General features: G+C 40.7%; 1 protein-coding gene across 1 annotated transcript; it reads left to right on the top strand.

The window, feature by feature from the left end:
- The first annotated feature begins 5821 nt into the window (after positions 1-5821).
- On the top strand, positions 5822-57651 carry PPP1R14C (protein phosphatase 1 regulatory inhibitor subunit 14C). Its single transcript, XM_005518396.2, has 4 exons — positions 5822-6157; positions 45789-45872; positions 47238-47270; positions 56357-57651. Exons 1-4 carry the CDS (start codon positions 5873-5875, stop codon positions 56429-56431), a joined length of 477 nt encoding a protein of 158 aa, XP_005518453.1. The 5' UTR covers positions 5822-5872; the 3' UTR covers positions 56432-57651.
- The last annotated feature ends 5081 nt before the right edge of the window (positions 57652-62732 follow it).

The following is a 62732-nucleotide window of genomic DNA, read 5'->3' as shown; positions in this document are numbered from 1 at the left end:
CTTCATTATTTCTTGAGTGCAAGTGAAATGGAGTGTGAAGCAAAGGTGACAGGTACTAGTCTGGGAGATGACTGATCCTGACAATTATCAATCTTGATATTAATGTCTTGCTCTCTAACCCATACTGTCTTTTAATATTTTTGTTTATCTCTTTTTATGAACTAATACAAATACTTTCACTCATTTTCTCCCTTTGCATTTTACCAAAGGGTTAATACTTCTGTGTAAAGCACAGTGGGATTCAAGGGCAAAACAACAATCAATATTACTAGAGGCTGTGGGATGTTAATTGTCCAGCCCTGCTTCCTGGTTTGTTTTGCTGTTGGCTTTTTTTTCAAATCTTTGCCTTTATTGATTTCCTACCTCCCCACTAATCCCTTCCAGAAAAAAGGATGGCTGTCACATCTTTCTAAATAAAAATGACAGCTCGGATGGTAGTGCTCAGGTGAACAATCATAGGCTATTTGTACCTGGAATTGCTGATGTTATTGAGGGCAAGTGCAAGTAAACAGAGGTTACCCACTTCTTTAGTTGCTACCTATCCTCCACACAAAGTGCCACGACAGCACAGTCTGTGCATCCTAACACATCTGAACAGCAGGCACCAGAGATGCTTAGAGGTGTTGTATCTGACACTTGAGAGCTCTCTGAATTTCTGACTGCTTTCTGAGACACAACAGTGGGCACCCAGACTGCCTGCCTTTGCACACTGCAGCCCTTCCACAGAGACCTCCTGCTCTAAAGGACCCTGCATCCTTTCCCACCACTGCTGCTGCAACTGGGGGAAGGAGAGACTGCTCCTTTGGACAGCTGGTATAGAAGGGTCCTAATGAGCCTTCTTGTCTGGGAGCAGCTACAGAGGTGTATCATGTGGTCCTAGACTATGTGGGTAAAGTGAGAGTTTGGAGGAATTCCACCACAGAGATATGGCCACCACTGGCAGATTCAGGGCATTGTGGTGTCTAGCCACTGCTGGCGTAGGGAAGAAGTGAGGCTACAGACACATTCCATACTTGGATCTCTGCTCTGAGACAGGAAGAAATTGTCATTGTGCACATTTTGTAGCAAATAATGAATACATGTGTAGAAATTTATTTTTCCCTCTATTTTTTCTCTCTCATGTAGCACTTGGACCTGAGTATATATTGGTCAGTGTAACTTAAGCATATCAAACACTCTCCTCCTGAAATCCAAATCTTCCAAAGTTTCATTATCACAATCTCAAGCTATAAACAGATCATATTCTAAGCAAAGGGACTAGAGCAAACACTTCAATATAACAAATATTTGCTTTGTGCCATTGTTTTATCTGACTCATATTATTAGAGTTACTGTTTTGACCACAGGTAAAACAGCAGCAGGTTGAGCAATGATCCACTGTTCTTCACAAGGAAGAAAAAAGGACAAAGTAGCCCCTGGTAACAAACATTTGTATGAGCCAGACTGTGATGAGCTTTGCAGTGAAGGCAAAACAAACTAAAAATGTAGGGATTTGGAGTATCAAAAGGATGACTGCAAGAACAAAAAGTCGCCAGTGCTGAGAGTGATAGACTGACACAAACACTGTGTCTTTGGAGTATGGAATATCAATATTACAAACAGATGAAAAGCAATCATAAATGAAAACAAAATCATAATTTATCCGGAAAGACAAGAAAGTTATTAGTCAGAGGGAGGGGCATTAATTAGGACATGCAAAGTAGGTAATCACTTAGAGACACAGAGCCCATTAACAGCTCATAGCCCCAAGCTAAATTCAAATAGGAGACTAAAAAATGACACTTATACATGGTCTGACACACATGGGGTTACTGCTGTGATGAAAGCAAAACTTAGTTCTGCAGTGGTTTATGAAGTATGGCAGTATCCCCCTGAAGTGCTTTGGCTTACTGATGAGGAAGATGGCAACATTGATCCAGACAAGGCAATGCTCAACCATGACCCCAGCACCTACAACACACAGGTAAGAACTCCTCTGAGCTGAATGGCATGTTAAGGCTCTTCACAGATGAACCACTTTTCTTACACAAAAATAACATAATTTAGCTCAGGATGGTATCTTTAGACTGTTCAGATGCTGTCACCAGGCACAAGACAGACTATCTGATTGATGAAGTTTCCAATAATGCAAAAGAGAAGCCCTGCAATAGTGAATCTCACTGGTGAGCCTGGAGCAAAGCCTCACAGCTCACCAAAAAGATGCCACACAGAACTTTTGAAAGGCAGGGTTAGCCAGTAGTCAAAGACTGTCTGGCCTTGCAAAAATAATGGAGTCTATCATTATACACCTAGGAGATTCCCTGGCAACTCTTAACTTGAGTATTTTGTTAACAAGACAAGGAATACAAGCATGAAATTACTCCTGTGGTTCTGAGAACATGTAAAAGCAAATGTGCATTTCAATAAGGAAATAAAATGACCAACAGGTGTGAAGTTCGCAGTTTTAAACAATTCTGTGTTGCTGAAAATCTCCAGCCATGAGTCTTCCACTCAGCTCTTCATTTCTTCATGAACACATCATGTGAGGTAGAAACCACCAGAACTAAACTCACATGAATTCCTGAAAGACAAATGCCTCAGGAAAATAACAAATGCTGAAGAGTATGAAATTTCATGACACATACTGATTTATTTCAGAGCCCAGCAACTATTATTTCCAAAGTTGTTCAGAAAAAAGCTAGGAAAAACATAAGAGAAGTTGCTAAAGACGAAAAGGCAATTAACACTCAGGGCCTTGAATCCCTAAGGGTCACTGCCTAAGACTCCTGAAAACTTAGTCCTTATGTTCTGTATTATTTTCTTTGAAAGACAGATTAGGACTGTATGATATATACATGGGAAGTGGATACAGCTTCATGTTGCTTACATTCACAAGAGATTCCCACATCCACTCTTTGGGAAGTAACCTAAGGAAGTGCAGGTTATGCAAGTGTTCCTCTGCCTTTGGTGTTTCCTATTTCATGCTGTCTGTTCTTTACTTATCCTGTCCCTTGATACAATGCTCTTGTGAGAGAGATTTAGACATGATCACATTGAAAGAGTGCAGTATTTCAGAGGTGTAGTATTTTATCTCCCCTTTGGCTTTATTGATCAACCATTAGCTTTAGATTAAACGCTGCACTGTGATTTTTATTCAGCTGCTGAAAGAACCTTGTCTATGAAGCCTAGTCTCTTATGCCTTGAATCCATTCCTTAAGGTAGGTCTAAAACTAAGGCTGAAGTTTTGGGAAGGATTGTCTTTCCCCTGCCACATTAACTCTTGCCTTTGTTATGGGTGTAACCATTAATGGTTCCATTGTGGTATGGAGAAGTATTTGTGAGGAAACTTCTCTCTCCAAGAAATGCTCTCATATGCCTCCAGCCACTCAGGAGTAAAGTAGAGACTGTGCCCACATTGGACTGCATTGCTCATTGCCAGGACATTAGCAGATCTAAACGTTTTTGCTCAACTTTGACTTTTAAACAACTAGTTCTTTCTTTTAAATGAAGCAAAAATCATTGCAGAAAAGATTCTTGGCAGCAGTTTTTGCTCTGGCTTCCTGAGGAATGTGCTCGCTTTAAAAACTGAATGAAAAACCAATGGCACATAAAACTGCCTCATGACAATGCTGGCAGTTCTACCAGTTTCTCATCCACCCACATTTACCAAGGACTATGCATTATGTTAGAACTGTGACTTTGAAATGATAACCTCTGAGGACATGCTTTTTAATCACTAGTACCTCATTTTCCACTTTCAGAGTGTTGTGGAAGTGTTATTTGAATAGCGGGTACCAGATTTTAAATGTCTGCAGTGATTACAATATCCTGGTAGTGATAGTATCAGAAAAGTCCTTCAGCTGAGACCTTCCAGATTCTCACACTCAAAGAAAATATTTTAGCCATCTGTTCACCTGATTTGTGCTACAGTAGAAAAGAAAAAGCTCAGTATTTTCTAGTCAGCTTAGGTCCAGTGTTCTTTTGGCTTCAGAAAACATCCTATTATGGTGAAAGTTTGGGTATTCCTACTTTATATCTCACAGAATATATCCCAATTATGATGCTCAATATGACTTTAAAAAGCCTCTTAAGCAATATTGACATTCTTTCACGTTAATATTTTTTTTTGTCAGCAACTGTAAACATCAACCAGTCTACAAAGATTAAAATGTTCCTGCTCTGAATAGGAAAGTTTAAAGTTTTGTGGCTGACTACGTCAGCACCAGACTTCCAACATGACATGCAGAGCTGAAGACCCAAATTATAGGCCACTCCAAACACAAAAGTTCTAAAAACAGCCACTCCCCTCTTTCAAAAACTCTTTTGTATTCTTTCTGGTTTCTCTAAGAACAAGTTGTTGATGATGGTATTTTCCTACTGCATTTACACAAGCCTAGAGTTATAAAAGCCAGTCAGGCAGCACTACCCAGCTGGAAGTTGATACTGACTTGCGTAATGGCTGCCCTGTGAATAGGGCAGACTTCTTGCTTAAACCCAGATTTGTGGGATATGACTTTTTCTCAAGCTCTGCTTGCAGCCCAAGCTTCAAGTGTAATCTACACTGGTACCTAGTTGCAGTTGCTCAGTATCTCTGAAAATTGTGTGGTCCCTACACGCTGATAAGGAGCTTAACTCCATATGCTTTGCTTTGAAAAACTAGGGCTTTTTTTAGATGAAAATCTAAAAGCTATCATAGCATTTCAGACCAGTAATAAGATTTTATCAGGTATGATCCCTTTACTAGCACAATCTGTGTTTTAACATCAAGCTATTGCCTGATGAGGCTCAAACGCCTCATGCTAGCCTCTTTCTTGAGTGGTGTGTCACATGCTGAGAGCAGAAGCTGAAATGTCACTGCTACCACACGGCCACCATGCCAAACAGCAGCAACGATCTGACTGAAGCAGATCTACCCAGGCAGATGTGGCTAGTTATCCATGCCTCCTTCCTCCCTGCTCCTTGCTGACTTAAGACATTCTCCCCTAGGGCAGTGTGGACACGAGGTGGTTCCCACATTCATACCCAAAGCCAAACTTGGGACACCAGGCATTTCCAGTCCCAGGTCCGCACATGCAAGAGCTTGACTTCTGCCCTTGCCACAGGCGAACCTCTTTGCAAATGGGGATGGTCTGGCGTCCCTAACCAGCGCTGTGCTATGTTGGCTGCTTCTTGCAATCATAGGCACATTTTGGTGTGTAGGATGGGCCATCAGTGATTTCACTCAGTCTCTCCTGAGAGACATGAAGCTGCTGAAAGCACTGATGCTAACCTGGCTGCTTTAAAAAGCCATCTCCACGTGGCTAACTGTCACACTGATTGGTGATAGTTTGAAATATTTGCTGTTGGAGTTCACTATCCTGAAATCATTCACGCGCACCCACGTCCACACGCATCACGAAGAGAAGAAAACGATCGCGTTCAGCGTATCAGTGCTGCAGGTATGCAACGTATATGAACGTAGTGTGCGTGACGGGGCGATACTGCATTTCCTTATAGAAAAAGAAAAGTCATAAACCCCCCAGTGGGCGTATGCTCCCGGGGAGCGCCCTGCCGCGGGCACAGCCGCTCCGCCTCCGCCGAGGAGCGGCAGCCCCGAGGCTCCGCCGCGGCACCGCGGCACTCTGGACAGTCCGCTACAATCCTCCGTGTTGTGTTGTGTTGTGTTGTGCCGTGCCGTGCCGAGCCGAGCCGACACACAGCCCCTCCTCTGTCCCCGCCCCAGCCGGCCCGGGCCCACCCCCCGGCGGCGGGGCCGCTGCGCCGCCGAGCCATGCGAGGCTTTAAGCGGCAGGTGCGGGGGAGCGGAGCACACGCGAAAGCGGCGGCTGCTGCGGCCCGGCGGTAGCAGCGGCGGGCGCCTTTCGGCTCGGCGGGAGCCGCGGCGGAGCGGAGCATGTCGGTGGCGACCGGGGGCAGCGAGGCGGCGGCAGCAGCGGGCGGAGGCGGCGGGAACCGCGTTTTCTTCCAGAGCCCCCGCGGCGGCGGCGGGAGCGGCGGCTCCTCCGGCAGCTCTTCCCGGGAGGACTCGGTGTCGGCAGCGGCGGCCGTGGTGCAGGTCCAACAGCGGCGCCACCAGCAGGGGAAAGTGACGGTGAAATACGATCGGAAGGAGCTGCGGAAGCGGCTGGTGCTGGAGGAATGGATCGTGGAGCAGCTGGGGCAGCTCTACGGCTGCGAGGTGCGGGGCCGGGGTTGCGGGTCCCCGGCGCGGTTGCTGTCGCCGCAGTCCCCTCGCCCGCCGCTGCCTCCCTCGCCCCCGACATCCCCCTCCTGCTCCGAGTCGCATTTTGGCGGTGGGCAGAGGAGCGCTGTCATAGCCACCTCCAAATGACATTCCCGGTCCGCCGCCCCCACCCTGCCGCTGCCCCGCGCCTCTGTGGTGCCCCGGCTCAGGGAATGCTGAAAGGTGCCCCATGTCCTATAGAAAGGGTGTCCCCCGTGCCCTCCCGAGGTCAACGGGAGGGGACCGCCCTTTGGGGACGGGCGGTGGCTGCCGCACGGCCGGGCATGGAAGGGTCCTTCTCCTCCGGGGGTACCCGGCGGCTGCGGCAGGTCCGGGAATACCAAGAGGTTCGCCCGCGGCGGTGGTGGCCGGGAGCCGCTGTCCCCGCAGCCTTCCAGGGCAGGGCGGACCGGGGCTCCGAGGCGCCTTCCACGGGCTGGGCGGGTGTCAGTCTCCGTTAGACGAACTGGCCCAGCGCCGGGGAGCTCGGCGGGTGCAGAGCGTGTGCTGGGCACAGGGCGAGCAGGAGGAGGGAGCGGGACCTACGCGGGGGCTGTGCGGAGGCGGCTGTTGTAGAGGAAAGACTCCGGTGCGGGTACGGTCCCCTCTGGATCGTGGTTCTGCGTTACTCCGACCTACAGGAGCGGGGTAGATACTGGCCGGGAAATCGCAGTGAGCAATTCAGAGATTAGGACAAGAATCGAAAACACTGGGGGCTTGTTCGTACCTGATTTGTACGTATCAAGTCTGTTTTTCTGTTACTCTGGGCAAGAGGGAGTGTTGCCAGAATGAATTCTCTTTCGTAGAGGACAGATGAGCAGGAGGATGTTTCAAGATTGTTCAAAGGAATGGCAACTGTTGTCTTCCTTGTGTGGAGATAACGATGTTGTAAGTAAAGGAAGTACCAGTACTTTGTTTTGTCAAAGCTTCATTAAAAATGTAGACTTTGTTATGCCCAGTGGATAGTGTCTCCCACCTCGGGTATTTACTCTTATAAAAGATCAAAACCTTAGGGCTTAAGTGAGGTTCGCACATACTTTTCCCATTAGTAGTCTAATTCACTTTTGTTAGAGAATTCTGAAGTGAGATTTGTTGAAGCCAGATGTGAATTTTGCAACTAGCATGTGCAGGAGCCAACATCTCACTCCTGAGCATGCTGGAGCTGGGAAGAAAAGAGCTTGACAGTCCTTGAGGTGTGGATGTCTTGAGTGGATGTGAAAATATAAATAAACTGAATGGAATATCTAGTACACACATAATACAAATGTTTAAATGAACTCCTTTAATCTCAAAAGTGATTTATTGTCAAATATGTTAGAATGACACATAAAAAATGTTCATGTGTCAGGTTAAACCTCCTTCCTAACTGTTCACATCCATGAGCTGTGGGACGGAAAGATACAAATGGAAACTCCAGTTAAAAATGATAAAAATAAGCAGTTCTTAGACTTTGTCTTGGTGTGACTTGCCTCTCCAGTCTCATGACTTGTTTGGCCACATGGCCTGTGGGCTGGGAGGATTTTTCTGAGGCCGGAAGTGTTTGCAGTTGTTTGTGTGAACTGATGATTCTGTGCCTGTGCAGGCTGATAATGTAGTTAGTGTCTGGCCTGCTGGATGTGTCCTCTGGTTTGACTCTCACTGTTCAAAAACACCAGGCCTGTTTGGGCTGTGTGCTTTTACAGGTGAACTTGTTCTGGTCATGGGAAAGGATGTGGTATATAGGACCAAAGCAAAGCCCAATGGAATTGTTGCTGCTCTTCACAATATTCAAATCACAGGCTTGTTGGAGGAAAACCATTGATTCTTGCACTTATTATAGTTGTTGCTTCCAGCTAAAGTAGAAGGAGGTCTGCTTTAGAAAGTCTTTATTAAGGTGGAGACCATATATAGCTGCATAAAAACAACTTGTTTGATGATTTAATTTCTGAAGTGACTTTTAGGGGTAAAAGTGGTTTAGCATAACAAATCTAAAAAAATGTTTTTAGATTTGAAGGCCAAGGGCAAAATGTTCAAGCCCTCTTCTGCTCTTCTTTGCTGTTATGCATGAACTCTATCCAGAGTCAGCACAGATGATGGTAGTGAAAAGGTCAAGCTATTAATATGCTATCAGAATAAAATTGAAGATGTATGATGAGTGTAGTGATTAGAGACAATAGCAATTTAATGCAAGATGCTTTGCTTGAATCTGCTTGCATTACTTCTAGGCTTAGAGATGTAGCTCTCAGGCTGAAATTTAATCACCTATGCAGACAGTTAATAACCCTGTCTGAGGGCAGGTTGGGAGGGGGTTGGGAATTGCTCACTTCAACCTCTGTGGAAGATCTACAGTAACTTCCCAATGCAATGACATTTAATTTCTGTAACAATCTAAAATCTTCCAGGTTGTCAGAAATAGCCATTGAATTTTTAATCCTGGAAGAGCTAACCAGTGTCAATGTTTCATTGCTATTCTGATTCAGAGCTCTATTTCTAAGGAGCCATGCTCTTCATTTCTGGGAAGAGCAGAAATAAGTAGAGGGTGCTTGCAGTTTGGTGCACTGAATGTAAGACTTGCATGTCTCTTTGTGGGACTGCATAAATGTAGTGCCTGCTCACTGTTTTCCATTTAAATAATGTTTGCTATTATGCTGAAATTCATCAGTAAGTGGATACTTGCAGAAAGACTCCCTTTATTCAAAACTAAACATGTACTCATTGTCTCTCAAGTACTTGCAAGTTAAGTCAGCTATAAGCCTGTCTTGGCGTGGTGACAACATTTAGGAGATGAGGTTAGGAAATAATGAGACAGGTTTGTTTGTGTTCTTTTTCTAGTGGATCTTGTCTTTACTGGTACATTTTTAGTTTTAAAAATTGGATGCCAAGTGATATAATGATGTTGGGGATGTGACTTAGAAGGAGATATTTGAGACTATTTTTAATGCAGACCTCAGTTATATGACACAGAGATTAGCTTTAGAAAGGTTACTTCCACATCATGCAGACTTTAGGGATAAAAGACCCTTTACCTGAATAGTAAAGGTTATCAAGGTAGAAAACTTTAATAGGACCAGAGAGACTTAAGCAGGATTTGTTTGGCACCAGAACCTGCCAGGCTAATGTACTCAGGTCTGGTGCTTCAGGAGAGTATGGATCTGTCTGTTTGCTTCTGGGACTTCTTCATTAAAAAAAAAAATTAAAAAAAAAATTAAAAATTATAACCTGTTTGTTCTGGTTTCTGTGAATGCTGAAACTGAGGTTATAGTTGCAGGTTAGTATATTGAAAATGCAATCCCTTAATTGCAGGACTTGAACTGGCTTCAGTGTTGACCTTTATTAGGGATCTTGGTACTAAATATAATTTCTTCACAGATGCTTTTGTTTTGGGCTAAATCCATTATTGGTTAGGAATTGCAGAATAAGGCTGCACAGAACAACTTACATCATCACTGTTCATTCTCTGATGGTTTGCAACTTGCAGTTCAGCATGAAAATGGTGACAGACCAGTTTTTCTGATGTATAATCTATGTTGTGTGCACCTGCCAAACTTGTATGACTTTGTATATGGAAAAAAGAGACCACTGGACTTCTCCCCAGAAACCATTCAGTTCTGCGGGTGAATTTCTGTGCTCTAGGGTCTTGTCTATCTGGAATTATAGCATTTGCTACAAATGGCACACAGATTTTTGCACAATACTGAAGAAAGATTTTGCTTGTGCTATGGGTTTGTTGCTGAATGTTTTTTAATGTAGAGATTTGCTTGTGTAAATCAAGTGAGCCCCTAGACTTTGCACTCTAAAAGCTGAATACCTTGCCTTCTGAGATGTTGCTGAGTTTAGCTGAGTAATCAACTATTTTATTAGAGTATGTCTAATGATGTATGGAAGTCAGCGCTTGGGAGGGGATATGATGTTGGTCTGGAAGTACCAGAGTGTTGTGTCCAGGCTTATTTTTCCATTTCAGGAATGGAAATTCCCTGAGATTGTGTTTAAAAATTCACTGTAAGATAAAATACTGTTGGAAGGGCCCATGCATAAAGGCCCTTCAGGCATTTCCTTTAAGAGTACAAATCCATGTCAGGCTGAGAATTGTTATGTGTAAGATTTTCTTCTCTCTTCTGGTACAAATACTGCAATGACAAGAGTGGTATGAAGCACTGAAATGGGTAAGGGGTTTCATGTTGGCAGTGGACGGTAGGAGTGAAGGGAGCAATTTAACTCAGTCCTGCATGGATCAGGAGCTTCCTTCGCCTTGGTTGCTCAGTGACTGCAGAGCTGGAGAACACCCTCTTTGTCTTCCTGAAACTGCTGGGATATGCTAGCATTTTCCTCCACACACTGTCATTTCCAAAACAGCCTGGTCAGCATGCTGCTGAGGCTGCCATATGGTGATGTGGACCTGATGGTATGATCAGGTACTACTTACGCCTCAGGCTCTAGTGAGATAATGTTTGGAATTCTTTATTCATCTCTCAGAAAGGCATTTGTTAAGTAAATCCACTGAATAAAACACTACAGAAACGAACTTTTGCCTACTGTCTCAATCTTTGAATAGATTTCTTCTAACTTGGACTAAGATCTCAGCATGTGGATTCCTTTCGAAGTGGATTAGAAGTGGAAAGAGGCTGAGAAGGATCTGAGAACTAGAGTGTCACTCTAAAAAGATGCAAGTTAGGAGGAGACGTAATAAAGGATTTCTTTCTTTGGCAGATTGAATGTTACAGTTTAGATGCATTGGAGTAATGTACTTGTAGGTCCACCAAATTGCTTAGAAATTTATTTGGATTATTAATTTTGGATGGCTCTTACAGATCTCCATGTTGTACAGCACAAACTTTGGTGTCCTCTCTTGAGAGCAGGGATAACTGTACAACATACTTGTGTCAGCTGAAGGGTTACTGTGATGAGACCTGTAAAGGACACAGGAAACACAGGTGTAGCAAAGGCTTATTCTATCATGTATCAACCACAGAAATGTATTTGAATCCCAAGAGCAGAAAATGGGAAGCCTAAGAAACGCATGTTATTTTAAAACAAACCTTGTGAAATGCATGCAGTTCTTGTTAGAGGAATAGGCTTAAGGATCTGTGAGGGTCGAAAGCACCTGATGGTGATAAAGCCAGAGCCTTCTGTTTCTGAATGAACTTCTTAACATCTAGACTCAAGTTCTAAAGACCCTTCTCTAGCAGGAAATATACCACTATTCAGCTACTGAACTTGCCTTCTTTTTGCATGCAAAATGTGTAAAACAGTGCAAAGGAATGTAAGGATAGAAGTTCATCACAGTCAAGTGCAAGGTTCTGCACATGGGTCAAGGCAGTCCTAATCACAAATACTAGTGGGGTGGAGAATGGACTGAAAGCAACCCTAAGCAGAAAACTTGGGAGTGTTGGTTGACAAGAACCTCAACATGAGCTGGTGATGTGCACTTGCAGCCCTGAAAGCCAGTTGCATCCTGGGCCATGTTAAAAGCAGCATGGCCAGCAGGTCAAGGGAGACAGTTCTTCAGCATTTACTTCACTCTTGTAAGACCCCACCTGGAGTACTGCATCCAGCTCTGGAGCCTCTAGCATAAGAAAGACATGGACCTGTTGGAGTGAGTCCAGAGGAGGGCCACAAAGATGATTGGGGGCTGAAGCACCCCTCCTGTGAAGGCCAAGAGTTGGGATTGTTCAGCCTGGAGAAGAGAAGGCTTCAGGGAGACTTAGAGGGGGCCTGCAAAGACACTTGAGAGGTGCATGCAGTGAGAGGGCAAGGAGGAATGGCCTTAAACTGACAGAGGACAGGCTTAGATGAGGTATTGGGAAGAAATTCTTCACTGTGATGGTGGTCAGGCACTAGAACAGCTTGCCTAGGGAAGTTGTGAACTTCCCATCCCTTGAAGTGTTTTAAGTTGAACTTGGATGTGGCAGGATTAGTGGAAGATGGGGATTTGAACTAGATGAGTTTTAAGATCCCTTCCAACCCAAACCTTTCTATGATTCCAAGAAAATAATTTTTCTACTATTTGATCTTTGTTTAGTCTAGATGTCATTTCTGCACTGGTCAAAGTTCATTGTTTTATCTGAATCAGCAGCACTATTCTTGACTTCCAATTTAAAGCTTCGCAACACAGATTATCTTTTAGCAGCTATTCCATAGCATTTTTTTTGTCCTTTTTCTCTCTGTTCAAGATTCAACTGGTCTCTTTGCTGAAGCAGTAGGTGTGGTTGTTTTATAACAAGGTGAGTAAATAATTGATTGCTTACATCACTTAAGATTTTATAATTGTACGTCTTATTAACAGTAGCTTCCAATCTTTGTGGCTACAAAGACTCTTGTGCCTTTAGGCAAATTGTTTTACATAGAGCCAGTACTTGATTATCCAGGATAACAAAGGAGAAAAGGGGTTGGGTGGGAGAATGTGGATACAATGGAAAAACTCTGGATAAAAAAATAAATGGTAAGCTGCTACGAATCATGCAGTGAATGTGCAGTTGAAGGGGAAGAGGGGAACTGGTCATTAATCTACCCTTTTTTACCATTCAGGTTTACCACAAAAATTCATTATATTGCTTTTGGATTGAGTGTAGCTTGGATGTGTCTGTACTTGTAGCACAATTTAACTACAACATGGATGATCCATCCACAGATAGCTGAGAGCAGGTTACATTGTGCTTTGCTGAGGATGCTGGGCTGATTTGAGCGCTGTTGGCGCCTTGAACTTTTTGCAGCACTCCTCATTACAGGATCCCAGAGTTCTTTAGCAGCAAGTATAAATACAACTTCACATTACCTTGAGTAAAAAAAGGGAAAGTAAGAAAAATTTGCATGTGGGGGGAAACAAGTGACAAAACCCGAGAAAAAGGCTGTGTACATAATGTATTTTTTTCCTCCATCTTCAATAGTAAGGCCATTGTTCTCTGGATATGCAGCCCCGTGAGCTGGGAGATGAATTGAGAGCAGAATGAAGCATAACAGCCTTGTAACCCTGTGTTATGACAGAGTGGAGTCTCTCTCCTTTTTTCTCTGTGCTTTGCTTTAGCTGATGTAACCTGTGTTGTTGAAGCAAATGCCTGAAACAAAAACAACCCTGTTTAAATGAGGAAAATACCTATTTCATGGAATGTTTGACACCTCTTAAAAGGCATAGGAAATATTTCTAAATAGGTCTTGTATCTAAATAAAAAGATGTGAAATTAAGTCTTACTTCAACTAGAACAAGTAATGTCATAGTTTACTCTTGCGACCACTCTAAACTCACTCTCTTTTGAGTCATACCTTGCAAAGACTGGCTAAGCTCCTGGTTGCATTCTCATGATTCTCCCTTTAGAACAGGTTATCAGCCACTTTAAAAACACTGTAAAGGGACTTAAAGCCCAACCAAAAAACCCTATGTGGTTTATAGAGCATACTGCTGTATATATTGTGTATGTTACATAATATTCTGACATTGTGGGAGATACCAATGGGGGGAAAAAAAAGCTATCCCATCTCTAACCTGATTCAGTCTGAGTTATGGTCCCCTTGTCTCTTGTCACTACAGGTGATAAAGCAGCAGTAGCAATATCAATCCATTCCTCCAATCTTGTGTCTTGCCTGCAGTATTCAAAAGCAAAGTTGTCATTTTTCCCTGCCTTACATCTAACTCCAGAAACTTCTATTTGACAGCATAAATTGAGCAGGTTAGACGTGGCCATTCATCTTTGTCATTGCAAATTTTGGCTGCCTGTTTCAAAATGTTAGAAGCTTCTTTTGCTGTTCTCCCATGTGACACATGGAATTATGGAAGTCAAGATTCCTAGAACTTATTAATGCTGGAGAAGAGGTGTAAAATCTTAATTGTATGCAGTCCATACAGCAGTAATAGGACTGCATTTCAAAGGATAGAATAAATTTAACCTGTTAAAGATCTTCTTGGAACAAGAAATTGTTTGGGCAGAGGTACACACTAAAACATATCAAATCTTCTTTGAAGTGATAAGTATTTAATTCTGAGGATCACATTTCATTAGCAGAACTGTTGCCTCCCCTTGCTGCTCCACCACTCCCTCCCACCCTGGAAGCATGATATCTGTTCTAGGAACCAGTTCAGCATGGCATCTTAAATTATTTTCAGGGAACACACAAATCACAGTCCCAGAAGGCATCTTGTATATTTTCAATCCATGTGATATTTATCAGCAGCATAGATGTAGTGGATCTAAATATAGAGAAAAACCGTAACATGTTTCTATAGGTCTTTAATTATTAGAATGCTTGTAGATGATTGATTCAGTGTAATACTGTTCAGCTTGTAAAGCAAAGGTAGTATAGAAGATAGCATTAATTAAGAGGCCTAATGGTAAGCAAGTGAATGGCTAGTGTGCATAGTGGTGCTAGTCTAGAGGTGGTACTTCCAGTGGTGACTCAAAAGAGTTTGCCATTCTAAATATGCTGCCAACGAGAGAATCACACACTTCAGTCTTCTGTGTTGGACTTCATAAGTGCAAATGATGGCACAATCAATGCCTAATGAAAATCCTCTTGCCAGACTGTCTTAATAGGATTACTTTCCAGAACACAGAACTGGGAAGCATCTCCTAGGTCACATGCATCTGCATTGTTACTTGCAGATAAGCTCTTTGCATTTGATAAAATTTTTTAATGGAGTAACTCGGTTATATGATGCTTCTTTCCACATAATTTCATGTATTTAAATATGGCTTTTAAACCCTTTAGGCACTAGGATCTTTCCCATCCCTTCCATAAAATATAGAAAGACATAACCAAAAGACTAATACTTGGTTGGAATGAGCTTGCTTGGACTTTCACTCTGGGGTGAAATTTAAACAGATTGTAAATGTGCTTTACTGCCTTTTCTTACTCTGGGCATCATCATACTTAAGTGATGACCACAGCTGAGGGCAGAAGTATTAAGACAGAGATTCTCCTGTAGGTCACTTACTACCTTATAACAAAATCCATCTTTTGAGTATGTTTGCAGACTCAGGGAGAAATATGCTTACTAGTATTTCATGGAATTAATTTAGCACTCCTTAGAAAATATGTTAGTGGCTTAAGATCCTAACTTATTTTAGCACTTGAATGATAATTTTTTTGAAGTGGATATCTAAATTAACTCTAGCATGATACAAGTGATTAGTTCTACTTTAGATGACTAGTATATAACATTTTGACACACTTACTTTAAACACAGAGAATGCCCTGAACCTTTACAGTTGGTTGCTTTACATTTTAAAAGATAGTACCTCAAGCACATAGTGCATTTTTTTTTTTTGTCAGAAGAAAATTCCAGATGTTCTGGAATAAACTGTTGTGTCTTTTTGTGTGTGTTATGCTGGTAGTAATCATGCCATTTTAGGTTTATAGTTAAATTTTGTATTCCTGTTTTAGGTGTGTTGAGGTAAAACTGCTTAGTATTCTTTCTTAAAACATTAACAAAGCACCCTAGAATTTGGATTATGTTGATACTGAAAACTGAATCCTTTCTGAGTGCAGAAACTGGTGAGGGGAAGGAGTGCTGTTGGTAACTAGTTCACAGGCAGCCAGAAACATTCCAGTTCTTATTCAGCTGTTGCTGCAGTACTGTCTAGTCTGCTTAGCTAAAGATTTAATCAACTTGCTTACAGCTAGCCAACTACTTTTTGTTTATTAAACCCAAACTCTTAGGCAGAAGATTTGCTTTAGTGTCTTGAAGTAATAGCAATAACTAGTGCATTCATTTATACGAGGAATCAAGGTATCAATCTTTCACTGTATAATGTTGAGACTGTCTTGTCTCAGGTTGGGGGCAACAGAGGCTTCCAGGACTAATTCTGTAAAAATCAACACCTAAGTAACATTTCTGCCTTCCCCCCCCCCCCAGTATGTCTCTGAACATTTTAATTTTTTTTTTTTTTTAATTTATCAAATTTCACCTTAACATATGTAATGACTACATTTAGTATTAGAATTTTTAGCTCATACTCTTGGTTAGTAGTTTGCAGTGCATTTAATATAGGAAGTGGAGGGGGGCAGGCAGGACTATGCGCCAAAATACTTTTCTGGGAATCTGACAGATAAGAAGCACTGGAATCAAACAGGGGTCCTATATAGCCTTTAGCTCCCTTCTCTTTTTGTCATCCTTGGTGGGATAGTCACAGCAGGTTATGCCATCTCCTGGATCTGGAGTTGTTTGCGAATTCATTTTAAAGATCCCTCAGGCACTTTTCCATGTTTTGCAGTTCAGGGACTTGCCTGTGTAGCCAAGTGGTGTCTCTGGCCCCCGGGGAAGAGGAGTGTCTGCTTTAAAGCATGTTAGAACTCCTGCTGATATTTCTTGACACCACTGGACCAGAGCCAAAATGCATTGACTGCCAGTCCCTGGCCTGCCTGCTGCTCCAAATGAGTATCTGGGGGGGAGGGAGAGTCGTCACGGTGTAGAGTATACTGCTATGCCCAGGCACCACTTGGAGGAATGACTTCTTATAAACCATGAGAAACTGTCTGTATCTCTTGTGTACTAAATTTCTTCAAAAATACTGCATTGCTTCTAGATTCTGCAGGATGTGAGTGCACTTGTTTCTATACCACTGAATAAAACATCCCCCCCGACCTCCCCAGCCCCAGAAAACAGACTTCTTGTCTCTTGTGTTAAATCTTAAAGGACCTAATACTTCTGGCTAAATAAATAATGGTGGTTGAAAACTGTCTCCTGTTCCAACCAGTAACACTTTAATTGGCTGGTAAGACAAAAATGTGGTGAGAAGACTATGAGTGTGTCAGATGCACGATGTACCCAAACTGTATGACTTTTATTGCAGTAGTCAATTTACACGCAGCTTCTCAGTGTAAAGAAAATCAATGCTGGAGACTAACAGATTGTTTTTACAGGGCTGCTGAAACTGAGATGAGGAGAGCCATTTAGAGGCCTCATTATATCACGTGCTCGTTCCTTGTGTTCTTTCAAACAATCTGATGGAGTAATTAATCCTTGAAGTGCCCCAAGAGGCAAACCTACTTAATTGCACTGCTGTTTAGCCTAAATTCCCAGACTGCAAAGGACCTGGTGTTAATCCTTTTTGATCAAAATTTTTTCATGGAGAATATATATATATATATATGTTCCTTAGGTTGTTTTCATCTTCTCTCTTAAACAAAAGCAATCAGTCAAATTTGACCTAGTGTGGCATGGTCCTAGTCATTATTGCATTCTTGCTGTAGGCAGAATTATGTACAAATTGCAGGGAAGCACTCAGCTGCACTTGTGTTGCTTGGAGATGGAGAGTGACCTACTGTTGTGAATTGCAGAAGGCAGATATGTCCTGTGACTACTATGTGAAAAGTCTTTCCACTTGCATAGTCATCAAGGCAGCAACATTTATGGCTGGTGGCTTAAGCTCTGTGCCTTTCAAGAGTGACTAAGTAGCAGTGATTTGGTGTACAGCATGTATTTGCTACTACTTTCTGCTTGACATGGAAGTAAATGATCACAAAAAACATGTGTCCTTCCTATCTGCTTTGGAGTGTTCTAAGAGAAGTGGCATCCAGGCATAGAATTAGCACATCCTGTTTTTGTTTTGAGAATACAAGGCATTTGTTTTGGAGACAGCACTTGATTTTCAACAAAGTCTTGTTGAGATTAGATCCATGTTATGGATATGGTTAGGAAGTGTTGAATGCTCAGTAAAGTCTGTGATCAATGCTTCATCTTCATTTAGCAATTTCACACTCTAGTGATTCCTTTAGACTTCTGTAGAGATGCACAAATTAGACAACAATTCCTTAACCAGCATGATCTGGATATATTTAGATAAGTTGAAGTTGTTTTGACAGTTCAGTTATGAAAAATAAGCAGAATAGCGGTGCTAGTACTGAAGAAGATTAAATGAAGTCTGACTGGGTATCAGTTCCTTCTCTATGCTTACTAGTGACACTGAAGTTGCAGAGTGCAAGGTTCTTTGCATAATGAGCAGAGAGAGTTAGTTTTTTTTTTAAATTAACGTTATGGAAAAATGGAATTCCTGGTATGCTCTACTATGACTGGCAGTTTTTTCTTGGAGAAATGGGTATTTTGGTAGAGTAAAATTTTTTTTCCCTGTAGTCACATCATCTCGCCAATGAATTTTTTTTCTGTTGTGCTAAAGATGATAAAACTACAGCCATTGAGCAGGTGATTGACTTTAATTATTGAAGTTATGGACACCATGAAGTGGAAGGTTCAGAATCTTGTGGCATTTGCCCTTGTATTTCATGTGATGCTTGTTTTTCATCACTTAGTAGCAATGGCATGGATCCCAGAGAGGTGCTCTGCCTTGTGTCATGCCCACATCCCCACCTGCTGGCTATATCCCCATGTTCACTGCCTGTGGCTCTAGGGTAATTTATCCTCATAGGATGCTTACCACAAGGACACATATCCTGCCTTGAGAACTGCTCTGAAGTGTAAGTGCTTGAGAAGTTGGAGTCGTTGGTAACTTTTTTTAAAACTATTGTTCTAGCAAGTCATAACTGTCCTAGCTGTCATAAACACCATGTCTTTTACTAGTGAAGAATAAATAGACCTCTGTCCTCTAGAGCTTGCTTCTGTCTGTCTCTGCAGTAGGCAGCAGACAGTTATCCACTGCCTCTGAACCAATGGGAAGTGCTGGGTTATCAGGGCCACGTGGAAAGAGATTGGAAAAGAAAGTGAAAAGTTATGAGGACCTGGTGAGGTAGAACTAAGGTAGAGATGGCAGTATGCATATGTAAAGTGTATAGTAGACTGCCTGCCTTGTATACATATTTTTCCAGGTTATTTATTTCAGTAGTGTGTACTTCGGATCCAGGTGTGTAGGCGAATGTCTCTCTGGCCAAATTCTGCTGGCTTGCTTGTGCCAGTTTGATAAATGAGTAATTTTTCTTCTGGCTTTCTTTCTTCCTGTGCCCTCAAGTCCCTGATTGAATTTGTCCCCTCTGTCTTTCTCTACTAAAGACTCACAGAAATATTCACAGTAGTGAAAGAGAGAACTTCAGAAGTCAGGGATTGTAGGGACAAATGAGATTGACAGTAGTTTGCTATAAGTTTGCTTCTCTTGCCTTGGAATTTTGTATTTTAGGAAGACGGAGGTAGATTAGAGGGAGAAGTAATATGGTTGCTATCAACAACGGCTGGTATTTCTACAATTAGTGAGGATGTCTGCACTTCTAAATCTGAAGACACATGACATACTGAAATGCTTCTAAAGCATTTGCCCAGTGTTTTTTGTAATTTGTACATCAGATCTGGGCAAGTGTCTTCAGGTACACTTGTACAGTCACCCTGTCACTCCAAGCCTATTGCCAGTAGATGAAATGGTCTTTGTAGATGGCTTTTCCTCAGACAGTTCTGGGATGATAGGTGTTCAGTAAGGTAAGTTGTTGATGGCCATATGGGCTTCCTTATGGAACAGGAACCAGGTCTAAAGATCTGAGGTGCTGGCTACAGCAAAAATGAAATAACAGACAGGTTTGAATTGATGTTGTGCACTCTGTACCTCTTAAAGGCATGTTATGAGGAAAATTTTTAATAGAGGAGATTTTTCACTCACGAAACTCAGCTAAACACTCACTTAATTTTAGTACTACCACCTCATACAGATGGTTAGTGTTAGAAAATTGCAGTCTTCCACATTTATTGTTGAAGTGACCTGTTCACCCTGTCACATTATGGCATCTGCTTTTATTATGGAATACCACAATTTTCTCATCCTTTTGACTTTAAAAAAATAAATTACGAAAAGGCAAAACCTGAACAGTATATGCAGTTATTTCATAGCACTGAACTGGAGAATTAGGGATGTATTTTGGAAGCACTGTAACAGACTGGCTGGCTATGCCTTGAAAAAGCATATTTCTTCCCTTTTCATTTTCACAGCTGCAGTGTTAAGCATAAAAGCAGTGAAGTTAGAGTATGTCTGACTCTGTCCTCCCACACTGGCTTGTTCTTCATGTCGTATGATCGTTACTTTTAGGAGTCATCCATGTTTAAGTGGGTTTTGTTTTTGGCTTTGATTTTCAAATGGTCAGTTAGCAATCAGCATTAAGAAAGTTGCATGAAAGCCTAGCCTGGGAGTTTCTTGCCCTGGAAGACAAAATACATCGACATATATAGACAAGGCAAAACAAGGAAAGCCATCTGTGCGTTAGCGAAGACTGACTTGCAGGGTAGCTGTGCACAGAGCAGTTGGCTTTCAGCTCTGCTGCTGTAGATGAGTCTGGTGCTGTAGAGGAGTCTTTGCTTGCTGCAGTCTAAGGAGAAAGGGAAGAATAATAGCAAGTGGAGGTTGTGTGTTAGTGGAGAGGAATTAATATATGCAAAGATATTCTCGTTTGGCATGACTTTAACATTGTGTTGGAGATATTGCAGGAAATGAGACATGGAGTGGAAGTTGGAAGAAAAGGAGTGTGACTTCTTGTCTCCTCTCTTCTGATATTCAAATTCTCCCCACTCAAATCTTATAATGCTCTATGTAGAGCAGTAGTGATGCTGGAGCTGACTTCTGATAAAAATGCAGCTACAGAACAATACAGAACAGTAGTATTGCTGGTGAGGCTGTCTGGCAGTGAGGGAAGAAAAACCTGGGCACCCTTGGGAAAGGAGGATGGTTGTGGAATCATAGAATTGTTTAGGTTGGAAAAGACATTTAATATCAATAAGTCCTAACATTAACCTAGCACTGCCAAGTCTGCCACTAAGCCACATCTACATGTCTTTTAAATACCTCCAGGTATAGTGACCCAACCAATTCCTTGGGCAGCGCATTTCCATGAAGAAGTTTTTCCTAATATCCAATCTAAACTCCTGGCATGGCTTGAGGCTGTTTCCTCTTTCCCCCTCAGTTGTTTGGGAAAAGAGGCCAGCACTTCCTTTCAGATACTTGTAGGGAGCAATAAGGTCTCCTTGCGTCTCCTTTTCTCCAGGCAAAACAACCCCAGTTCCCTCAGCTACTCCTTTTAAGACTTGGGCTCCAGACCCTTCACCAGTTCTATTGCCCTTCCCTGGAAATACTTGCAGCACCTCGCTGTCTTGCAGTGAGAGGCCCAAAACTAAACATAGGATTTGAAGCGTAGCCTCTCCAGGACTCAGTACAAGTCAATGATCACTTCTCTTGCCCTGCTGGCTGGACTATTTCTGCTACAGGCCAGGATGCCATTGGCCTTCTTGGCCACCTGAGGACACACTGGCTTGGGTTCAGCTGCTGTTGACCAGCACTGCCAGGTCCTTTTTTAATGAGCAGCTTTCCAGCCACTCTTCCCCAAGCCTGTAGCGCTGCATGGGAGTGTTGTGACCCAAGTGCGGGACCCAGTACTTGGCCTTGTTGAGCCCCAGCCCAACAATCCTGCCTGCCCGGATCCCTCTGCAGAGCTTCCTACCCTCCAGCAGTTCAACATTCCCTCCCAACTTAATGTCATCTCCAAACTGACTGAAGGTGCGCTCAATCCCCCATCCAGATTATCGGTAAAGACATTAAACAAGACTGATCCCAGTACTGAGCTCTGAGGGACACTACTTGTGACCGGCCAGTGGTCAGCAGCCCTGTGTCTGGCTCCACGGTGCTGGGCAGGAGGTGTTCCTTGCATGAGCTCACCTGGGGATGCCTCTGCCAAAAATGTCTGCAAAAATGGTTTTTGGTGGCAGGTCTGCTCTTCAGTGTTGGTTTATGCAGCGATCTGGCAGTGCTGCGTGGGGCTCACCTCAGCGTGCAGCCCTGGGCCTTGCTGCAGGTTCCCCAGCACGCTCATGCCACACCTGTTCTGTGGGAGTTGCCTGGAGCAGGGAATGGCAGCCAGGGCCTGTCCCACCCCCGGCCAGGAGCACTGGGGCAGCCCCAGCCCTGGGCGTCTCCTTGTGGCTGAGCCAAGGGCAGGCTGGGATGTGGGTCCGGCTCAGCAAGGCCTGTGGCTGGGCAGGGCTGTGGGGAGCTGGCCCTGCTGGGACGAGGCTGAGCAGGGGCTCATGGCCGACATGGGGGCTGTGGGGACAGCCCTGCGGCTCAGGCTCTCCAGTTTGGCTTCCCGGTCCGGCTTGCCTGTGGGTGGAGCCTGTTTTAGGATACATTTTTATGGGAGGCTTTGGGTGTTTATTAAGGCTGTTGGGTGCAAATAGAGGAAGTTTGTCCTTGAAGGGAAAGCTCCAGGTCTGGATTGCAGACTGTAATGCAGGGCTGTGGGGTATGTTAACATCTGTGTCATGACTGAGCATTTGAAGAGGTTGGTGCAGACCCAGCTTTGTTATCATAACCAAAGGTGTGAGAAGGTGTGTGTTGCACCATTAATTTAGTTTTCATTTAAAGACTTGTTTTTTGAAGTGCCTTTGTTCAGCCATGAAACCCATTTAAAAGTCAACTTCTGAAGCTGTGTTTCTTATTTTAATTTCCTCACATCATAACAGTTTGATATGCTGAAAGATTTTGCTTGCTACAGAGTCTTCGTTGCTGAGGCTGAAATAGTTGTAAAAGGCAGACCAGGGGACAGGAAAAGAGAAGTGGGGCAGGCAAGCCCAGAGTCCATCAATGCTGCTTGGAGGCCCTGCAGGCTTGTTGGGGACTGGCTGGAGGTGTTAAAAGGAGAAAAGAAGTTTCTTCATGAGTGCTATAACTGATCCACTATTCCTCCAGAAGCTGGCCATGCAGTCTCCTCCCATCACTGGCATGCAAGTGGAGGGGTAGGTAATGCAGGATTAGAGGAAGTACAGAAAATCAGAAAAGCTGATTGCTTTTCTAGTTGTGTCTTCATAATATTTGGAGTACTACTTGACCTGCAAAGATTCCTGTAGGTAAGAAAAAAAGATTAAATTTGCTGGATAGTAGTTTCTTTGCAGCAGTGTAAGCTGATCTTGACTGCTGCTGTGTTATTGGTGCCTTAAAGAAAACTATCAGCAGGCTAATGGCAGCTTTGAAAACAAAAATTTAGCCTGCTTCATCCTATTCGTCCAAAGAGATTAACATTTCTGATCCTAATGATCCATTTGACTGCCAGGATTAACCACATCTCAAGAAAAATTGTATGCAGTTAAACTAGAAGAAGCCTGTTAATGTAACACTGAAGCTGTGTGATTGGGGACAGCCAAGCAACTGGAAGACAGATCTTTAGAACTGAGGTTGGTTTTCATTTGACTCTCAGACAATTTTATTCTTCCTGTTTCCCAGATAAATATTTACATTGCTTTAATTCTGAAGCACAATCTGAAGTGCTCAAAGGTTAATGAACAAAGCTTCAGTACTAAGGGCTAGCTAAGTATTTCCTTTGTGTCAGAGATGGAAACAATCACTTTGTGACACACATGCTTGATGGTAAGATCCTACTGGCAGGTTGTTGGAATGATTCACCTGTTTAAGTTGTGTTTAATTGTAGGACCACCCCCATTTACTGTTTGTAATTAGTTTCCTAAGTATGAAGTTCCTCACTCTTCAGAAACAAACTTCCTTGTGAATTGCAAACTTCTGCAGGATAGCAGGCTTGTAATACACAAATTAATTTGGTGTTCAGCTGGCATGTTTCTTTTGTGTGCAAGACAGCCTTGCATGTAAAACACAGCCAGATGCAGAGCAGGCTGAGAGCTGGCCTGGGCTCCTGGATCCGGCGCACTCTTAAACTGCATGGATCACTGTGTACTTAGGCACTTCAGTCCCATATGCCTGTTGCTAGGACCACAGGTGTCTTATTCCAGTCGGTTTTTTCCTGCATTAAACTGAGCTGCTTTTTATTTCCCAGGGAATTGTGGGCACTTGTCTGTTCTTGTTTTGAGGGGAAAGGGAAGAAGATATTGTGGGAAAGCATCAAATAACTGAATTTGCTTTAGGGCTGAAATCAAAAGGCTATAATCATCAAAAGGTGGAAGAGAACTAGCCCACAAGAAAGCAGCAGTGAGGGTTTTGCCTGTAACTCCAAAAAGGCCAGGGTGGCTGGGAACGGAGCCCTGAATGCAAGGTGGACTGACTACTTAAGTGAGTGAGTGGGAGCTCCTTTGGAGCAATGCCTGAGTAAAGGCCAAAGCTGACTTGGTATGAAACAAAATGTTACAAGAAGGCCAGAACAGTTTCCCATGAATAAAAAAGACAAATGAGACAGTTACTGTTGCCTTGGCTTCTTGGGCAATGTGAAGATGTTTTGATGTAAAACTTTGGCCCAGAGCAATCACTCTTCTCACCTAAGACAGATTGAATGTATAGATAACATAAGCCACCAAACTGCTCTTACTGAGAGATTGGTAATTTTTAACTGCAGCTTGTTTCCCTGTACATTTGGAATCTTGTAGATTGGAAGCTCAACCAGCTATTATTTCTCCTTTGGCTCTATCTGAAGTGTTTCAGGACTTCATATGAATATTCTCTACTTGAGTGCATACATGGAGTTTCAGTTATAAAAGGTGGTTATTTTTTCTTTGTGTGTACTTTCTGTTTGTTTGTTAAGAACAACGGCATGAGTGAACTGAAAAATTAACCTGCATTCCTTAGTGTATTTTCATAAGTAGTTACCCAGATCTACAGCAGAAACCACAGTAGGAAGTGAGTTCTGATCTGTGTAGAAACAAGGTGAAACTGATGTTCTAATTTTTCTAATTAACTACATAATTGTTTAATCCCTTTGGAAAATGGTGGTGTAAATTTGTGTACTTTGGTTTTGAATATTTTTGTTTTACAAAGTATCTTATGACTTGGCTTCTCTTTATTCAGTGGTAGATGCCAAAGGCATTATATGAAGCATCTTCAGCATTTTTAAAGTGGAATAAATATAGAAGTACTCTTGGCACGGCTATCTCCATCTTGCAGCTGAAGGTAATGGGGATTTTAAACAAAGGGTGTTGGGTATATTTGATTTCAGTGATTGGCAATGGATTCTGCTACCTTCTTTTAACTCTGAAGTTAAAAGATAGGCCAGCCAGAAAGCTTGTGTTAGCCTCTTTTCTGGTCACAAAATGCTTCCTGGTTGCCTGTATTTTGCTGTGCTGAAATGAACAGGCAAGGACTGCTGCACCCATTCCATATTGAGTGGATTTTATCCTGTGAACTGTTGTTATGGAAGGCAGCACTGTTTATTATGAATGTAGAATTTATTAGTGTCCTGACTTCTGTGCTTGGCACTGTATGTGCAGAGCTGAACCATTTGTGGCTTATCTAAGCTACCTGCCTGTGGGAGGAATATGGGTACAGTGTCTTTTACACATATCTTCTACAAGCTGTGAAGATGCATGTGAGGGGGTTGCTCCATCTTCTGTCTCCCAAACCATCTGGGTTTGGAAGAATTTGAGAAGGATTAAAAGTAGATATTTGGCAGCTTTGGGCAGTAATAAGAAAGTGGGGTCCTCAGTGTCCAAATGTAGCTTCTTTAGAAACATCTCAACCTTTTTTTTCTTCTTTATCTTGAGAAAAGTTCTCACTCCTCCAGTCCTGTATGTTGTCTTTGAACCAGCAGATAGAAACCTCGTAAATGGCCCAAGCTTTCTAAGGCCTCCACCAGAGGAGTCAGACGTTTCCTAAGCTGTTGCTTCTACAGTGAAGTTCAATAAACAGGGATATGAAGGGATGGAAAGTGCTTGCTGCACTGGAGGAATTTCTCATGTTTAGATGTGCTCGTTGTGAAGACATCCTGAAAGTGCTGAGGTGAACTTTAAACTCTGCTTGCATTGGCCATTTGAATGATTAAGAAGATTGGCACCAAATGCAGGTCAGTGGGAAGGAGCAGATGATACCACTTTGTGCTGACAGGTCCTTGTGCCAGCCACTGCCTTCTCTGAGCTAGGTTTCAAATGCTTTCATTTGGTTTGCTGAAGCAAAGCTTGCCTGTGGAGGTTGCATATGTGTGCAGCTCAGCTCTGCTTAGCTGGAGCAAAAAGTCTATCCAGGAGTTTGGATTCAGGCCAATTACTGCATGAGAGAAATTCCATTCTCCTCCTGTATTTTCATATGCTCACTCAGCCTGACCAGCTCTTGGAAAAGAACTGGTGTTTCTTTAGAATTTGAGGGTGTCAATCAACTCATCCAAACTTATAATTTGAGATTGGGTATTCTATTATTAGCTGTAGCCTGAAGTGATTTTCAGACTTGACCTGTCATTTTGATTATGCTTACTCTTTATTTGTTTTGTTTCCCTGTTCATTGATATGAGGAAATAGTAAAGAAATGTTCATCCCTTGCAGCTTGTGGCTAATGTGGTATGCTAGCATGTTTTAGAATGTCTGTAAAGAGTTTTAAAGGAATCTTATAATGTAGGTTGGACAGAGAGTGATTGCATGCAACTGTGACTGTGCATGGGCAGTCATCTACAGCTCAGGCTTTTGATTTGAGAGGAGGGGGGAAAAAAAGATTTCCAGCCACCTGAACATTGATTTACCACTACCAGTTTTAAAAAGGTCCTCTTCCATTGCAGAAACTCTTCTGAGCTGGTGCTACAGGATACTTAAAAGCTGATCAGGAGCACTTTTTTTTTTTTTTTTTTAATGGGCATAAACACTTTTTCAAGCTTAGGATAGCTTGCTGAACTAATTTAAATACAAATCCTGGAAGCTGCTTCTCTGGCCTGTATGAATTTGGATTGTAACTGGATCTGTAGCTAGGTTGTAACTAGACTTGGCTGCATTTTAAAGTCATTAAGTTTATTTATTTCCATTATTAAGCTAAAATGACACATTAGAAATGTTTGGCAGAAAAATTTATCTGTGTGTGTCTTTTGCTATGCTCTTAGCACCTGAGCTTGATGGTCGGAGACAATGATATCATAACACAATGATAATTGTAGAATTAAGCTGTTTATTTTCACAAAACTACACACCCTCTGAGTATCTTCACTAATGGGGAGAACTTAATCTTCTTTTAGTTGGCAGCGAATCCACACAGGTAAGTTGTTACAGCTTCTGTTGTATTCTTGAAAAGGAAAAGGCTTTATTTGGGCACCTGAAAATCAAGACATGAATTACAGGAAACCCACACTTCCTTAGCACTGGTGCTTCCCAATCCATGTTACTGTTTCTGCTCCATGTAAGAACAGACATGAGGAATTCAAACACAAAACAGGTGTGATATGCAGCCTTCTTTTGAATAGTTCCTTTGTTGGATACTGACAGACTAATCATGGCAGATTTATAGTTTTGTTTTGTTTTGGGGTGTGTGTGGTTTTTTTGTTTGGTTGGTTTTTTGTTTTGTTTATGGAAGACTTTTCACTTTAAAGTGGATGTTTTATTAAAGAAAATTACCTGCTAGTAACAAGTCCTACACTGATGTGAAACACTGTCAAGCTACCAGTTATTCCCTGGATCTACTTTGTTGATGTGCCATTTCATTGCTCTTTGTGCCACAGTGTAAAGAAAAAGCAAACCACAAACAAACAACAGAACAAATTTTTCCACCTGAAGATACAGCACCTCACTTCCCCAAACCCCAGTGATCCTGGACGGTATGCTGGGAGTACCAGCTTTTGTCTACAAGAAATCTTGTGGAAGTCAACCCTTTTGGGATGCATTGGATGTAGTTTATGCTGAAAACTACTTTGACAACTGAAATCTTTTAAAGTGGAAAACAACAGAAACATGAGACAGTAGCAGCATGGAGCTTCCTCTCTTATCTTTTTTTCCCAGGGAGGTAAAGGGAGTGCCTGACTCTGATCTTATTACCTTCCTTCCACCTGATTATCTGTGCGTGTTCATGCAGTTTCATGTCTGGAGACTTGATTATCATTTCTGGTGTTCCTGAAATATCTCCCATTTGAGAAAATCTGTAGGTGGAGATAGAAAAGCCTGTGAGAATCTGGGGGAGCAAAGATTATAGGATTCTTCCTCATTAACATGTTTGTGTCCAGGCTGATTTCTACAAGGGCTTCAAACCTTAAGACTTTGTGTATTTGCAAAAAAAGTAGCCAGTTAAAAATGACTTTATTGTTTGTTTGACAGAGTATTATACTTAAAATTCAAATTTCCTTTGAACTGGCTATTCTGTATCAAACGTGGACTAGCACACAACTGGTACTTTAAAAATGTACAGGAGTGCTTCTGGATTCCTTTTGATGGTGGCAGTTCTGTAACCATGACTGTAAGGTCAGACTCAGTGTTTGCAGAGGGCATGCGATTGCTTATGGCTATCATTTTGTTCCTAGAATGGAAATAGGCTGCTGCAGGCTTATATGCAGGTGTTTTGCGGGTGTGGGCCAAATAAGAAGGAGCTCTACTGAAGGACTGTATTTTGGATTCCTGGGAATTAGTTCCTCAGCTATGCCCTGTAGGGTAGTGATGCTGTGTTTCTTCACTTCACAGGTACTTCACTGCCACTTGAAACTCTGGGTTTCAGAGTACAGGCTAAGTACAGTGTCAGTGAGAACACTGCTGTCCTTTACACCTACCATTTTATCTTCAGTTGAGGTGTTTAAGTGCTTGAAGTTTTCTTCTGCTGCATTTCCAATCCTGTCTTTTATTTCAAAAGTGGAGTAATGTGAAAAGAATGCAAAATAGTCAGCTCTTTGTCTAAGATGTACTAGTGATAAAAAGCTGAACTATGTTTAAGAACTGTAACAGAAAGGATGCCCAGGTGCTAGAAAATAATTTTCTACAGAAAAGACTACTGCACTGTATGGAATAATTAATTAAAATCTGTCCAAATTGAATGTTTAACTTAAGAAAGGTTAGGGTTGTGGGGTTTTTTTGGTTGGTTTTTTTGGGGTTTTTTTTTGTCACTGAAACTAACATTTTTAGGTGGTCAAGGTAACCGTCTGGCTGTGCCCATCTTGAGAACTTTTGATGTGGTAGTGAAATAATTAGTCTTAAAATACAGCATAACAAATGGAAAAATTAAATTCCATTAGTTGTGACTTGTAATATGTGACTTTTGGTTAAGCATTATGAGCAACACAGTAACCCAGCCTTTATTTAAAACAGTCTGTCATTAGTCCCATGTCCTGACCCAACTTTTATCATGGTACACTGGTTAACTTTATCAAGGTCTGAAGGAAAGCAGATTTCCTGGACTGCAGTGATGCTGTATGTTGCCTTCAGGATCAAAAATAGCAGCAGTGAACTTCAGCTACTCCTTTAACAGAAGGATGTAAGTCCTTCATGTAGTTATATGAGAAATACCATTGGTAAGATTCATCTGCTGGGAGACAGTCCTTTGTGCTGTAGTGCTCCCTTACCAGTCTCTTGTTTACTGTAGATGGATGGCTGCTCAATCACAAAATCATTGAATGGGTTGGAAGGGACCTTAGAGACCATCCAGTTCTAACCTGGCTGCTGTGGGCTGGGATGCCATCCACTAGACTGAGTTGCTCAAAGTGCCATCCAACCTAGCATTGAATACTCCGAGGAATTGGGCATAACACTTCCAGGATGGGGGCATGATACTATTTCTATGGTAGACCTAGAAAGCCTGGGGTAGACCTAGAAAGCCAGGTGTGAGAGATCCCACCTTGTGAGCCCTGGGCCTTGGTTAAAAAAAAAAAAATTAAAAATTTGTAGCTTTGCTTTAAAATATTGCCCAATATAAATGATTTTGATCAGATGAAATTCTCATTCAGGAAGATGTCTGCTCCTGAGTTAGATGACTCTACACATTAAGTGGCTTTGTGTGTATGAACTTTAGTTGTCATGTGATGAATGTGTGTATTTGATAGCAGAGAAGGTGAAGAATGGAGAAGGCTACCCTCCAAGCATTTCCAAGAAGCCAGATAGTTAGAGGAAAGTGAGACCCCGGAATGAGCAGCTGAAGTGTGAATCCAGGTCAATTCCTTTAATGGTTCCTTGAGAGTGTGCCAGAGGCTAGAAATCAGTTAGAATTGTCTATAAGGACAAAACACATGTTAGTCTCATCTGATGGCTTGCTCAAGCTATTCTGGCTCCTTGCTGCAAATATATTGTATTGTCTGAGATCTAGAAATTTTGAGCCCATATTACACAAATCATGAGGTCATTTAGAAAAACAAAATTGCTCTGTCTCTTTACTCCTTAACTGCTCTTGCCAGCAGCTTTTGAATGATGCCAAAAACCTTTTTTTAAAAAGGCTTTGGCAGTTGTTACAGGTCCTTTTGCAAGACAAAGTCACCATTATTAGAACCCTACTGTGATAGACACTTAGTTGCAAATGAGATTTTGTACTGCCTGAAGAACGTCTAGTGATGGTGACTGCAATGCACCCAAGTGAGATGGTGTTCGATCCATCCAAAAGCTGTTGGTAGTCTCTAGCTCTCATCTGAGGTGGCTGGCCTCAAAATAGGATATTAAAGATGAGCACCATTTTGGACTCTGAAAAGATTCTGGATGGCAGAAGACTTAACTAATGATACTTTGTTTGTGATCACAAAGGTAGCCTTCTAGAAGGACACTTCAAAACTTGCATTTCATGAGCTTCCAGGGATGGGAATCAGCTCACTGGACATCATCTCAAGACTGTATAGTAAAGTTTTCAGTTTGTCTGTTAGGTAAAAAACTGCATTTTAACTTCTGATCACAGTATTTTTCTGCTGCAATTTCATGTGTTCTGGGGCCTGAAAGACACATTTAAGCTTTTGACCTCTCCTCATGGGGATTTTCAGAGATTTGGGCTCAAAACTTTTTAATCCTAAGCAAATCTTAGCTCCTGTAGCTAGGTGTAGTACTAAGCAGGATGTGTGTTGTTTTTAGCCACTCTCTGGCCAGGGAGCAGTACATGTAGGCATAGCCTGGGTTCCCTGTGGCCCTGTGAGCAAAGCAGGATGGAATTTTTGAAAAATGTTAAAACTCTTAGCTCTGGAGATGGCTCAGAGCAAGACCCCTACACGATGAGTAGGCAAAGAGGCTACTGTAGTACCAAGAGGTGGATTTTAGCAGAACAAACCAAGATGTAGCTGTACATACTACCACTAACCACATCCTCTAATGTGGCAAAGCTTATGCTCTTTGCTGAACCAGACTTCAACCCTGTTTGGTTATTTGTTTGGAGCATCTGTCTTTGTTGTGAGGATCAAAGTACTATCTGGAGGTACATGTGAGGTAAAGTGTCTGAGATTGTTTCAGAGTTTGTATGACAACAACATTTTTAGTGTTTAGTGAAGAGAAGAATGTATTTTGAAATTTGACTTGTTAAGCACTCGTTTTAATAAAACTTATGCTGTGTTGGTTTTCCTATTTGGAATTCAAAGGCTGAGGAGTTGATATTCAATTTCAATCCCAGCTCTCCTGATTTACTTGCTATTTTTAATTTTTTAATTTTTTTAAGATGCAAAGCACAAGGTTTCTTGGTGTAGTGCAGATGATATTGGCAGTTTTCACATTTTTGCAGCTTTTAATGAACTTGAGCATCTCTTAGCATGGTGCCTGGCATGCTCTGAATTTCAAGACTGGAGCCTTGAGAAAGTTACTAGTTTAACCTTGACTGTTTTGATGCCAGCTCTTCTAGGAGGAGTAACTGAGTTGAGGTGGCTGAGATTTAGCTTAAAAATTTTGGAACTAGCGGAGAGCTGTTTTGTGTCTCTTCATAATAGCTGGCCCTGACAGTTTAACAGAGCTTATTGACCATCTGCTTTGTCTAGTTTGCCACATGGCAGAGTAACAACTAAGCCAAAATACTGGCGGCACAGTGTATTAATTAAACAACTTCCCTGTGAACACTATCAAGATACTAATGTGATTGGTGTTGTACATTTAACTGGAAGAGTTTTGTCCTTTCTCTTGCTCCAGTTGCTGGATATTGAGCTGAAGACCATAGGATAGGTGGTGAGGAAGGAGATGTTTGGGTGTATGTTGGAGTTCCCTATTTGTCTCCTTACCCTCTGTGTTCTGTTAACCCACTCTCAACAGATGGGATCCGAAGTATATTACAGTCTTGTTCCCCTGCTGCTACTTCTGACTGCTGTTCTTTGCCTCTCACAAAGCAGGCAAAGCAACAGCTGTTTCATAATTTTTCTGTTTGAAGGGAGAAATATAGCAATGGGGGGTGGGGGGAGAGACTTTAAGACCAGTCATCTTACTTGCATAAGACTAGAGAGAAGTGTTCTTGTCTCTTTTTAGAGAGCCAGTAACTCCTCTGAGAACAGTTTTCATGTTCTTCAGTGTTTGTGTTCCTGGAAATACAATGCATCTTTCTCCAAGGTGAGAGGAGAAGTTGAGAACTTTAATCAAATAGCACTGGTTCTATCTGCTTATTCCTCTAGCTGGAGGAACCTGACTGTGGGCTGCTTGTTAGTGTGACTAATTCTGCTCAAAGGCACAGCCTCCTGGGAAAGCAGATTTTAAATCCAGACTGTGCTGGTGGCAGAGATGTGTAACATGCTCTCTGAAAGGGATGTGGTAAGACTTTGGCAATATCCAACAACTGTCTGCTTGATCAAGGGACATGCTGCAGGTAGCATCTCTGCATCTAGAAGATGAATCCTGTTGAGCTTGTTATAATGAACAGATGGCTTGTTAATATGTTCTGCTGTGCTATGGCAAGCCATGCTTCTTCAAGGCATTGCTAGCTACACTTTCATTGCAGAAATTTGTATACATTCTCTTTCTTCTGATAATTTTCTGTAACGATGGGTAACTGTTCATGCATATGTGGAGGTAGGTGTATATTTGTGGTCTGTTAACATGGTCCTGAAGGGTTAATGTATATGTATGCTTTCAGTGTATATATAGTATGGTCTTGGATGGTGTAACATGAAATAGTATTGCAATTCAGTGCAACATCAGTCTCAATGAAGCTACTGTTTGGCTCTATTTTTAATACACCTAAGCTGCTGGAAAAGCTTTGCATAGTATGGAAAGAACTTCAGGAGAAAACTGAGAGACTGCTGTACTCATTTGGGTTCTGTCTGAAAAGCTGTGTCTAGCTGGCTGCAGACAAAGCCTCTGATAACACGCCTGTGTTTTGGCCTCTGGAAACTCAGAGCTAACCAGAAGCATTGTTCTGATTATGTTTGGGACTTCCAGGAGTTGCAAGACTACAGCCAGGTATTCTTGGTGTGTGCATTGCCCTACAGAGCCGGGAAACTATTTAAGAAATGGGATCTTGAGTATATATGTGAGTTCTCCCCTTTCTGGGAATCTTTGGTATTCCTGATAATTGAAGGTGGCGCCTTCCGGCATTTAAGGGACACTTGAGAAAATTACATTTCTCTTAAAATCTTTTTCTGCTCCTCACTTTTTATTTTTTTTTTCCTTATCCCCTCTGTGTGTTAACTAAGATACTTAAGACTAATCTTTCACTCTTTTTTAACTTGATAATGTGAGGGTTATAGTCCCTCTGCTAGGGCTCCAAACCTGGAAATGAAGGTCTAGGCTTGATACAGCTTTAAAAAAAGTAGTCTTTTCCCGGAGCTGCAGTTCAGTCTGAGGTTACAATTTAAGCAGTTGTTTTCTTTAGCACATTCATGGGAGCGGTACTCCCATGAAGAAAGGGCGGGGGGAGTAAGTGCTCACCCTTTAGCAGCTTGTTGGAGTTCTCTCTCTTCAGTTCAGTCCAATTGCAATTTCTCTGTTTTGCTATTGCCATTCTGCAAATTCATCTATTTTAAAGGCCTTCATCAGTCCTGGACTTGCTTTGTTTGCCTGCATCATCTTTCTGCTACAGTTATTTGTGAGGACTAGCAGCTGTTGCATGAGCATCTGGAATTTTTATGGTTATACTGGAAAATACTGCCTGTTTGTGTATCTGAGAAGCAGAGGGACACCTCAGTGCTTTGGCCCCATTCTGTTTTGGGCTTGCTTACACTGTCATGATCATGTACCTCACCACAATTTTTCATTATCCAGTATGAAAAGGTCTGTCACGTTTGCTGCTGGCAAGAGAGTACGTTGTGGAAGATGATAGGCTCTTTAGCATTTAAAAAGTAAAGCTGAAAGTAAATTAGAAGCTTCAGGAATTACTTCAGTTTTCTACTTTCATACAAAGCCAAAACAACAAATATCTTGCCTTACATTATATTTTTCTCCTTCTGTATGCTTTAAATTACTTCTCAGGCTATGGTTATGGAACTACAAAGTTTTTATTTCTTAATATATATATATATATATATGCATGTCATCATAACTTCTTTTGGAATGCCACTTGGAAGAAAAACACTGTTTCTTCAGCCTGTGACAATTTCCAACAATGCATATGATTAGAGATTGCTGACAAGTCCTGACTTTGCATGTTTGTGTGTCTCTGAAAAATGGAGGCAAATATTTTCACATATATTTGACATCTACTTAAGAAAGATAAATCTTGTCGTGAAGTTGAAGCAGCAGAGGAAAATAAATTTTAGGCTGACCACAGCAAAGTGAGAGTTTAGTTGAAAAAAGTGTATTGTTTAGGGGTCAAGGGAGCTGAAATGGGAGTTCCTGGTGCTACGGGCTTTCTTGGAAGGCAGTTAGGCTGATATCTGTTCTTAAAACAGTTGTTGCAGATCATCGGCAGGCTCTGCCAAGGGACACTTGCTCAGTCTGCATTTTCAAGATGGCATTTATAATTATATATTATAACATAATTTATATGATTTGCTGGCTGTTTGGAGTGCAGTTCTTTGGCAGCGAGCAGAGGTTACTCTTGGGGGTGGGTAAATGTGCCCATAGGGGGCTTCATAGTGAAACGGGTACAAGAATGTGGGAGTAGCTGGGAGTCAGAAGGATTTGCTGGAAGCTTTTGTTTTACTTGGGCTTTGGACTTCTTCAAAGTGAATTCTTCTCTTGCATTTGTGCTCTGCTGGCCAGGATGTGCTCTTGATGTGGAAATAGTGTCTCCTTACAACCCATTTTTTGGAGACTCTCAGGAAAGTGTGAATGTGTATACTTGAAACCAAATGAATGGCAAGGCATTTTGACAGACTCCTGAGAGCTTTTAAATGGAGATATCCTAAAATGGTAACTAAAATTCCTTTCAAGCATGCTGCATTTGGATATAATAAAAGGATTTTGGAAAGAAAGAGAGTGGTTCAAAGCTTGCTGGCAATTAGATATTGACTAAAACAAGATAAAAATGACGTGACACAGAACCCATGAGCACAGATGTCAGGTTGAGAAATGTGTGAAAGAAGGGTGGTGCTGCATGTTGGAAATCCCAGTTAACAAACCAGCTGGGAAGATAACACTTCAGTGCAAGAAAGATGTGAATGATTCCATTGAAAATCCCCATCTTGAATTAATAAAACATTACAATGACATAGAATATAGTCTGAACTTACATGTTCACCTTCCACTTGTTTTCTCTGTCTTTCAGTGATACAAAATTTTGAGATGAGACATTTATTAAATTGTGAAGTGGTAAAGAAATGGAGCTTTCTTTGCTTTTTTTCTTACTGGCTTGGCCTATTTTGTCTGCAGAGAAATGTTGAGCAAAGCTGGCTTTTTCTAACTTAATAGAAGCATCAGCATTGATATCATGATGACTCTTCCTTGGAGAGTAGGTAAGAATTTCCCAGCCAGGAGAGGAAAGCGCAAAGAGGTATTTTGCATATTATGGGGAAGTGGCCATGTTTCTGTTGTACTGGGCAGTTGCATCAGTGTCACAGTCAAAACTATCTGATTTTTAAGGGCTGTCACAATTTTTGCTGAAATTGTCAAATACATGGTAAAAGATTAGTAAATTACAAGTTGTATCTGACATTCAGCTTCCATTTCCCAAATAAACTGATTCAAGTATATAAATGATGGGGCCATGAACCAAGCAAGACATGCCAAACTGTGTTTTTTGGCCAGCTAGGGATCCCTATAAGCTGTTCCATTCCAAGTCAGAGCCAATTTTGGTTACTCAGTGTTGGATGCTTTATGGCAGGGGTTCTGAGCAAGTGCTTCCTAAACAGCTGCTCATACAAGAACTACTGTGTATGGACAGAGCAGAGTCAGTGCTGCAAGTGTGTGACCCCTGACTAGGGTTTCAGTCGCCCATTCAAGCAACAGATAAATACCAAACTAAAAATAGCAACTCCAGGGCCCAGGGTAAGTATTTTCAGTCACCTACATAATAGGCTCTTTTGAAAACTTGTTAAAACACAGGATACCAAGAAACTGATTTGATTAAAAAAAAAACCCGAAGTAGTGTGTATGTGCATTTGTTTTACCTTTACAATATTCCATTTAGCAGTTAATTAGAGGGAAAATTAATCCTGTTGATTCTTTGCAAATTACTTCCTTAGCTTCCATATAATAATGAATAAATAAATTTTAAAAAAACTGAGAGGGAAAAAAATCTTGAACAGAAGTGGGGAAAAGAAAAGTAAAAGGATCTGTTATTTAAAGTAAAAGGATCTGTTATTTATCTTTCTTGGCCAAGGCACCTGCATAAGCCTCCAGTGCTGTTCATGGAGTTGCCAGGCTGCATCCAACACTGTATGAGTTACCTCCCTGCTGCTTATGGGAGAATGCAGCCAGTGAAATGTGGCAGCCAGCCCAGGCATCTAAATAAAGAGGCATGGTCTTCTGAAAGAGCACAGAAAGCCTTCCTTCCAGCAAGAAAACTTGCTGAGTTGTGCTAGTGACCAACAGTAGGCAGTGTGTCTGCTAGGTAAGCATGGCCTTAACTGAGCTGGCAGAGTTCAAGGTGCAGTAAAACTTAGTTTTTCTCCTAACACATTATTCTTTCAATAGCAGCTTTGTGGCCCTGCTAACAAGCAGGTTGGAGAACTGTGGAAAGAGAAGGAACCAAGATTTCTTTTGCAGAGGCACTCTAGAGTATTTGACTGAGGTCACCATGTCACCATTTTTATGTCGTCTATATTAACATAAGGGCAACTCTGACAATAGTGGTCACATTGATGCAGAAATGTAATGAGAATTTTAATGACTACTTTGCTCTACTGATTAAAGAGAGCCCCTGATCTCCATTTGAAAATGCCATTGCCACCACTCCTGAGTGTAGGTAGGCCCAAATCTACATTAAAACAGCTTGCAGAAATTATGATGCTTCATCTGTTGAATGTTGCTAGTATTATAAGACTCTACCTTCAAGTTGATATATCAATGTTTTTTCAACTACTTGCTCTATTGTTGTTTGGGAAATGGTACCATGTTTTATTTGAATCTTCATGGTGGCATAACTGTGTGGCACTCTGAGACAGTTTAGGTGTGATGGGTAGCATCTGTCTGTCACGCAGTGGAACACAGTAGCAGGGGAGTGGTCCAGATTTTCCATTGTTCTAATTTGGAAAACCCAGAGTTTCACAGCTTCTATATATTGAGTTGTTCTCAGAAACTGGTACTGCTTCCCCTTCTCTGAGTAACTTTTGTAAGGGTTTTGACAGTGCTTGTACCTGTCTCACTGTGCTTTAGCTTAATTTCCCCTTTCCCCTCCTTCAGCTGAATTTTTGACGCAGTTGGGTGTCTTATTTTTCTGTCACTCATTATACAGGTTAAAATGTTATGCTAACCATTTTGTGATATAGAACCTAACAGCTGACTTAAATTTAGTGCCTGCAACTGTAAGGAATTTGTCTGAGGAGAATCATGGTGTGTTGCCATCGTCTTTCTGCCCTCTAACCTTCTAATTGAAGGAAAGGCAAAACTGCAGTGGCATCTGCAATGACAGCAGCTGACTCTGTGTTGAATGTCAGTGCAGGAAGGTTTGTGTTCTGAGGGGCTGGGTAAAGATATTCAGGGAAGCTGGGTGGGGAGACCTGTGCTCTCTCTGGATGTGGATATCCTTTCCCTATCCTCTTTCACAAAGACTTGCCTATAAAAAGGGAGCTTTCACTGGGATTGCATTGAGGGATTGATGTTCTTATCTTTGCCCAAAGCCCTGATCCCTCCTTGCTCATAGAAGGATCCCACCTGGAATAAGGGTGCAAGAGATTTGTGTCCTTTTGTATCACCTGAGTGCCAGGATTGTGCTGTTGCCATTTTTGTGTACTTACATGCTATTTTATAGTAAAAACTTTGGGGTGCATTTGCTGCTTTAGAGGGGCTGACTCTTTGAATGGAACTTGTAATTGGAATCGCACCTGTGTGTTTCATCTGCTCTACTGTTGCTTGAGAGCCAAGAGGAGAAGCTGATCTATGACAGTGCCAGCTTGAGACAAAAAACAGTGGTTTACAGTGACTGAGGCAAGAAAGAGCCAGCTTGGGTAATGACATGGAAGAACTTGGCTTGAGTGGGTGATTTTCCCCTGATTAGTAAAAATATCAGTTATTAATTGCTTTATTGAGGTTCACAACTAGAATTTAAGTGTTGTGTGTACTGTATATCCATTGCCATGTTAATATATTTTTCACTTCCACTTGAAGTCTGAAATTGCAGCTGTATCTGACATGTACATGGACATTAAGATGCCTTTATACTTAAGGGGTTCCCAGAAATTTTCAAATGTTTTGCACCATGTTATTTATGTGTAATAATTTCTAAGTAAGTTTGAGCTGTTCTTCTATTCTTCTTCTATTTTTAAGTAACATTAACATACAGGATCAGTGTTCCAGTTTGCCTATTGTGATATCCTTATATAAGGTTTGTCCTGCTTGAGATCATTCTTTTATGAATTCCTTCCTCCTTTCCATCACCCAGACTCAAACCCCACAAATCTGTGACCCTCCTGACTTACTCTTTCTAGGCAACTTGCAAAAATACTGTTTGACAAGTCATATCAGGTAACATAGCTCACAGAGGGAGCACATCCCTGTTGTTTGACTCTAAATCTCTAAATTTGTCATTATGTAGACTGATTAAATCAAAACATTGTGTCCCTTTTTTCTGTAAGGAGCATACTGCTCAAACTGGTCTCCCAACTGTATGACAGGAGAAGATAATGGAGATGGTGATGGTTATGCAGGAGGCCAAGAATTCCTAACAGTGCTCTTTCAGGGAAGGCTGACTGGGCTGTGGGATAGGCGTGCTTTTTCAATTATCCAAGGACTATGGTGGTATCCTTTTAACATATAATCCTATGCTTTTTCTTGGGAAAAGAAAAAGCTGGGAGCAAAACACACTGAATTTGCATACTGGCCTGGATCTGGGATGCTGTTAGGTTATGCTTTAGATCTTGGAGCTTGATAGTGCTCTCTGTTCCCTAGGTTCAGACATGAATCTCCAACAAATTTCCTAGTTGACATTTCCTTGTAATATTATGTGTACTTCCTAGTCTAAGCTTGGGGCTCTTCCCCACTTACCTACTAACCAACAAAGGGTAAATTGGCAGATGCAGACAGGCTTTTGAAGAGCTGTTTCTTTCTTCTCTGAGCCAGGTGGATATGGGTAAGCTTTGGTCTGGAAATCTAATTGCTGTGTTAATAAACTATGGCATTGAATATAGATGCTCTGCCAACAGGATTTGCTCTCTTGGTCTGAAAGCTGCCCTAATGCAGCTATGTTTTCTGGACCATGCAATTCATGCACAGTGGCTGAGCAAGCTGCAGTCCAGCTGTGCTTGCTCATGTAAACACCATCACTGTGTGTTTGTATCTGTCCATCTTTCTCACCTTTTCTGCAGCTTTGTTTCGTCCTCTATATTGGTAGACTTTTCAAATTCCCAGGTAAGCTCCCCCTCTGCTTCACAGCAAGGTTTGTAGTCCTCCATGAAGAGCTCCGTGAGCATTGTTCTTGGCATTACTCTTGATTTAACAACTAGCAAACACACTTAAAATGTTGAACTTGTCTAAATTGAAATAATCTAGGCTGAGGAGGTTCACAGTATGTGCCTAGCTGAGCTGGAATATCTTGGAAAGATTTTTAGGTAAGACTTAAGTTATTTCTGATACTGAGACTAAAATCAGGAAGAAAAAAAGTGGTTTTCCACATTGCTTAAGGACTATCAGCAGCTGAGTTGAAACTCTGGTATGTGTGATCTTGGAAATTTAGGAGGGACCAGATTTGCTGTGCGTCGGAGATGCCTGTGGCCAGTTTATGAAAGTGTTCTCAGTTTAATCAAGCAACTCCCCTCCTCTTTCACTTGTGCTTGTCATGTGCCTGAACTTGTTAAAGTTTGGCAATAAGCTCAAAGATTGTCATATGTGAACAAGCTTGCTCTGTGGGGAACTAGAAGGGGCTGGGCTCTTGCAGTTTCATCTTGGCAGGGAGCCCTTATCACGGTCTCTGGGAGCTGAGTTGCTCCTTTTTCTGCTTCCAGCAGTCCTTTCTCTGGCCCTTGGTTGCAGAGAAGGGGTAAAAAGGATGGGTATAGAAGCAAATACCCGAACAGATAGGAGCAGAAGTGATAGGATTTTGCAGGAAACAAGATGTTAAAGTAAACGCGGAGGACTACATTTTTAAGAGCAGGAGCAGAGAGCAGTGTGTACTTGGGGATAAAAGACTCTTGTTCTCCAGACCAAGAACTGTACACGGGGCTCAGAAGACCTTTCCGCGCTTTACCATCAGCTTCAGGGGCCCTTGTGTTTGCAAAGTGTTACCTCCCTCTAGTGGTGTGTGCACAAGGCTGTGGACTGCTGGCTGCGGGGATAGGGTACGTCAGATCTGGACCATATAGATAAAACACCGTGTCCTTGACTTCTGTCCAGCCCTTTGTACCATGTTATGTAGATGCATTTGGTGCACCAGTGAGATACTGGGCAGCTTGCCATTCTGTTGATAGGTGTGTACTTAGTGTCCCTCCTTTGTCGTGTATTTAACTGGATCCAAGTGATGTCAGACTTGAGGACAGGCTCATGACAGAGGTTTCTGTTAAAGAGCCACACTGCCATCATAAATTATGATTATTCATAAACAGTAGGATTATTGACTCAAAATGAGTGGAGAAATCTGGTAACTTTGCCTTGAATGTCTCTGCACTTTTATTCGATAAACAAGAGTAATGGAGGAAGATGGACTTGCTGTTGGTGGAAGAGGCTGCTGCTCTGGTTAGAACAGATTAGGTACAACATCGGTTTTTCTACCTCTTAGTTGAAGCCAAGACTGAATGGCATGTGCTTGGGAGTGTGGGGCCTCAGTCGCTGTATTGCCTTTGAGCTTTCACGTTCAGTGACTGGTTGCTAATGAGGTGAGTGCCTGATGGGAGAGAAAATAATTTGCAACTGCATGCTAAAGGTTTTATCATACTGGAAGCAGCATCCTAAATGTGTTCACTGATGATCAGCAGTACAAACCAATATTCACTGTTGCATGAACTGCTTCACCTGGCCCAAAAGAAATGAGAGCTAATTTTGTTTTGCTTTTTTTTCATGTCTACCCTTAGATCCTAATGTCTGCTATGGCATTACTGCTCTTAATATTTTAGGACTGGAGAAAAACACGCTGTCATTTAGTCCTGAGGATTTTTGTTCTTACTGCAAATTTCATGAACCCTGGCACTTTGGACTACCATCTTGCTGTCTTCAGCATCCTTTCCTAATCTTCTCTTCCTCATACCAATCAATAGATGGAGCAGTCTTTTTGTCTTGTAAATAGCTTTATATTAGCTGTGTATTTCGACTCTGCACTTAACTAGGATTTGCTTTAAATAAAACAGAGCTTTCTTTAAGTCTGGATTAATAATTTTTGATCACTTAAACTATTATTTTTATTTTTTTTTCACTTTTATCCACTTTTTCCCTCATGCGTAAGTCCCCCAAAACAACTGAGTGCTTTGAAACAAGAAGCACATAAGTTTTTCTTTTGTGTCTCCTAAAAATTACTCTTTGGTCATATTAATTTACCTGGACTAAGTGCAATCCATTCATAATCCCACCAGGCTACATATGCAAGCAATGACTTGTAGTCCTGGTGATTTATGGGTTTTTTTATTTATCATCCTGAGACTTGTATCCCTGTCTTGCAGTGCCATCCATCTCTGCAGATGAACTGGTTTAGAGCTACCTTTATTAGATGCCCAGCAGATGCCTGTTCTAAAATAAATAAATAATTCTATATATTAAATGTATATTTCCAGAAAAACTGGGACTATTTTCTAGTTTGGTGTTGATCACTTACGATCTTCTTCTTGATCACTGCCACTCTTCCAGGACTCCAAGAGAAACCCCCGATTCATACAATCTGAAACTTGCATACGTCTGAATTGTGTGGTCATCTTTCTTTCCTTCTCGTGCATTTTTCTCGTTCTCCTTTCCTGCTGTTTCCAAACTCACTATACAAATGATGATTTTAACTTTTCTTGCTGCATTTAACTTCTCCTTTCTTTCCCAGATTTAAAATCTAAAGTAAAAATCAAACAAGCCTATTTAATTATTTCTCAGCACTGCAAATGTGATGATGCACAGTGAATAACAGTGAGGGTGTGGGATAGTAGGTTAATTTGCCAGTTGGATTTATCTTGGGAAGTTATCCATAGAGCAACCATTGCCCTTGAAATTTTAAAGCCTCCAATAAATGTTTAATTAGTAGATACTTGGAATGATGTCAGATATGCTTTTGCTGAACTTTTGCTGAGGTGCTGTCCTCAGGGTCAGCAGACTGAAGTATGCAAGTGTTCCTCAAGATGCCACTGCAAAATCCACCTCTTTGGCTTAAGCTGCTGTGGGAGCTGGTTTTGAAGACCTTTTTCTGGTCTCACTAAAAGATGTTCACCTGTTTCTATTTCATTCACCACTGCCAGCTGGAGAGGTTGTAATGCCTTAAACTGTTACAGCTGTTTAGTGCTTAATGCATGTCTGTGCCCAAGGTCTTTTGCCAGTAACCTGCAAAGAATTCATGCAGCCTAAGGAGTAATGGGGCTGTCTTCCAATGCAAGGTTGAATTTAAGTTGCATTAAATATCATGGAAGTTGTCTTTGATATTTTCTGACTTCTGAATGATTAAGAGGAAGTCGGCTCATGTTCTGCCTACATTGTCGATGCAGACTGCAGAGGGTGCTTAAAAGGAGAGTGTCCATCCTCCTTTCCCCTGAGAGTTTCAGTTGATAGATGTTTGCATCCAGAACCCCCACACCCCTATTTTAGCTTTTCTGGGGGCTGCTCCCTGTCAGCATGCTGCTAGTGGTTTCTTGCCCCCTCCATCATCTGCTATTTGCATCACTTTGTCTCCCTCTTACTGGAGTAGAACTGGTGTCAGTGTTTGTTTTTTTGCACAGCCTCATGACAGTAACAAGACCCTTAAAATACCATCCTTTGGCTATTCTCAGACCCTTTCAGGCTTGGCCCAGCCCAATCTGTATCTAGCTGTTGAATTGTAATTGGAGCAGACAGACTAATCTCACCAATAAAATCTGTCAAACAGAAGGCATGACTTTGTCTTTCTTCCTCTGTCATTACAGCTGTTATGGAGTGGTCAGGCCCCCAACCTAAGGGCATGTTTTTCATGCCTAACATAAAACTGTTTAGATCATGCAGGCACAGTAATTCAGATGGAGAAAAGGTATTTTGATTGTTTGTTCATTCAGCCAAAAATAAGAGCGAGAGTTTCCTTTTTGGGCTTCCCCCTCCATTTGTGCTGTGTATCAGAGTTCAAATCTGCTGTGAAGTGAAGAAGATGCATGTGATCTTTTACAGAAAATGTAACGTAATTGAATGCCATTGTGTCAGATACAATTATAGTTCCTTGTTTCAGAAATATTTGTAATTTATTTTTTGCTATCACTTTCTGTGATGTACAGGAGCTGTGTTATCTCTTATACCAAAGTTTCAGTGAACTGTTGGTGCAGTTGCCCTCTGAATTGATGGCACTGTGAACCTTGAAGATGTAGGAGAAAGTTGATTGGAAGATAAGAGGAAAGAGGGATAGAAGCAAGGATTTCTTCCACTCAAATGGTACCATTCAGAGTAAAACTAACCTTACAGGAGCATTCAACTTCAAGGGAGTGTGATCACAAAAAAGCATTTTATACCTTCTAGGCAATTTCCCCTCATTGCTGCTTTTCAGTGTTTCAGTTTGCCACTCCAAGGGAGAAGAGTTCAAAATGTGTATCTGACAAAAATTCAGTGTACTGAACAACACTTCTGAATGCAGACATATGCACAATTGCTATTTACACAGCTCAATGGATGTGTATTTTGATAAGTTTACAATATTAGCAGTAACTCGAGGCACCCTGTCTTAACAGTATTTAGGCTGAGCTGCTTAGATAAAATATTCAGGAGGTTCACTACCTATGTGGGGAATTTCTAGTTCTTGGTGTGATATGCAAATTAGCATAGAGTTGGGATAGTAAGCTACTAAGTAACTGTTACCACTATTATGGATTATTATTTATCCTTTCCAATTCTGATGGGTTTTGCTGAATATATATAGCCTATGGAAGACTTATCTTCCTTTTGTTTAAATTACTAGTGAATCTGTTGCATTGGATTAGAAACTCCCATATTGCCAGATTGTGCTATAGTAATTGGTATGTTTACTTCATCTCAGCAAGTGTCCATGCTTCCTTTCCAACCAGGCTGATTGGGAAAAGGGTGTGCTTTGTGTATTTTTGTTCATTGGGTCTAACTGCCTGCATGACTGCACTGTAGTGTCCCTACACACTTTCCTTCAGAGATGGGGAATGGGAAACTTAATCATCCAAATTCTGTCCTTCCTCCTCACACCAAGAGCTGTTGAACAGCTAGCATTTTAGCTTGAATTTGATACAGTTACTTGTTTGCCGCTTTGATGCTTAACTTTGCTTAGATTAACTTGAACTAACTTATTTTCATTGCTAGTGTTTGCACTGTCTTTTACCCAGTAGAAGAATAATTTTGGTATTACCCGAGGCAGTTGCTGTTGGAGCTGTTAAATTATTTCACAATTGTTGAAAATTCTGCAATTTGCTAGAAACCACCCCATTTTTGTTAAAATGCATTTTTAAAGGCTCTTGAAAAGTGTTGGTGAGGTACAAGAATGCAGCAGCTGCTGTGATTGTTTTGCTTCATCCTGACTCTTAAATCCACCCTCCCCTTTGGAGGCTTTCGGGTCCCTGCTTTCATTAGGTATGTGTCAGAGTGATGCCACACCAGTGAGTTGATTGATGGCAGTGTACTTGTGGGAGAGGAGAGTCTTGCAGTGCCCATGTGTTGGCTTAGATGGAGGAGGGGCAACAGAGGAGCTGAGGCTGCTGTCAAGGCTGGACTTGGTGTGGCCGAGTGGCTGAGACCCGAGTTTTGTATGTGCAGCAGGGAGCTGCTTAACAGTTTTGGTGAGAAAATGTATAAAATGGCCAGCAGAATGTTCTTTGCATAAGTGAAAATGCAATAAATGGTGGTATCTGTGGATGATGAATTCTCATTGAGATTCTGGAGATCAGGGGTCCTTCAAAATGTATGGACTGCTGATTTGACTCGAGGAACAAGGCATCTGATGTGTTGGTGATGCAAAGAGAGAAGTGTGTGGGTGTAGGAGGTTTCAGAAAAGTTCTCTAAAATACTCTATGCCTTAGACTTTGTGCTTCACTGCAGGTACTGAAAATATGAGTTCTTCTGATGCAGCATGTATGTCATCCTTGTAAGCAAATTTTTTACAGAAGGGAGATATTCCACAGTGTTACCAAAACAAACAGTCCAAAGCAGTCAAAAATACTTTCAAAACAATTTTGTGGCTTGCTGCAGTTAGCTACTTCCCCTTCTACTTTATCTTCTTCGTCCTCTTGCCCAGTACTGTGAGAATAGCATGACTTGCCCTGCTGGCCATGAGTTAGTAACACATCCTGGCTGTGAGCAAAGGAGTGCTTAAGAGCTGTCACCTCCTGTGAGGCTGGGGCTTGGCCTGATGCTGGCCTGGAGCAAGAAATCAAGAAGAAAGCAAGAAATCACGGTCCCCTATTGATTTCCTTGTCTGGCTCCAGGAAGATGGGTTTGTGTGCTATCACTGGGCTGCTTTTGGGTTAGTTGAAGAATAGCTCTATGGACTAAGTGGGTATTTTTGCATTTCAGGAAGAAGAAATGCCAGAGGTAGAAATTGACATTGATGACCTTCTTGATGCAGCCAATGAAGAGGAAAGAGCTCTCAAATTACAGGTAATATTATTTTATAATTTTAAATAGGAAGGTGGCTAAAGTAATGCATCTGGATCAATATCATGTGTTTGATTGAATCCACTGTGAATGTAGAATTAGAATGGAGAGATTCCTAGGTCTAATCTAGCATAGTCTACTAGACTGTTCAAAGGTAATCAAAATCCTTTTAGATAAAGAATTTTTGGAAGGTAACTGATAACACTAGTAAATAAAAGTTCAAAGAACTTGATAATAGAGGGAAATATGCTAAGGCATATCAGCCTCATTCTAATTTGTGCAAGTATATAAAAGGAAGAACAGAAAACACAGGAAAATGAAGAACAGCACGTGTAAAAAGCTACATGACTGAGAGTCAATTATGATGACCAGATAGTTTCTGTGATTCAATCAACAATAGAAATATGTATACAGACCAGAATTCTTCCCTTGTGCTTAGGCTACTGGCAGTTATTTCTCTCTATTCTCTCTATACTAGATAGAAATTGGAACCCATCAAAAAGTTCAAAGAAAGGGTAAGATAGTCAGGAACAGGGTTAGAATTAGCAGGGAAATTCAAAAGCTATCTGCTGAAATTACGCGGTTTAAACCAGCTCTCTAAGTCTTTGAAGCTTGTATGAGGTAGGAGTTAGTGAATGGAAGAATGAGAGGGAGAAGAAAAGAAACATCATTGCTTTAATGTAAATCTCCCTCTAAATCAATATATAAAACCAATAGGAAATGTCTCCCTTTATAATCTTTTCAGATGCATTAAGAAAAGGAAAACTGTTCCAGAGTCATGGCTTGCCCTCAGCTTGCTTCTGGGAGGTGACTAATGTGGTACTTTGATGCAGCACATCTCATTTTAGTGCCTGTTTAGCACTCTTCCCGGTGCCCACTGGCCAGCCACAGAGATGTGGGGCACGGCCCCAGGCTGTTTGCTCAGCATTCATAAATAGCTTTGCTGCCTCTGCCTAAACTAGCTGCAGCAGCCCCCTGCTAGGAATGCCCTGCTAGGAATAGCTAACATCTCTATTTCTGCATTGCAAAGACTCTCATGTCCTCACAGAAAGCTGCCTTTCACATGTCTGTTGCTGGGAGAAGTGTTCTTGGATTCTCCTCCTCTTCTCAGTTTTTCCAGGAGATAGGGATTTTGTAACTTCCTACCTGGAGAAAGAAGCTGTTATTTCTCTCCTGGTATAAATCACTCTGATCAACATGGGGAGCAAAGGTGACTTGTATAACTGGGTTTTCAGTAACATCTTCATTCAGTGATTGCTGTTCTTGTTCCTTTTCTTTCTCCCCTCCCTTTCCAGGTTTCATACCATGACTTGTTTATGTTCACAATTACTCTGTATGGATACTGACACTTTCATATTTTGCTTCTAGGAAACTCTTGTAGATTGCTACAAACCAACAGAGGTAAAAGACTTTTTAAATTCTATTAACCTGTGGAAATGGTAGTTATGTTCAAGCTAAAGTAACTTTTTTTTATTCTTATGATAAAGTAACTAGATGAATATTAATGGCTGGCTAATAGACTTGGAGCTTTGTATCCTGAAAATGTTTGTGGCTGTCACTTAGCTACAGTAAGAATGTGATTGTACCCTGTGGAGAAACTGCTGGTCATTCCAGCTTAACTATCAGTATTGTTTGCTGTAATGTCCTTACTGACTATACTGACTTTTAAAGCTGCCATGTTTATAAGAAAACTAAATAGAATTCTCATCAGATGGCTAAAATATTTGCATGTCAGACTGTGCTCTTCGCTGTGAAATAACTTAATTGTATCTAGGACAGTAAAATTTATTCTGAGAACTGCTATGCAGATGTGCAGCTCAGCCAATTGTTGTGTGAATGGACTTGAACAAAATTGTGGGATAACCTGTACTGGCAGGATTTAGTTACTCAACTTCCAACTTGTGTAACTTGTGTTAATGTGTCCAGTGCCAACATAGCCTGCTTTTCATACAGTTATGTGTGCTTACTAGGAAGAGTAGATATTGTAAAAAAACCCCTTGGACTCATTGTAAAAATCAAAAGTCTAGGTCATGGGTCAGTTTGTTAGTTCCATATATAGAGTCAGTTCTTTCCCAGAAGTGGCTGCTGCACAGTATTTAATAGAGGGATTTGTTTACAGGATTCCTCTCAACAGAAACCTTTCAGCTGTGCATGACTAGAAGCCAGCTGTTTGGCTTTGAAACAAGGCTGCAAATGGGTTGATTCTTCTGTAATATCTGCAGCTGTAGCCACATAAATTGGTGGGGTTTAAGGATAGTCAGACTATAAGGAAGAACTGCTGATGCAGTTGAATAGGCACTTCACAGTCCATGAGATTTTCTTCAAGGCTTTTCCATTGTTACTGATTCCTATGGTAGATTGGGAAGATTCTCCAGAATTGCTATTATAGTTGCTGGTACAAACATTTTGACAGCGTAGGGAATTGACCCAGAAAGACTCATCTGATAACACTTGTAGAGTTTGTTGTGTGTTTTATATTGGTTACCCTAGAGCAGGTAACACACATTTCCCATTATGGAGTTGCTATAATGCCAAGTCTTCACTGTCTCACTGTAGTAATGCTACACCACAGATGACCCTGTCAACCTTCTCCAGCCCTCTCTAAGCAAGCGCCACTGAACCTTGGTTCTTCTTAAGATAGGTGTGAAGATGGATACGGCATGTGGAGCCTGATGTGGCTCTTGTCACAGGCTAGTAAGAGAAAGCTGGAGTCATGACTAGGTGGGAGGAACAGGTTGCCAAGAGCTTAACAGTCATTCATGTGCTGACCTCTTATCTCTGTGTTGTCTGAAGGCAGAGATCAAATAATTACTCTTCTTCCTTCTTCATTAAACATGTAATAAATTATTTTTATTAGCTGTGAAGTTTGATATAATGCAAGGACAAATTTCAGAGAGCTGATAAGGGTACATGACAGATGTCAATGAGTATTCCACTGGAAACTTTGGTTGTAGAACGACAGGAAATATTTGTGCCATACTGGTAAATTAAGTTGGTGTGGCAGTTTGCAGAAAACAAAATCCTGGACATATGTCCTTGTCTGCCCTTAAGGCACCTGGATCAAGGTGAGATTTTAATACTGAACTGGTGACCTGTCTTCAATCCTTTATGGATGGGATGGAGGCAGTTAATCTGTTCAGTCTTATCTGTGAGAATTTTCATCTTCCTAGACAATCTCTAGAGATAGCCAAGTTGAGGGCGTACTTAATCCAATCATTCTCTATAAGTAGCTGAAAGGAGGTTGTAGACAGGTGGTGTTGGCCTCTTCTCCCAGGAACCTAGTGATAGGTATGTCAGGGAAGTTTGGGTTAGACATTAGGAAGAAATTCTTCACGAAAGGGTTGGTAGATATTGGAATGGGCTGCCCAAGAGATGGTGGGCTCACCACTGTGGAGGTGTTCAAGGAAAGGTACTTCATGCCATGGTCTAGCTGACAAGGTGGTGTTTGGTCATGGTTTGAACTCAATCTCTGAGACCTTTTCCAATTTAATTGGTTCTGTGAGGATAGTTTCCAAAAATGAGTCACATCCCAGAACTATTTTACAACAGCAGCTTTTCTTTATCTATGGCATGATGAGCCCAGTAATACTTCATGACTGCTAGCTTAGGCAACTTAAAAATAGTGATTTTTATCCTGCCATGTATGGACTTAGAAGATGCTTTTAGTTGGCTTAAACTTGCTATATAAGGATCAACACCTTGTCTAGAAAATCTGCAATATTTTTATATTTGCAGACCATTCAAAACTATTGAGTGAGTTGGCTTGTGAAAGGATTTTTAGAAAATTTGTGGAGAATGGAATTTCTCCTGACCGATGAAATGCAGTCTGACAAGTGCACTGGGGGGTTTCATCATCAGGTGTTAAACAATTTGCAAAAGGTAGTAATCCCTAACTGGGGGAAAAGTTATGATGTCCCTGCTATTCAGAAAGAAAAATAGTACAGGAAGAAAGTTTAATAACTCAAAGCTCTTATCCAGCTATGAAAAAAAAATAAAAACCCTCTAAACCTGCAAATGTGTATCTTAAATTTTTCTCAATATCTTCCATTTAGACTAAAGGTTAAGGAAAAACTGAGAAATGTTTGTATGTATCCTGGATTGACTTTGCATCAGAATAAGCTGAGCTATTCAGTTCACTTAAAAGATGGAAAGAGTTCCCCACTCTTTAATAATTTGGCCAAAGATAATAGCTGACAGTAACTTATGAGGAACTGTTACAAAACCTTTCTTCTAATGGAAATACAGCTAGACAGTTGAATGTGCTTTAAAATATTAAAAGCTTTTCTTAGGTAGCATTTATGGCTGTTTTAATTTGTATAGAAATATGCTTAATGTGGACCTTTATGTAAAGACTCATTATGTACACAAACTTAAATATTTAGTATCTGCTGAATCAGTGCCATAATCAAATTTTGGATCTGAACTTTCATAATTGAAGAGGAGCAGGGAGTAGTATCCTCTTCCTGCATCATCTGTGTGCCAGAGCAATCAGTTCTTCATACATTCCCACACCACTTGTGGAAAAGTCCTTTTGGGGGTGGTGGTGGAGAATCTTAATGTTAGCAATGAATATAACAAATTTAAATATAATCTGCCATCTTGATGATGATGTTTAGAGACTTCACAATAGACTCTTATTTAGGATAGGAAGATAGTTCTGATTGTGAAATCAATGAGGTTTTTTTCAGGCATGTATTTTGAAGAAGGCTGACTAAATCTGTATTGCTGTTACCTCTGCTGTTGCTAACAGCAAGGCCACTCATTTAGACTGGGCATTGGAGAAAATCTGAAATATTTGTGGCTGATGTGAATTAGAGCTTCCACTAGTGGGACTGCCAACATGATGGCAAGAGAAATGACAAGGAAATTCTTAAACTACTTTGGGAGAGAAATCCAATGAGTGGGCAATTTTTATGCTTACTGACTCCAAAAGATGCAGCTGAGTAACACAAGGACTCTGGATAATGAGTGTTTGAAGAGAACTGGATAAATTAGATTTGCAGTTCATTTACTTCTTTTTTTTATATATAAATATACAAAACTTCAGATGAATGGGCTGGAGATCTCTCCCATTCAGGTAGGATTAAATCTATTTTGTTAGTACAATTCTTCACTTAGTGCAAAATGGAAGAAAAAGGAGATGAAGTTGCATCATTAAAGAAAGCTACATTCTGGAAACTTCTAATAATAATTGTCAATGTGGTTTGCAAACAAACTGTTGAATTGTGCATATTTTCTGGAGAACTTGGGCAGAGATTTAAGTTACTGACTACTCAATTACTTCAGCACTTGGACTATTGCAGCAGCTTTTAACACTTTTTAAAAAGGTAGAGATGTATTTGCTTAACTGTATGTATCTCTAAATTTAATTCCTAGTTGGAGTAAATTAAAGGCTTGTGATGCAACTTTTTAGAGTGGTTTAGGTGCTATGGTTTTTAAAGGTAACAGCTGTTTTGTGTATGTATTGACATAACGTATGTTTTTACTATGCAGGTATCAATAGAAAGCTCTATGCTTCTGAAACAGAACCCCATAACTTTTAAAGGACCATATGTTTATTTTGGTCCTAATATGTTATGAATTATTTCAAGTTAGTGTTACTATTTGTTTTTTCTATGTAATTGCAAGGCAGCAATATGTAGGATACCCACAAGAAGCAATAGTCACTGCAGATGTGTCCTAAAGCCTCAGTGCTATGTGCTTACATCTGGACAAGCCAGGGCAGCTGATGGATGGTAAATTATTAAGTCATAGCAAATATATTTTGCGTCCATATTACGTGAAATGAAATAGAATCTGTAGAGAAAAAAGATTAGAAAACATGCTTGTTTAAAAGCAATACAGGCAGATGCATTTCCAGTAAAACATGATTTCTTGTTCATCCATTTGACAACTGAATTCAGTGAACTAAAACTTTTTACGTGCCTGCTGAGATCTGCCCTATATTGTACTACAGCGTTGGAGGGAATTAAGATTGCGTGTTTTCATTTCTGCAAGTACTCATGAATACAACTTATAAATACCCATAGCAATATCAGAATGGAAGAGCAAGTGGTGATTTGACAAGAATAAGCTGTGCTTGTTTAAATACTGCTGAATTGGAGAATAATTAGACTGCAAGTCTTTGCCGTAACTAAGCTTTGTGGTATGTAGTTAGTGCCTTATACAAAGCTCAACAAGAAGCGAAATTGCTGCAAAAATTTCCTGCTCTGGACACTGATGGTGCTGTGTCGTCACTGGAAAGAGCATGTTGAGGGCGTACTTCAGTGGGGCTACAGAGATGCTGCACTGGTTCTTGCTAATAGAAGGCATCTTCTGGCCGTGTTCTCCCAAAGCAGTTCCCTTCTTTCTGTACAATTGGCTTTGTGGGGGTTTGAGCCTGTGTGGAAGAGAAGGTGTTTGGCAGTAAGATAGGTTATTATTTAAATTGTTTCCCAAGTACCTGTGGGATTGCTCTTCAGGCTGACTTCAGTTTTTACATCCAACTATTGAAGCCATCTCCAGGAAATAGCCTTGGGCAAACAGTTAAGGAAATCTTGGTTTTTGACCTGGCTACAGGGAAGTACAGCTGTGAAGGAAAGCTGACTTAGGACTCATTTCATGCTCCAGTGAAGCAGGAGGACTAGAAACTCTAAATTTTAGTTTAAAAACTAGTCCTACTACATTGTGTACTGTTTGAGGAAGAGAAATCTGGAGAGGCAGAGTCTAATTAGTCTCCAGAATTAATTGGAAGATTTGAATAGGAAGCCTGGAATTCATTGTCTGTCAAATGACCTCATTAAAACAATGACTCACACCACCAAAGCAGAGAGGTGATTTTCTCCCCTTTCCTGAATAATCATTTCACCTTTGTTTTTTGCCTTTATTATTTTTTGCCTAAGGCTGAATATAAATGAGTACAAATGAACTGTAGATTTGGTCTCTCTTTCATTCAAATTTGCCTTTAGAATGAGAAAGATGTCTTCTAGAAACAATGCTTTAGAATTACAAATTAACAAGATTCTCAGTATTTGTAACAAAGGTGCCTCCTTGCAGAAAATCTGTAAAAAAGAATTTTAACTAAGTTTGCATGCATTTTTTTCACTTTTTAAGAAATTTATTATTTATTTTGTTTACTAAGGCACAAAGTGTTGGTATGAAATTTTTGTTGTATTAGAAGTGCATGTAGCCTGTGTATTCCTGGTTATAGCCCTTCAAGGAATAATAAATAAGTTCTTGAATCCTTAGCTGAATTATTCTTGGTTTTTAACTCCATGAATTAAATTGGTATATATAGGTAGATAATTCAACCTGTGTTACAGAAGTGCTTTTAACATAGATTAGTACATGATCAGTTTTCAATTGTCTGATGCTAAATTTTAGCATATCTTGTTAGAGGGGATTTCAGTAAAATGCTCTGTATAAAATGATTTTTGTGTACAAGGTGGAGACAGATGTGGATATTAAGTCTTGACTCAAATGGCCACAAGGAACAACACTGCAGTTTTTGAGTGATGGCTTAAGAAAACAAAATGGATTTTGCTGACATAAACCTGAGTTGGTTAGTTATAAAGTGAAGGTTTACTAAAATGCTATGAAGTCTCCTTTCCTGCTTGCACGAGGGAAAATGTGCATCTTTTCTAGAACTTTTTCTTTTCCTTCATGGGGAACTGCTAAGCAAGAAAGGCAAAAGCACTGGAGCACAACTGTGTTAATGTCATCAGCTCCATGCAAGTGTCAGATGCAAAGTGATATTTAAATCAGAAATGTGCTGAACCAGTGTTGCAGTTTCGGTGTCCATGGGAAGTGCACAACAGCGCTACTGCACTATGCAAAATGTCTGCCACGTGCAAAATGCTCCTGTTGGGTTTTACTCTTTGGTACTGCAGACGTTTATTTCCAGGAAAAAAAAAAATTCCTGAGGTATAAAGCATTTTAAATTATTATATGTACTTCTTCAAATGAATGCTTTCTCTGCCTTAAGAATAGTTGCAGTTACCTCAGATCTCCTTTAAGGGGTTGACCCTATGTTTTGGTTTATTTCAGCAGCATTAAGAAGTTTCCAGTTGGTGGTAAAATTGCTTGAAAACTTCAAGCAAATATCTTGTTTTCCAAAAGAAGGCACTTGTCATAACGCTGTTCAAAGTATAAGGGGAAGAATTTCTCTCTCTTGCTATAATGTCATATTAAAAAGCAGCTGACCCCGGGCTACATTTCATATCTAAGCAAAACTTGCTCCAGACTCTGCTGAGTTGTGGGGGAATGGGCAGAGGAATGGCAGGGTGAGATATCCCAAATGACTGTAGAGTGCCATTGATGTCCCTTCCCATAAGGCTCTTACTCCTGTGAAGCTGCTGGAGAGTTTCCAGATGTAGTGTTTTCTTGTAGAGTATTTGTGGCTTGAACAAACAATTTTAAAAGTTTTTCTAAGGGTAGAACTGCACTTCAGCCCATTCTTCTCCAAAGCTGTCTTAATCTGATGGAACTATAGGTTTTGTTTTTGTTTTTTTAAATAGAAAGACTTACTGAGAGGCAGTATAAATGGCATTAATCCCAAGTAAAAATCTTCTAAGATAACTTTAGGGAGTTTATTTCTTTAATGATTGTACTGCAAGGCTTTTTATAAGTTTGATAGTAAAAAATTCTGAAGTGTGTTTATGTGTTTCAAGCAGCACCATACCATATAGTTTTGCATTATCTAACAGGTCCTTACAGTGATGATATGATACAGAACTAATGCAATGTGTGTTGAAAGCTGTGAATTTTTAGAGTAAGCATGTTTTCCTCCTTCTTCTGATTTTTTAGTGGAGGAGTACTGGACTGTGACAAGTTTAGAGCTGGTATTGTTGCAGTGGCTTGTGCCTTTGTGAAATAAGACTGCTTCAAGAGGTTGGAGGATTTGGGGGTCTTAAGAAACCTCTTTTTCTGATCATTTTATTAGGGTGTCTGTCCAGATGGGAAGCATGATACTGATATGCCTAGATGTATCCCTGAAGTGGCTTTCACTTAGTTCAGAGTGGAGACCCCACTGTTGTGTAGCTGCTCTGCCTTTGCTGCTGTTCATTGCAGCCACAGGTAGTGTGGATGCAACAATAAGTGTGATGCAGCAGTACATGCAGTTCACTATAGATGTGCATAATCTGTCAGGGAAGGAAATTGGTTTGTTGGGAATATGGTTCCACCAGAAAAAAACTGATATATTTCTCAAGTTAAAATACACATTTACACAGATCTTCCTTGTGTGAAGTGTAGCACCTTATAATACATGTTTCAGTGTGACCTTCTTTGAAAGGTATTGTGTTGTCATTTAAGTGGAGACTTTGTTCACTGGAAATTTAACTTCAAGCATTCATCCAGGAAATCATGCTTTTAGTTGTCTTATAGAATCATAGATTGGTTTGGGTTGGAAGGCACCTTAAAGATCATCTGATTTGACTGCCAAGGCCTGGGATACCATCCACTAGGCTCAAAGCCCTGTCCTGGCTTTTCACATCCACCTAACAGAATAATTACAGTCTGTTTACAGCTAGCTGATTTAATAAGAACCTTTTTGTAAGTGTATATATAGTACTGTGGATAAACATAATTTTCCCAATGTGATATTAAGGAGGTCATTCAGCTTTTAATGCACCTACAATAAATTGTATACCAAAAGAATTTCAGGGAATGGTGCATATCTGTAAGCTTCTGTTCTCACACAGTTTAAAAAGAGGAAATCTGCTGAAACTGAGGAAAATATCACCATGAATAAACGCCTGGTCCATTAATTGCTTTGTGGTGTTCTAGGCTGGGTTTTTTTGGGGTGGTTTGGTTTTTTTGTGGTTTTTTTTTGGGGGGGGGGGTTGATTTTTGTTTGTTCATTTGTTTTCAAAGTAGTGTCATTCACTTAGCTCTGCAACCAGTTTCACCCATCAGAAACCAGTAGCGCTACATCTGGCTCCTTTTTCCTGCCTTGCCTTGGACTGACACAAGTGTTAGTGTGGGCTGAGTGGCGGGCCTGGTCAGAGGGCTGAGCCAGCTTAGAAAGTAGCAGGGCAAGAGAAAAAAAACAGCTGAGATTTTTAGCCAGATCATCTTTCTTGTACAGCTCAGCATACAGCCAGCCAGCATAGTTCCAGCATGGAGAGTGGGAAGAGAAGAACGTTTTTTGGCAAGAGTGCTGATTTCTGTGCAGTCTTAAGCTGTGGAAGTCTGCTTTGACTGTTTGCATTGTATCCAGCCATAGGTTTTGCTTTATTCAATAGTTGGTATGAGGTCCTGTGCAGTAAGAGCCTGAAAAATGGGTTATAACTGAGCTGGGACAATCACAAGGAAAAGCTCATTGTTCACACTTTTGCTGGATGGGGAAGGATGTGTCTAAGGTTCCCAGCTATCAGGCCAGAGAAATTCCAGCTTAGTAGTAAAAGCTTAAATAAAAATATATCATTGACTTTTTTTTTATAAAAAAACTTGATTATGGTATTATGGGATCATTAAAATTACTCATATTTTCTTTTTTTTTTCCCTAGGAATTTATCAAAGAGCTGCTAACTCGGATAAGAGGAATGAGGAAACTCAGTCCCCCTCAAAAGAAGAGTATATAAATAACTCAAAGTAATAGCACTCTGTAAAAGACATGGCAAGGGAAATGGGACTTTGAATACAAGACCTTTATTAAAATAATTGTCTTTCTCCACAACTTTTTTGATTTTATTCAGTTTTGACTCAAGAATTTTTTTTGTGTGTTTTAAGGGTTCTTTTTTTAAGTGTCAATTATTTTTTATCAAAAATATCAACAATTTGGATGCTGCTCAACTTTCACCTGAGGATTACTGAAGCAAGTGAAGAATCCAAGAGTTAGTGATGAGGGGCAGCAAGCCTATGTGGTGAACCAGAAGATCTTGTAAATTTACAGAGCTAGGAGACCTCTTCTTGCAACTAGTTGGATAACGTTTCTTAAGTTGGTTGTACATTTAACTCATGGATGTCAAGTTTCTTGTGCTTGTCTGTACATAAATTTTAAAGTGGGTTGTGAATACTGTTTCACATGGATGGAAGGAGAAGTTTGTTATAGTAAATTATTTAAATGGTGGTTATTGCAAATTTGCTACCAGAAGGTACCAATTTAGATTACTAAAATGAATGCTGCCATTTTTCTAAATACCCTTAAAGCAGCCAATGAAGAATCTCATCATATCTCCTTGTTTAGACTGCAGCATATGAAAATTGGGAATTTTAAGGGCTTAATTTGTAGACTTAAAAGTTATTTGATTGACTTTGATGCTTTGCCAGATCACTTCCTCTCCAACTCATGGTGTCTTGGGAGCTGTGCTAACCTATACTGAATATGGGCCTGGAGTGATATCTAGAGAAATGTCCATCACCATTTAAAAGTTGGTTCATGCTGGAGGAAAGGCAGTGATATGAAAATTAATTGCAAGTACTGTATTGCATTTTATGATGTGGTCTTAATCAAATGCAGATTCCTCTTCTATAAAGGTAGGCAAAGAGTAATACAGCCTTTGTTTATGGCTCTGCCCTGAGAAGTGGGGAGACTTCTTAACCTGGGCTCTCTTACTTGTAAGAGCAAGAACAGAGATGCCTGCTCCCTTCTGGAAAATGTCCTAACTAGAATGTTTGATAAGCTACCATTTACTGGTAGGTGACATTAGTCAGGCATTTTATATCAAGGGTGCTCTGAACATATTTTATTTTTCAAAAGAAGTACATGTTTGTGAATTTTATGTATACTGGCAAGCTTTTTTAATGTATTTAATTTTGTAATGTTTACTGATGATTTTATTTACCAGATATTTACTCAAATAAATGGAACAACTTGTGACTTGTTACATGTACACTTTACAAGACTACTGTTGCTGAGTAGGTTTGTAAATGGAATTGCTGGTCAAAAAGAGAAGCCTGTGAGGTGGTAAGTACATGGGAACCCAGGTGTATTGACCCTAACTGGTTTTTAACGTACTCAGTATCACTCAGCCCTTGCACAGTATCACTCACACTCCTGTAACCTGGTGCACAGCTTCACTTTTGAAGGTCTCCTCCACATAAGGCCTTCCTTCCCTGTGTCCTGGGAATTTAAAAAGGGGTGGGGGAAAAAAAGCTTGGAAATTCTTTCAGGTAAATACTGGAAAATTCAGATAATGTTTTTTGTCCACCAGGGAGGGACTGTAGGGGAAGGCTTACACTGGGTGTCAGTTTCCTATTGAAGGTGTGGCAGAAGGGGATCTTTCTGGAGATACTCTTCCTTTCTTCCTTTAGGCACCTTTTTAGATCATCAAGAAATTCCAGCACCCCTGAGAAAAGAATCACCTGCACCATTTTAAATTTAAGTCTTGTATCTTGCTAAAGTTGCAATTTAGCTCCGGTTTTGACTTGCTGGCAGTTCTCATGTTCAGAGTTTTGAGCTGGAGTCTGAAATAACCCACCTTATTTTTCAGTTTGAACAATAAGGATTCTAATAATTTTCACATTCACAGATGCATTTTGTGACTTCACTGACAATTTCAAATATCACTTTTTTTCCTTTATAATGGTGTACCAAATCAGATGTCAATTAATGGCAACTGTACCAATTCTCTCATTACCATTTAGAGAAAAAAAATTATAACCACCAATATTTTTTCTTTGTTTGACTAAAAGCTGCCCACCCAGCTGTACACATGACATGTTTGTGTCTTTTATCCTATTCATCTTGCACTGAAGTAGCTGTGGAAGGTAGCAGTGTACACCTTCTAAAACTAGTAGGCTTGGTGGTACGCTTAGAAATGGTGAAGACTGGGATGGTCCTTGAGTTTTCTTGCCTTATGGAATGGAATAAGTCACTTCTGAGAAGGGTTTCTTCTCCATCTTCACAGGTTTTGCTGTTTTAGAAGTGTCAGTGAGGAAAGCCAAGCTCTAAATAGCTTTTTTTTTGCAGCTGGCCTGATTTTCCTGAGGATTTACAGGGTCTCAGTCTTGCTAATTTTTACTTAATGGAGCTACTCTTGGCCTTGGTGTTAGTGAGGGGAGAATTGACCCATTCACTAAAGATTTAATTGTGCTTTATGCCTTTATACTGTGTGGGTGTTCTTGGCTCTGTGGCAGTATTCAAGGGGGATATAAATAGCACACTGTTACTGAAACAACTTGAAATTAAATCTTGCAGCCCAGTCTCTTCACTGTCTTGGCTGCACAGCTTTCATGAGAAGGGCCAAGTTGCTGCAATGAGAGCTTCCTCTGGGCTTTTTTAAGTGGTTAATGAAAGAAACTGAAGTTCCTTCTAAAATACATAGTGGAGCTGAGGTTTTTGTTTTGGAATTGAAGTGCCTCTCCAGTATAAAAAAATTGCCTGCAAGAGCATGTGTTTCTGGAGTCTGCTTCATGACATAATTAGCTTTTGCATGTTTTACAGCAGGACCTTACAGTTGGCTTAGAAGGAAAAGCAAAGTGCTTGTGTAATCATACTTATTGTGCCTCATGAGGCTGCAGTGACAGGGTGGTGTACTCCTGTGGCACAGAAGAAAGGACATGAGCCATTTGTCTGCCAGCCTCATTTTTAATATAATAATCTCATCCTTCTCCCCAAGGATGGAGATTAGTTATGAAGTTGCTATTCATGCAGGGAACGTAAGGGTGGAATGTGAAAGTTTCTCTATTCTCAGAGAATATGACCAAGAAAAGCAGGAGCAAAATATCTGCTCCATTTGTGCACTTGAAACTCTTTGACAGTCTTAGTAAGAATTCTTAGTACTTTATGCTGATAGGTATAATAGTGTATGTGAAATTGAAATTACTCAGCAATTTTTTCAAATTCAGGACAGTCTTAATATAAACATGCAGCTCCAGGGTAAAAAAATTGCCAGCCACACCATGGGTCTTATTCTGAACAAACAGCTGAACTGAAAACTGGTGAAGTGCTATAGCAAAAGGAAAAATTGCATCTTGGCTGCATAAGATTTGTCATTGTCATCCTCATGCCCAGATTGTGTACAGGTACTGAGTAACTGTGTGCAATACTTTTTAGAAGGTGTTGAGATTTAGGAAATGATGCCTAGAGAGGCTGAGCTAGAACAGAGGCTAGACAGAGTTGAAGGAATAAAGTAGGTATTTATTAAAAGACCTCTAAAGGATACACCTTGGGCACTATAAGAGCCCAGCCATGGCTCAACCCAGGATGGATGCAATATGGACAATTGGTCACGAATTTTCAGACTTTTATAAGTTTTGACCCATTTACACATTTGGGTTAATTGTCCACTTACAGCTTCAAGGTTATGATGTCCTATCCTCCCAGATTGTTCTTCTCAATTTCCTGTTTGTACGTTTTGAGCCTGAAGCTGCAATGGTGTCCTTGGTTCTCGGGCTGGAAAAGGATTGTTTGGTGTAACCACACTGTGAAGAGAACTTGCTAGAACTTTATATGAAATTCAGAGTCACACACTAAAGCAGTACAGAATCTAAAAAAAAATATGAAAATATGTTGGGAAGTCCAGGAAAAAAACATCACAAAAAAAATTACCTGTTAGGAAAACAGAAGTCTTTTGTTGCTGCATGTATTTCTGTATGGAAAGAAAATGAGAGATGTCAATGATTTTATGTATTGGAGAAAAGCATGAAGAGGAGGAATGCCTGGAAGATAAAGGAAGGAAACTTGAACAGTTGAAGAAAATAGAGCATCCTGATGGTGATGAGCCCCTTAAACTTGCTACTGTGGGAATAGGTGAGATTGACATCTATTAGTATCTCCAAATTGAAATTGGATACTTTTCTAGATAAGTTGTCATTGGACACTTCATATATTCACATATTGAGTTTCAGTCAAGGTAATCAAAGGCCTTAAAACTCTATACTTCTGCTTCATCGGGTTTTGTTTGTTTGGTGTTACTTTTTCTGTGATTGTTTTTGGTTTTGTTTTGGGGTGGTTTTTTTTGTTTTATTTTTTGGTTGGTTGGTTTTAGATTTCTGTTAAAGCAGAGGAAACTAATAGGAAACTGATTTCTATGTATTATGGCAATGTAGCTACATGCTCATGTAGTGGTCAAATCAGATTACTAATGCTAGCTACAGATTTTATATAAAACTTCAGTACTTTCTATTTGACTTTCATGTTACTACTTTTAATTTTTCTGAAAGTAAGCAAATAGTAATTGTGAATGTAATTAAAGTTGCTATTGAAAGCTAGAGAGAAGTTGATGTGAAGAAGAGAAAATGTGACCAGAAAGTGCTTAGTGCAGTAAATTTTATTTTTGCCACTGGAGGATTTGGTCATCAGTGGTAAATAGAGTGTTTCTGAAGTTTTGAGATTGCTAGGGTAATCTAACCTAGTGCTGATGGAGTTCTATTTGTTTTGTGGGCTTTTTGGTGGAACTAATTACCAAATTCTATGAACTTACACTGTTTACAGACTTCTCTGTTTTCCAACAAAAACTGACATTAGTTGTTTAAAGAAACTGAGCTATTTTTAAAATTATGTTTAAAAATGTATATAAGACTGAAAATTATTTTGGATGTGCAGCTAACAGGTTTTGTTTGATAGTAAACTCAGAGGTCTTAATGAATTGATGTTTTAGTTGAACTTTTTACTTTATAAGACCAAAATAGAAAATATCATATATATGCGCCTTAGGAGAGGTTTCAGTCTGCTTAACTATATAATACTGGGTCAGACTTGGAGCCCATAATTACTTGGCAAAGAATGGAGGAGCTGATCCTCTTCAAGGACAAAGACTTGTTTTACTACCCCTTCTAGGGGGCAAAGGGGATGAGAGCACAAGAAGTTTTCCTGCCTCCTTAAAGGAGGATCCTAAGTCAGTGTCAGCAAGGCTTTGGCTCTTGCAACAGTTTCATACCCAGTTTCTGCCACTGACCATCCCCAATGAACTGCATGTTTTCTGTTGTTTTTGCAGATTTAATTTCAAGCCTGCCAAAGCAATAGTTACTAAGTCAGTTTTGGTGCCCATTTTCTCCTGTACCTCATGGTGTGTTTGCCTACAGTCTGCATTATTCTTCCCCATTCCTTTAAGTTTAACAGCTCGATTATTTCTCGTAGGGATCTTTTACTATGAAATGGAAATGTGCTGTGGTTGTATTTCTGCCACAGTGTTTCTGCTGTCAGTACCAAGTCAATCCAAAAGACTAGAAAGGATGCTGTAAATTTTAGTGTCTTCTGATTTATGGCCTCATTCCACTGGAGTTTACTCACTTTTTGCATTATTTCTTAATTTCCTTGAGGAAATTTTCGTCAGTGTGTGCACACAACCAAGCCACAGACTCTGAGAGCAAAGCTCCTAGAAATAATCAGTTTCTTTTATATTAAGAGAAAGAATGATAAATGTGGTTTTTATCTTTTCTCTCCAAATATTTGGAAGATGCATTTGCAGTGTCACAGAAATGTTCTTATTTGGAAACCTGAGGGTGTAGTGTAAGTAATGAAACAAGGACTAAATAGTGGCAGACACACAAACTCACCAATGGACACATTCCTTGTGTCCTTTAGGAAAAGAAAAAAGGATCCCACATCCATGTCTCCTGGGCTCAGTCCTTGCCAGAGACTAATCTACTCCTATTAGGCTCTGCTGGGCTTTGTGCTGAGTCCAGGCAAGGACCCTGTGGAGAGGTGAGTACTGGTCCTTGAAGAATACTGCAGATTTGTGTAATTGCACACCAGCTAAATTAATCCTGAATCCAGTGTTTGGGCTGTTAAGAAGCCAGTGCTTCAGGCAGAGCATTGGTAGGATGTGTCATCACCCTTTTCCATTTTGCAGTGACTATGATGTGTTCCGTCTCTTCTGGCCCTGCCACTAAGGAATACTGCAGTTTTTCAGGAATTAAATAGGAAAGAGCATGTTTTCATTTGGGAATAGTTTGTTACCAACCCACACATGCCAATATCTTCATTCCTCTGATATA

This window comes from Pseudopodoces humilis, chromosome 3, assembly GCF_049639895.1.
Source record: "Pseudopodoces humilis isolate 2021_Gansu_Grassland_sample_001 chromosome 3, ASM4963989v1, whole genome shotgun sequence".
Classification (NCBI taxonomy): Eukaryota; Metazoa; Chordata; class Aves; order Passeriformes; family Paridae; genus Pseudopodoces; species Pseudopodoces humilis.
This window is presented reverse-complemented; position numbering and strand designations above follow the sequence as displayed.

Coding starts and splice junctions, on each gene's coding strand:
- PPP1R14C (XM_005518396.2), top strand. CDS start 5,873: ATGTCGGTGGCGACCGGGGGCAGCGAGGCGGCGGCAGCAGCGGGCGGA. Junction 6,158..45,788: donor GGCAGCTCTACGGCTGCGAG/GTGCGGGGCCGG, acceptor TTTGCATTTCAG/GAAGAAGAAATGCCAGAGGT. Junction 47,271..56,356: donor ATTGCTACAAACCAACAGAG/GTAAAAGACTTT, acceptor TTTTTTCCCTAG/GAATTTATCAAAGAGCTGCT.